The sequence below is a fragment of the Lycium ferocissimum genome, chromosome 7 (assembly GCF_029784015.1).
Source record: "Lycium ferocissimum isolate CSIRO_LF1 chromosome 7, AGI_CSIRO_Lferr_CH_V1, whole genome shotgun sequence".
Taxonomy (NCBI): domain Eukaryota; kingdom Viridiplantae; phylum Streptophyta; class Magnoliopsida; order Solanales; family Solanaceae; genus Lycium; species Lycium ferocissimum.
Window position 1 is genome coordinate 34432500 of NC_081348.1, and position 69274 is coordinate 34501773.

At 35.0% G+C, this 69274-nt stretch overlaps 7 protein-coding genes across 15 annotated transcripts; 5 read left to right on the forward strand and 2 right to left on the reverse strand.

Moving 5' to 3' along the window:
• The first annotated feature begins 1413 nt into the window (after positions 1-1413).
• Positions 1414-16096, forward strand: LOC132064573 (ATP-dependent DNA helicase Q-like 4A). Of its 6 annotated transcripts, none has more exons than XM_059457597.1 (26): positions 1455-1544; positions 2164-2271; positions 2355-2528; positions 3036-3084; positions 3364-3789; positions 4210-4380; positions 4466-4596; positions 4741-5116; positions 5197-5328; positions 6887-6973; positions 7061-7188; positions 9250-9370; positions 9454-9605; positions 9692-9827; positions 10484-10607; positions 10679-10749; positions 10864-10932; positions 11053-11181; positions 11261-11419; positions 11534-11614; positions 11708-11869; positions 12779-12834; positions 14202-14334; positions 14438-14532; positions 15273-15350; positions 15426-16096. In XM_059457597.1, coding segments are annotated over exons 2-26 (3567 nt in total). In that variant the 5' UTR covers positions 1455-1544; positions 2164-2269; the 3' UTR covers positions 15751-16096. The 6 variants fall into 6 exon arrangements, with proteins under 6 accessions (XP_059313581.1, XP_059313580.1, XP_059313579.1 ...); XM_059457596.1 differs by having other exon boundaries at positions 2164-2251; XM_059457598.1 differs by lacking the exon at positions 2164-2271 and having other exon boundaries at positions 1414-1544.
• Positions 16097-17840: 1744 nt separating this feature from the next.
• On the forward strand, positions 17841-21966 carry LOC132064574 (uncharacterized). Its single transcript, XM_059457602.1, has 5 exons — positions 17841-18040; positions 19123-19319; positions 20517-20627; positions 21155-21206; positions 21547-21966. Exons 1-5 carry the CDS (start codon positions 17914-17916, stop codon positions 21684-21686), a joined length of 627 nt encoding a protein of 208 aa, XP_059313585.1. The 5' UTR covers positions 17841-17913; the 3' UTR covers positions 21687-21966.
• Positions 21967-23403: 1437 nt separating this feature from the next.
• LOC132064575 (uncharacterized) lies at positions 23404-27166 on the forward strand. 4 transcript variants are annotated; one of them, XM_059457604.1, is made up of 6 exons: positions 23404-23775; positions 25076-25272; positions 25805-25903; positions 26176-26227; positions 26356-26374; positions 26589-27166. In XM_059457604.1, the coding sequence occupies exons 1-6, from the start codon at positions 23436-23438 to the stop codon at positions 26605-26607; spliced, it is 726 nt and encodes a 241-aa protein (XP_059313587.1). In that variant the 5' UTR covers positions 23404-23435; the 3' UTR covers positions 26608-27166. The 4 variants fall into 4 exon arrangements, with proteins under 4 accessions (XP_059313587.1, XP_059313586.1, XP_059313588.1 ...); XM_059457603.1 differs by lacking the exon at positions 26356-26374; XM_059457605.1 differs by lacking the exon at positions 26356-26374 and having other exon boundaries at positions 26162-26227; positions 26589-26727.
• Positions 27167-30970: 3804 nt separating this feature from the next.
• On the forward strand, positions 30971-31748 carry LOC132062154 (NAC transcription factor 29-like). Its single transcript, XM_059454784.1, is given in 2 exon segments — positions 30971-31609; positions 31611-31748. Coding segments are annotated over 2 exon segments (777 nt in total).
• A 1175-nt stretch (positions 31749-32923) lies between these two features.
• LOC132064576 (uncharacterized) lies at positions 32924-40592 on the reverse strand. Its single transcript, XM_059457607.1, has 11 exons — positions 40169-40592; positions 38693-38817; positions 37333-37777; positions 37112-37227; positions 36215-36998; positions 35597-36046; positions 35292-35480; positions 34969-35190; positions 34080-34398; positions 33758-33947; positions 32924-33608 (listed from the first exon to the last, which is right to left on the reverse strand). The coding sequence occupies exons 1-11, from the start codon at positions 40367-40369 to the stop codon at positions 33125-33127; spliced, it is 3525 nt and encodes a 1174-aa protein (XP_059313590.1). The 5' UTR covers positions 40370-40592; the 3' UTR covers positions 32924-33124.
• An 11179-nt stretch (positions 40593-51771) lies between these two features.
• LOC132064578 (serine hydroxymethyltransferase 7-like) lies at positions 51772-57666 on the forward strand. The gene is made up of 4 exons (XM_059457608.1): positions 51772-53148; positions 54244-54649; positions 56692-56793; positions 56891-57666. Exons 1-4 carry the CDS (start codon positions 52090-52092, stop codon positions 57118-57120), a joined length of 1797 nt encoding a protein of 598 aa, XP_059313591.1. The 5' UTR covers positions 51772-52089; the 3' UTR covers positions 57121-57666.
• Positions 57667-60893: 3227 nt separating this feature from the next.
• On the reverse strand, positions 60894-62733 carry LOC132064579 (uncharacterized). The gene is made up of 2 exons (XM_059457609.1): positions 61811-62733; positions 60894-61738 (listed from the first exon to the last, which is right to left on the reverse strand). Exons 1-2 carry the CDS (start codon positions 62168-62170, stop codon positions 61130-61132), a joined length of 969 nt encoding a protein of 322 aa, XP_059313592.1. The 5' UTR covers positions 62171-62733; the 3' UTR covers positions 60894-61129.
• Between the last annotated feature and the right edge of the window lie 6541 nt (positions 62734-69274).

A 69274-nucleotide genomic window follows, 5' to 3' on the forward strand; every position in this document is an offset into this window, starting at 1 on the left:
TTTCATCAAATAATTAAAGGGAAACTTAGGCATATGTAATTTCGGTCAAACATAGTATATGTATATTAAGTATAACTATACAAAACATATATATTTGCTGACTATTTTGTAAACTAGATCACTCAAAGTTATGAGGCTGTATTTTTTCCATAATTAAATCTTTTTTTCCTTGTATCTGATTTGGTTGCAAAAAACTACTCACAATAAATGTTAGGCTGTGGATTACTAAAAAGGAAATTGTCGACGACTAAATTTCTTGTTTCTGGGGATTACTATAATTCAAAATTCATAATTATTGTATATCGAAATTTTAAGATAATTTACACGGATAAGCTATTTTTTAATCCTAACTACAGCTATTTAATGTGCTTATTCTTAATTACAAAACATAACAACACTTTACCAATTATATTAAGAAAGTAGAAAAAGTAAGGGATTAGACTCCAATCTTCTTCATTTTAGACTCTAATCTTTCTCATGTTCGCTCCCTCCCTCTCTTTCTTACCAAGCATACCTAAGCCAAAAATGCATATTAGCGATGAATTTTGGTACTCAAAATCATAACCTGAGAAGAAAAAAATCTAGATTATATGGTTTTGAGTTTGAAAGCAAGACCAAAAGAATTGGCTACATAGGGCAAATACATATATAATCGAACTCCTATAATAAATTCAGAAAAATCACTCTCTAATTAAGTAATCACAGTTCTCTCATTTTTTAGTGATGGATGTAAGAAATAATTAAAAAGATGTAATCTCCACGGAAAGTTTCATCGACATCTATTAAAAATATACGAAGCTTTGAATTCAAAAATTACGTTATGACAAAATTGTTATTTATTGGATTATGTCTCGTTGCAAACGACTGAAAATAAAAGGGCAGTTTAGTGCATTAAGCTCCCGCTATGCGTTGGTCGAACTATGAACGCCTATTATACGCAGCCTTATCCGGTATTTTTGCAAGAGGCTATTTTCATGGCTCGAAACCCGTGACCTGATGGTCACATGGCATAAACTTTATCAGTTAAGTCAAGGTTCCCCTTCTTACAAACGATTGAGAATATTCTTTGCAATTATATGTCAATCTTGAGATTAAAACTCGAAGATGAAAGAGAACAATGTATTTTTTTCCGAATCTCAATATATAAGTTATATGTATTTTATATCTCGGGTGTATATTATATGTCTAATGTATCGCTGGACATAAAATGACATACACACAATATACGAAATACACACGACAACATAACTCTATTCAAGTTGTACGTAAGTCGTATTTTTGACCAAATTATATACAACAAAATAACTGTATATAACTTGTACGTTAACAAAAGAAAGAAATTGTATACAAATTGTATGAAAGTTGTATGCAAGTGTATTTGTTTGGGCCAAACTTGAATACAACCCCCAGCCCTAACTCGTTAGTGAAACTATCCCGCCAAATCCCGCGTCTCGAAATTTGAAGCTTTCAACCCCCCTCTCTAATCTCCCTTCATTTCTCTCTCCATATCGTCACACTTACAGCGGTGACTTGTCACATTTAAGGTCAGTTCCATCCTTCACATTTTCATAATCCTCTTATTTTCAATTCGAGATCTCCGTTTCAGTAATTGCTCAATTTCTGTTAACTTTCACCCTTTGTCGATTATCATCCATTAACATTTCCAACGTGCATATAATTTTCCCTATCGTTTTGTTTATAATTTTGGGAGGCTTATATCTTTTGGTTATATAAGTATATGTTTGTGTGTGTCTGTCTGCGCTATATATACATTTTTTAATACTTGCTCCGTCTCAAATTATCTGTCATGCTTTCTAAAAATAGCGGTCTCAAATTATTTGTCATTTTAGAAGTTCAAGACAAAATTCATTATTCTTTTCACATTTTGCCCTTAGCAGTAATTGTTCGTGAAGACTGTAAACACCTCAATTATGGGTAGATGACATATAGACAGAGGAAATATTAAATGAAGAGAGATTATATCTTAAGATATAAATAAGGGTAAAATAGTCAAAACCCTCTTAATCAATATTTTCTTAAGAGGCATGTAAGGGAGAAACACGACACATAATTTGAGACGGACGGCGTATATATAATCATTGTTTTTGCTTAATCAGTTGGTTATAGATTAATTCTTCAGGCTCCTATTCTGGACATTTACAGGTTTTTATGTATGGTTTCGATTTTCAGCGAGCTACTCTGTAAGGGAAGTAGATTGTGTTAATTCATACCCAAATGCACAACAGATGAGGCTAGTATCTTGTAGTTTATGTGCGCAATTTCCTGTTCTTTTTTGTTTCTTGATGTTTGCTTGAGTGTCCTTTTCATGCCTTAAAATTGGATGTACAATGCAGGGCAGTCAATTCTACTGGAGGTTCCATGTCTAAAGATAAGCTTCCAAAAGGCAACTTGACGCAGCATGTTACTGCACTTGATAATTTTTCATGCCAAGATAAGTTCTTGAGTTCGAACTTCCTTTTCTCTCTTCCGACACAAAGACCTTGTGTTAGAGAAGAAATGAATGCCAGGTGTGTATTTGTTTTCTCATTAGATTGCACATTTTTTCTACTTAAACGTTTCAAAGAACACAACCTTTGTACATGATTGATGCGTACAAGACATCAACCATTGGGTGGTTGAACTTTAAACCATGCAACTATAGTCGTATTGCTTTCTGTGTTTCCAACTTTGTTGTATACTCCAGCATTGCTATATTTAGGACCAGTAAGGTCTACTGTGTTGGATGTACTTAATGCTAGCACATATAAATTTTTTCATCTCAAGATAAGTAATCACGCGGAGTCACTGACACAAAAATGTAAAGCATTGACTCATCCTATTGAACCTACTCAGATCCATCATCAGGTTATCACTTAGCAAATACCTGGGGAATTTTCTCTTTTTATTTCTTGGTATATTGCTCATAAAGAAATTGGCACTATCCGAAAACTAATTGTATCTATGTGCTGTACGGTTTTTATATCAGTTAAAAGATGCTTGTATTCTTATTCTATTGCTTATTGTCATTTTTACAGGTCAATGGCTTGTCAAATCAGAAGTGTAACGAAATTGGAAGCTGAAAAGGTGCATTTGGGTCTGCAAGATATTGCTATCCTCCAACCGTTCCATTCATGATAGCGCTTAATACATCTATTATTAATTGAGACCATATTATTATTTCCGCTTTCCATTAGTTTTACAAATTGTAGAATGGATTTATTTAGGCACTAGCTTCACGAGCACATTTTCAACGGATCCTTGCATAAAATGCTGAAGGAGATATTTATTTGTGCTTGAGTCCTGCATCCTTGTTTGGCTAGCTAAAAGCATCACTTTTCATATTGGATTCCCAATTTTTGGCAGGCTTGGAAGCTTCTAACGAGCCTTAAGTTGTCTCCCAAGAGTTACACAAGACCGGGGAAAACTCTACAACTAACCAAAGATACCAATACTTTTTCACAACACTCTCATCACACACAGGCCCTGCGCTCATCTGATGGCAATTGTGCTTCTGCAAGGCGCAGGCCAGTGCATCAAGGTGTTGGTGAAAATAGTGAAAACAGTGACTCGACAACGTATGCAGGAAATTGTTTTCCATCACATTCAAGTGGTGTAGCAGAAACAGGTAATGTTGTGAACAGGCAGAATGGAGTAGATACTTCAGTGGCTAATAATTCTCATGCTCGAGGCGTAGGGGAAATATCCAGCAGTCATGCAATTGGTGTAAGCAAGACAAGGGAGTCGTATAGCGCTGGTGCTGATGGAGTTGAAGAAGATGACATCCTTCTGGTAATTTTTGGTGTGGCTTAAGCGTATAACGGAAAAGACCTCTGACTTTTCATACGATATCTCATATCATATTATTGGTTGTTGACTCTTGGAACTAGGACTCACAGACTTGATCCTATATGAATATGCTGATATTTTGAGTAAAAGAGACCAAAACAAGGGATCTTTACCTTGCTTCTTTTAACGTAATGCCAGAAACAAAAATGAAAAAAAAAAAAAAAAAAAAAACGAAAGGAGACAAAAATCAATATTTTGCACTAATTGCTACTGCCTCTTGTTTAGTTGGTTCTGCAGTAAATGATGAAATATACATGTTAATGAACTGTCTATGTTTGTCACTTTGACTATCTTACCCTGATGACTTGTCTCTATCTGGGAGGTTTTAGACAGTTAGGAAGTTATGCTACATTCCTTTTTCAGAATATAGATGTCGACCAAATAGTAGAACGCTATCAGACCAACTGCACACCGCAGCCTTCTGTCTCAAGGTTTCCGTCAATTACTCCAGATACAAATTCTAAAAATTTGGCTGGACCTGAGGAGACAAATTTGCCACCTGAATTGTCCTTAAACTGCAACCATGGGTTGAAGGTAATAATGTTTCGTGCCTCAATCATGTTAGTTAAGTCACTGATGTTTTCTTAACTCTGACGCTTGATTTTTGGAATTAATACAGCTAGGACTTTGTCCTGGAGCCTCGGATCATTTACAAGAGATGAAAGATAAGCTAATTAACATTTCAAATGATCTCCTTGACAATGTTTCAGACCTGAGTTCAGAACAGGTTGAAATGCTTCGCCAAGAACGGTATGCTCTCCTATATTATTCTTTTCTATTTCCATATTGATATTTCTCACACTCTGCCTTGTCTGTGCTGCACATTTGTTGTTCCTTGAAAAAGGTTTTAGACAATATTGAAGCTTATAACTGGTTGCATTTGCATACTCTCAGGTCACAGCTGAAATTGCAAATTCAGCACCTTGAAAGATTTCTTCAAACTGTATCATCCAATGAGGAAAGAAAGATGTCACAGTGTTCTGCTTCCACACTGACTTCTGCCTTTCAGTATGAAACACCTTCTGCATTCCCTTCCAGGATTAATCCTGTGAGACTCGACACACAGTTTAGTGGATATAATGAGTCCAGTCACTTTGACAACTGGAATTCATCATCACTTTCATTTGATATGACTGGTGGATATGGACTTTCGACAGCCCCAGTAGAGAGAGAACCATACATCCCAAAGTATCTTGAAGTTAACTATATTGATGGTTCAAATGACAAGAAGTGGAGTAGCCGAGATTTCCCTTGGACAAAGAAGCTTGAGGTGTGTTTTTAAACGTGTCTGCAAGAATGAGATGTTTCTGGAGTTGAATTGTTGAATTTAGACATGTTTTCCATTGTCAGGTCGATAACAAAAAAGTATTCGGAAATCACTCTTTTCGTCCTAATCAAAGAGAGGTGATAAATGCAACAATGAGCGGACATGACGTATTTGTTTTAATGCCAACAGGAGGAGGCAAGAGTCTGACATATCAGGTGAGACATTTGATTTTCTGGCTTTTGAGGCCTTCCTCAGTGGTGATTATAATGTGAAGCAAATGTATTCTGTTTAAGATGCTATTAGCTGGTAAAATTTTAAGTTTTGGAGGGTGACGTGGTTGTACCTGTTACAGAAGGTGATTAAACAACAGAAGAACCATCAAACCTTCTTAGCTGTGCTCTCTTCTGGGTTCATTTTGCTTAGAAGCCATCAGATTGTACCGAAATTCCTTGTTGATCAATTTACCACTTAATCAGTTGTTGATAATGGCCATGAAGGTTGTCACATGTCATAGCACTAAATGTTAAATTTCTTCCATTGTAACGGCAAATGACAATAGTAATTCTTCTTCCAGACTAGGTGCTCATTTCATTTTTCCTACATAAATTGTAATTCCACCAGCTGTATGAGTGCTGGTATGAATGCATGTAGAGCGGTTAACAAGTCACCCCTGTTGTGAATGTTCATGTCAGCCTGTTCTAGAGCTTACTTGTTTAAATTTCAGTGATCAAAATCGTCCGGATTTTTTTTCCCCACTGATTGGATTCAATGATTCTTCCAAGTTTTTGACCTACCTCTGTTTAGTAAAACCATTCCTAATGAAATCGATACCTATTTCCCAAGAAAAGAAATGAAAAGAATTATCAGAAAATTTACAGATTCTTTTTTTTGACGACAAATATTTTACAGATTCTTAAACATACATATGTAGTTCATAGCTAAAGAGAACTCCTATATTCACGAAGGAGAAAAGTATTCAATCAGTTTCTTTAATGGATTTAGCCTTACAAAAAGAAAGAGGGAGGGCTAGGAGAATTATTGAAGCCTGGCGATGATGAGAGATGCAAGATGTTTCCATCTGTGGTGGTTTGCCTGAAACCCTGGTGACTGCTAGGGAGAAGTAGACAACCATGATGAGGCTAGAGAATATCTAATGGAAGCCATCTACAACAGGGGTAGGCTTGCCTATCAGGAGATAAAGAAGGGTGACAGGAGTCATGCTGCTGGGAGTTGAAGTAGGGAAAATTCCCTTCGTCACGGAGATACGCCCTTGTATATGTTGAAAGGCTTATATGCAAAGAAATAAAGAAATGTTTGTGAAAATTATTCTTGCCAAGCTCGGCTTGGCTATACTTGGGCTTGGCTTATTTATCTAAAAAGGTGTTCGAGTGGATCTTTGTACACCAACTTTTACGGCTATTAAATGCATCAAGTAGAAAAAATGCACCATCATTATGGAATTGAGCTATCTAGTGTTAGAGACTTTTATTTTCCTTGTGGCTCCACTATTGATATCTACATTCTTCTTTCTCTTGCCATGGTAATTTGTACCGAAAATGTGGACTTCGTTATTGCTGCTATTCCAATATAACTACTTCACAAGATAAACATATTTTTGTGAGCTCCAGTTTACTGTTGTACATTTTTTATTATACTACCTATGCCATAGACATATAATTTGTGTCGTCATCTGGAAATTCCACTTATTGTATACTGGGCTTGATACTTGAACTTTTGGTGGTGGGACTCACATTCATGACCGACTTCCTGCAGCTTCCTGCTCTCATCTATCCTGGGATTACTTTGGTTATTTCACCTCTTGTTTCGCTCATCCAAGATCAGATAATGCATTTGCTACAGGTACTGATGGTTGAGACCATAATAACTTCATCTGCTTCTAAGATATCTACCTTAATGCTGTGATTTCATGGTATGTTTACATTACAGGTTAACATACCTGCTGCTTATCTTAGTTCCAATATGGAGTGGACTGAGCAACAGGAGATATTCAGGGAGCTCAATTCAGATGGTTGCAAATACAAATTTTTATATGTTACCCCAGAGAAAGTTGCCAAGTGCGTGCTCGTAATTTCATTTCGTAACTTTGAAACTTATGTTAACTTCTCTGAGTGAAGAGTCTGATATTTAGGAGTTGAGACATATCCTGAAATTCTTTGCTAAAGGTGTCTTACCTTGTATCTGCTAACTATTGTACCGTTTTTCTATTTAATGGATAGAAGTATTTTTCATTGAAGAACACCAAGATGGTGCAGAATATTACAAGCAAAAGGTCAAAGCTTGTACACATTTGGCATATCATATAAATGCATGGTGCTACGAAAATCTCGGTGTTTCTACATCATACATATGTGGCATACCACACCAAAAAGTCCAAGTATGAACTTTTATTCTTCAGTCTATGAACCAACTGTCTTATGCCCTCAAACGCCTTTGGTTCTTTTCCAGCCAAAGCACCTACAAAACCTTGAACTGTTATTTTCCTTATCCATCTTTCTTCCACTTTATGACGTCAGTAGATCTTTTAATAACCTTGCCATAATCCTGCTAATACGAAATGAAGACGAAAATATGCAACTTTTTTTCTGAAAAAAATAGACAAGGAATTTCATTGAATTAAATCAGCACCAAGTAGGTGCAAAATATGTATGAGTGCAAAATAAGTTTCATTATAAATGTAGGGTACTGAGGAATTCTAACAAGCTATTCATGTCACGTACGTTTAACAAACTATGTGGAAAAGATAAGATACAAGCATCTTATCAGAAAAAAGAAAGATACAAGCATCTATAGTTAAGCTTATTTGCAGGTTCTTCCTTTCCCTCAAAGTATCTCTGATCTTCTCCAGCCATGTTACCCGAAAAATGTAGGTACGAATAGTGATAGACAGCTTCCTGATTTCTTTATCTACCTTTCTGCCTGCCCAACACCAAGAAGCTCTTGACAACATCATATGTTTTTGTCCAGAACAGGTTCAGAAACATTTCCCAATTTGCAGTGTAACGAAGATCATTCATGTCCTCTGTTCTTTTCCACAAAAATGGTTATGTGTATATAAATTCAAAACTAAAAATGTGTACAAATACAATAGATACTTGAATCAATCTATGTGGTGATCCAGGCTGGATAAGAATTATCTTAACCTTTCCCCACTTTTGGTGATCCAGGCTGGATGTTGAACTGATATCCTTAGGGTTTTCAGAAGCCTACTTCTATTCTTCTCTCAAGTACCAAAGTCCTCTGGCTTATACTTTTCTAATATCATTTAAATGTGCTTCAAGAAATCCGTTAGTAAAAGGTCAAGCTTCCTTAGCAATTATAAACAATATCCGATTTCCATTAGAATATTGATTCTGGATCGTATAGCAGGCTGCATTAGCTTTACTGATCTGTTATTCTGGTGAGACTATGAAAGTAGTGAGGTGCTAGTAGGAAAAGTTAGTTCCTCATTGGAGACACATCATGTGACATTTGCCTTGAAACCTTTCTGAAGGTATGATGGATACGCTACTATGAATGTTTTGTGATTGCTCAATTATGTAATTACTATGACTTGGATACCTTATCAATTAAAAAAAAAATAAAAAATCTATGACTTGGATAGTGCTACTTCTTGAAACTTGGCCTTGTTGCTTTGAACAAGGAAGGTTGTACTTCAGAAATTTAGTTGCACTACCCACAAGAGTTAGAGTTTTTCTGGCACTTTAGATGAGGGAGAACCATCCGGATGAAGGGAATTATATTCATGCTAGACTAAATGCAACAATGTGCAGAGCGGCGACTTCCTCAAAATCGATCTGTTAGTCCCTTGATTCATTCTTCCTGTATTTGGTAGGGCCTCAGCAGTGGAATTATTAGGATTTTGGCTTTTTGACAATGACATAATATAATACCTAGCTGAATAAGTTGTTTGGTGTAAAAATGAATAGAGCTTTAAGTTTGCCTTGACTATACAAAAGGTCAACCTTCTAGAGTCATAATTAAAAAATTTATATTGTTTCTAGTAATTATTATGCATGGTCCTAAGGAACATAAAGGGCATTCCTTACTACATTAAAAATTATCCTTAAAACCAAATTATATTTTGAAATACTAAGATTACTGGTATGGTAGTGCAGAAGTGATGTTCTGTTGAGACACTTGGAAAGTCTACATACTCGTGAATCACTTGCTAGAATTGTTATTGATGAAGCACATTGCGTAAGCCAATGGGGACATGATTTCAGGCCTGATTATCAGGTAATGTCTTTGCAAACATTTTCGTGCGATCATATTTGTTGGGGCACTTTTGATGGATGCTAAACTTTTCAGTTGTCATCCAGGGTCTAGGTATCCTGAAGCAAAAGTTCCCAACCGTGCCTGTTCTAGCCTTGACGGCGACTGCTACACTAAGTGTCAAGGAAGATGTTGTTCAGGCTCTTGGTCTTGCCAACTGCATTATTTTCCGACAGAGCTTTAATCGTCCAAATTTAAGGTGAAAAAATAATTCTGAAAGTAGAGTGGTACTCTACCACTCTTGGCCTTAAAATACATGATCGTGAAAATTTGTCAATGTTGCAGATATACCGTTATCCCAAAGACAAAGAAATGTTTGGAAGACATTGACAACTTCATACGGACAAATCATTTTGATCAATGCGGGATAATTTACTGTCTTTCTAGAATGGATTGTGAGAGAGTAGCAGAAAAGCTGCAGGTTTATCACCTTTACTAAGCCAGTCTATTTCTTTCTTGCTTGCTTTATTACTGGTTTCCTAGCGAAAACTTTCTTAAAACATAATATAATGCATGATGTAAACAAGATGGTGTTTGTATTCATTTCTCGTGTGATGTGGGTATAATTTTGAACTAGTTTGAGTGGTTGCTTGTTTGTATTTAGATATCACCTTATGAAATCTCTTCTTCCTTTAAGCTTCTTCTTTCGTAATGGTAAATCTTTGATTTGCGTCTACAATTGAAGGGTTTTTGTGTTTTCTTGCATTGGTTTTGTAAAAGGTGATCATAAATTAGAAATCTGTCACTGTGGCTCTAATATTCAGGTACTTTAAACTTCTAGCAATAAGCTAGGGCTGTCTGAAGTAATTTATCTTTTTAAGTATGGATTTCATCTCTATATAAACAGAAAGTGCTGTGTCAAATACTTAGTCAGCAACCTTTATTCCTTATGGAACAGTATGTTCAAGGAGCTTGTGGCTGTTTGATTGAATTACGTATAAAATTCACCACTGTTTTGGTCTATTAGCTAAATAGATGAGACCGATAAAGATCCTTTTCACTTTTTCTTTTCTTGTCCAGTCCAAATAATTCTTCTTTGGAGTTTATTATTGTCTAATGGAAATATTCAATTTGCAGGAATATGGACATAAAGCAGCATTTTATCATGGCAGCATGGATGGTGCTGAGCGAGCTAACGTCCAGAAGCAGTGGAGCAAAGATGAGATCAATATTATATGTGCAACTATTGCGTTTGGAATGGGTATGATTGAGTAAGTGGCCTTTTCAAGCTGATCTGCTGTTAACTAATCAGCATTAACATGATGACTTCAGGTATCAACAAGCCAGATGTTCGTTTTGTCATTCATCATTCTTTGCCAAAATCTATTGAAGGGTACCATCAGGTGGTTGCTGAAACTTTAATTTTTAGTTCTTTCTTTTGCTTTTCCGAACAACTAGTGTGTTAAATTCAGTTCAATGGAGTATAAAATTGACTCTGCTCTTATTTTGTGCAATAGGAGTGCGGTCGTGCTGGTAGAGATGGTCTATCTTCCTCTTGTGTTTTGTACTACAGTTATAGTGATTATGTGAGCCTCTGTCCCATTATGTTTCTTGTTTCTGTTAGCAAAGTATTATATGAGTATTGATCTCCTCTATTTCTTTATTTCTTATTAAACATATTTTTTTTCTTTTTTGAATTTCAATAGATACGAGTCAAGCATATGATCAGTCAAGGCACCGTAGAGCAGAGTCCCTTTGGATCTGGATATGGTCGTTCAAATGTGGCAGCTTCAGGGAGGATCCTTGAGACAAACGTGGAAAATCTTCTAAGAATGGCATGTGATTGTTCTTAAGTCACTGAGATCTTCACTGTTGTAATGTTAGTTTGCTTAAGTCTTTCAACACTTTTTTCAGGTCAGTTACTGTGAGAATGATGTTGATTGTCGTCGTCTCCTTCAGCTTATTCACTTTGGAGAGAAATTTGAATCTACCAACTGCAGAAAAACATGTGATAATTGCTGCAAGACTCAGAACTGTATTGAGAAAGATGTCACTGAAGTTGCAAAGCAATTAGTAAGGGAAAAATTAGTTTGTTCAATTCTGTATTTGACAGAAGACAGTCACTTCCTCAAAACACTAGATTGTTGCTGGTTTTAGTAAACATTGATATCTTGCTTGCCATGTCAGGTTGAATTGGTGAAGATGACAGGTCAAAAGTTCTCGTCAGCCCATGTTTTGGAAGTCTACAGGGGCTCCTTGAGTCAATATGTATGTCTTAGTTGTTAACTTCTTGTTTGTATCTTTTTTTTTTTTTTTTCTCATTGGCTAATATGATCTGCTTTACTATTATGCAAAATATAGGTGAAGAAACAAAGACATGAGTCCTTGCGTCTACATGGAGCTGGAAAGCATCTAGCCAAGGGTGAAGCATCCCGCGTGCTACGTCATCTTGTTACTGAAGATATTCTTGTGGAGGATGTTAAAAAGAGTGACATTTATGGATCCGTTTCATCAGTTCTAAAGGTAATTTACTGAAGATAGAATAGAAACAAAATAGCCTCTCAGATATCATATATGAAAAAAATTGTCTTTCTTTATCTTGGATATAAACAACCTACTCAGTGAAATCCCACAAGTGGGGTCTGGGGAGGGTAGAGTGTACGCAGACCTTACCCCTACCTTGGGAGGTAGAGAGGTTTTTTCCGGTAGACCCTCGGCACAGGACAAGCAATTCAAAGCAGTACGACACAAAAAAATAATAAAAGTGAATAAGCGATGGCAAAATACTAAAAAAAAAACATGATAGAGTAGTCTGAAAAAAAGGAGCAGTAACTACCACAAACTAATACGATAATCAAAGTACAAGAAACAACATATAGTAACAGAAATCGAAGGACAAGAAACTATAAGGGTAATACTATGGCTTACTAGTGGGAAAGGATAAGTGAGACACCGCTCAACTACCTACTAACCCTCTACCTTAATCCGTGTCCTCCATAACCTCCTACCTAAGGTCATATCCTCGGTAAGTTGAAACTGGGCCTTGTCTTGTTTAATCACCTCTACCCAATACTTCTTCGGTCTACCTCTACCTATCCTGAAACCGTCCATAGCCAACCTCTCACACCTCCGCACTGGTGCATCCGTGCATCTCTTCACATGCCCAAATCATCTCAGCCTCACTTCCTGCATCTTGTCCTCCACCGAGGCCACTTCCACCTTGTCCCGAATATCTTCATTTCTAATCCTATCTCTCCTAGTATGCCCACACAGCCATCACAACATCCTCATTTCCGCAACTTTCATCTTCTGAACGTGAGAGTTCTTGACTGGCCAACACTCTTTATCTCAGATATACATTTTTTAAATCTCAACCATTTGAGGGTTCCTAAGAAACTGAAAATGTTATCTTTTTTTTTTTTTTTTTTCCAGGTGAATGAATCAAAGGTCTACAATCTATTTGCTGGTGGTCAGGCTATGAGATTAAGGTTCACTTCCGTTCTCATTGCTTCCATTTAGCTTGTGATCTGTTTCATTGTTACTGGATGTGACCAAATTCTTTTCACATTTCTTACTATTATGATAAAGTTAATACTATTTTGAAGTTGGATCTGAAGATACTAGCATGGTCTGTCATCTGAAAATGTCTGTAATCATGTCTGTCTGAAATAAGTTGATTTTTGCATCTAGTAATTGAGTAATCAGAAACACGGCTTATCAGAATGATTAAAGATGTGTGTTCTGAGCTTGATTTTTTTTTTTTTTTTTTTTTTTGGCTTTCTCCCAGATTTCCAAATTTGGTTAAACTGTGGCCAGGAACAATAACATCTTCACTGTATTTCAATCTTTATGTTGTGTTTTCTGATAACTCCAATTAGGGATGTGGTTCATGCATGACTTACTATAGGAATCTTCTTTTTCCATGTAGTTGCTCCGCCCTAATACATATGATTCAACTTATTATTTCAGATTTCCACAACATTCAACATTCTAATTCATTTAACAATTCGGCTTTTAAACTTGGATATGATCTTTCCAGTGAAGTAAATTTTCAACCACAAGTTAATAACTTAAACTCCTTGTTATGTAGATGGTCTCATATTCAATGAGAGGGGAAGGGTATATATTTCAAGGGCTTAAAATGTAGTACATCCCAACACAATTTTAAGGGCTTAAAATGTAGCATGTCCCACTTCGTGTGTTGGCACCCTCACCATCAGTTTCCTGAAGTGTAGAATAAGACCAATCAATGGGTCTTTTACATATCAATGCCCATCCCATTCATTGGAATTCTCTTGATTTAGTGGAAACAATATATCTATGTATTGCCAAAATAAAGATGGCTTCTGGTTATTGAAACCATTCCGGTTTATCATAATTTATTATAATCAAGAAAAACTTACGCATGTCCATCCTTTTTTTTTTTCCTGCCCAGTCTACAAGTGGGGTACCTGCCCAGTCTGTAATATAATTTAGTTTTTGGTGATTGACTATCACGAGTCCAGTTAATGCATGTATGTTATGACAGCTAGATGATGCGAAAATTGTCTTTTTCTATCTTCTGCCACGTGTAGTCCTGTGTCTGATTTTCCTTTTCGGCAGTTGCTAAAGTTCGGCAAACTTCTACCTATAATCATATTTTTGTGTAAGGTTTCTAAGTTTGAAAGAGAAATCATTAGATAGCTGACTTTATACTCATCAAATAATCCATTCATAAAGTAGAACAATCAGTCTCTAAAGGGTGCTTTCTATGACTACTTGTATACTAAGCAACTAATCCAAATATCTTCATCTGTTCCTGATCAAATTTTCACATGCAACACACAGGAGTATGAACTATTTGATGTTATTACAGGTTCCCTTCATCTGTGAAGGCATCTAAGCTGGGTAAATCTGAAGCCACTCCAGCAAAAGGTTCACTAACATCAGGAAAGCAGAGTCCTCCAAGGAGAGACCCTTCTGCTGTACCTCAATCTCCATTTGATTCAGTATGTTCAGATTACGTATGACTATCCAAGCACCTTGTTGTAGGTGTGCTTTTCTTATCAATAAGTTCTGTGCCACACACCTTATTCGTTTTGTTTATGTTAGAAACTTTCAGCGAAACTATATACAGCTCTACGGAAACTTCGTATTAATATCGTTAAGGAAGCTGGAGACGGTGTCATGGCTTACCATATATTTGGGTAAGTGCCTTCTTGAATCTCTTTTTATTTTCCTCTCTTCTCCTTTTTCTCTCATAGGTCATTAAGCATCTTCTTGTTGCTAGTATGTCACTTGGGCAAAAACATTGAATTTAAGTTGCACTTTTAAATATTTCCCGGCTTTTAGAAGGTGTGATATACAATTTAGACCTGTTGTTTTGCTGCCTTCAGATTTTGTTCTCTTAAACTATAGGAGTACATAAAAAGTGGACCAAAGAAGCACGGGAAATTTAGAACCTGTTCAAAAGGATTGCTTTTAATTGGCATATTGTGCCACGGAATAAAATCTGCTAGAGATGTTCTGTATTCGTAAAGTTGATGTGTATTGAGGCCTTTGCATTCAAGTGGCCTAGGTTGCCTATTTGTACAACTTATTAAAAGAGGAGTAACCAAACGAAAAATATGAATTATTTACAGGTTATGCTGGACATTGTTTCTCCTTAAACATTCTAGTGTGATATAAATTCTTAGACTTTTGGATTCAGGTTGGGTTTTGTGAGGGCTTTCAGTAATTTAGCTTTTTCTTTGCCATTCTCATCTATATGATACTTCACTTAAATATTCTCCTGTCTGAAGGACGCAAAGGGAATCAAATTTGACACTTTGTATAGCTTAGAAATGTATGCTTTATCATCGACTGAAGTTACTTTCCAGTTTGTACTTTTCTTCTTTCCTATTGTCAGGAGCTGATAAAATGATTCTCCTTTTTGTTAATTTTCTAGAGATATTACCCTGCAGCAGATTTGCCAGAAAGTGCCTAGAACTACAAATGAGTTACTCGACATCAATGGCATTGGCAAGTAAGTTAGAGAATAAGCTAGACAATGTTTTCACTCAGTTCCTCAATGTTTAATGAGCCTGATGGTGCAATTTAGGGTAAAAATCACCAAGTATGGGGATAGGATACTGGAAACCATTGAGGCTACCGTCAGGGATCACATGAAGTCAGCTAAGACTAGTGGCAGCGGCAATGACAGTACTGATTCAGGTAAAAAGAGGAGAAACTCCATCAATGTACAAAACGGGAACTCCAAAGATGAAGAGTACTTCACTGAAAGCACTGGACGTACTAAGAAAAGGGTGTTGAAGAAGCAAGACAAACATGCTGAGGATGTTGCCTACAGGGACCTCAGGGACCTCGGGTATTTTGATGAATGTTTGGACGGTGACATTGATTTCGATGAGACTATGATGCCTTAGTGACTGCTTCCTATTTCAAAAGTTGATCAGAATGGAAGAACACTTTTATGATCAACTCCAGGTAGTATGGTTCCGAGTTAGCACCATAGTTTACAGGGGTGAAAAGTTTATCATCACTACACTGTTATCCATTAATTCTGGTGACATGTTCATCTGTTAACAAAGCTGCTGGAACAAAGCTGAAGTTCCAGCTACTATAAGATGCTAAATTAATCCTGCTGTGATGTTGTCATTGTAGTGTATATAATAATTCTCTTTTCTCTATGTTAGTTGATTGCTAACTTTTCTATTGGATTCACTGGGCACGATGTTGCTTAATAGAAGGCTTTCTGATTCCTGCTTTATAGTTTCAGTTTTAAATGGCTTTGAACCTTAATAATTTCATCTTTATTAAAGCGCTTTAATGTTTTTGTTGGGCAGTTGGCTTGTATACAAGGTGAATCTTATTTTGTTAAATATTTTAAGATTTGAAATCACAATCTTTGTAATGTTGGTTTGTTAATTCAGAGTGAATAAACATCGCCATACCTTTTAATTAAAATTAGCTTGCTGAGTCTTTCGCATGGGCGAATAGCTCGCGAGCAGTTGTTTGAAGATATCATGCAAATTCAAAGTATATTCCTGCCATATTCGACTACGTTTGAGAATGAAACTGGCACTGATTATTATTAATAAAAGTTAAATAACTATGTTGTAAAACAAGAAGGAGAAATTATTTTTTTGTTATTTACAAACTTTTTATGGTTTTATGATCATTCTATAAGAGATTTTTATTTTTTACACATAAGAGATTTAGAAAAAAAAACACAAGAATTTGAATTTTTTTTTTTTTTTTTTTTAAATTTAAATTGTAAGAGCACAAGAAATTGCGGGACCCTAAGTCAGCTTTAGGATCAGCTACGAAGTCATACTACATCTATTGAGAAGTGGATAAAAATATACAATTGAAATAATCAGGGTGTTAGCGTGCTTAGTTATTAATCAGTTCTAAATTTCAAGAATAAGTAATACTATTCTTCTGTTTCCAAGTTACGAGAGAGACCTGCAAATCCCACAATGATGGAATCAAAATATGAAATGGATAAGTAGGTATAATCTTTCTTTTATTATATACCTTATTATATGAATAATCTTGATTTTGTAGTTTTGAGATTTTTATATTCGTGGAGTTACGCAGTGTTTTGTCTGTCTATAATTTACTTATTTTTATGCTGACATTCTGAGTTCAAATAATATGTATTGTAGTTAGATTGGTAACAAAATTAAGAAAAAGAGGAAGAAGATATTCCCAGAGGAAAGGTAATATCTCTCGAGATCATGTTTCTTTATTTTATAACAAAAAAAGTCATTCAATTTTTCCTATATTATCAAAAGCCACTCAATAAATATTTAGTTAATAAAATATGATATGATATTTAATTTAGTTCACGTTCACTTTTTTTTTTCTTTCTCAATCCATGTGGCAAAAGACCTGACCCAAGCACAAATTAACCCTTAAAATGCTATTCAGTTATTTGGGGTTTGGGTCGGGTCGTGTTAGGTCTTTTGCCACATGAACTAAGAAAAAAAGAAGAGAAAATTTCATATAAATTAAATAAAATGTCATGTTATATTTTATTGATCAAATATTTATTAAGTGACTTTTGATTGATCTTATTGTTATAAAATAAAAAAATATAACCTTGAGAGATCACACTTGGTAACCTTTTATGTTACTAACTGGATATTCCAATATACTAATAGGGACAAAAACGCGATTTCAGTTCCAAATAGTACGAAAAGATGGGTCCCACCTTGTTAAAGGATTAAAATGAATGAGTAACGTGTCAACTTGAATACGCGCCATGTTAGTAATTTCACGGTGAGTAGGCGCTTCATTCCTTCACTTTTTCTTGCCTAAGCATTGCCAACTACTTACTCTAGTTTTTTTTTTTTTGCGGTCATCATTACTCAGCTGATATAATCCCACACCTCACTCAACTGAGAAACAACAAACAAAAGCTCTCTTTGTGTTTTTTTTTCTTTTTTGAAGAAAGAGCAAAAACTTCACGAGCTAATGCCTATTTTCTCGACTTGTATATAGTTGATGAGTGTGATATATTTTTTTGCTTGTCTGTAAGATTATGAAAAAACCCTAGCATTTCTAGCTCAAAAAAAGAGAAGATGGAGGAGGAAGAAGGTGTAAAGAGAAGTATTGAAAGTGAAAAGCCACCAGATGATGACGTTTGTCCCATTTGCTTTGGAAATTTTACTATTCCTTGTAAAACCAACTGTGGTCACTGGTTTTGTGGTATGTTTCTTTCCATATTTTACTTTACTTTTTAAGAATTTTGGGTGCTTTTGGTTTTGTTAGGAAAAATATCCAAGTAAATGTTGTAGTTGGGAAATTTTTGCTTTAGAAAATCATTGTATGGATTTTTCCGTGTTTAGTTGAGTAAGATGAAATAATATAGTAAAACTCAAAGATGCGCAGGGTGGGGTATAAAATGGGTGGGGTATGACAACAACAGCATACTGGTGTAGTGGGTAAAATGGGTAGAGTATGACGAATGATGATATTTGTTTTCCTAATATTTTAGTGTGTTAGGGGTTGAAAATTAACACAAGTGATGTAGAGTAAAACTTGAGTCATATCTGTAAAAAGAAAATGAGTTTAAGGGTGTGTTTGGTATGAAGGAAAATGTTTTCTTGGAAAGTAAGTGGTTTCTTACTTATTTTCTAGTGTTTGGTAAGTAAGTAAAAAAATATTATTCCAAGAGCATTTATAAGTAATCTAGAAAAATACTATGCGGGTGGGGAGTGGAGATTTGGGGGTAGCGGGGGTGGTATGGTCAAAGGCACTATGGGTTCAACCTTTTAAGATTCTTAGTTTGAACCCATTGTATTTTAGAAGTTACGAGTTCATGTCTGCTATTTCTTGCAATTTTTTTAAAAAAATTTACACAAATGTATGCCCCGTGTTGAAAGTTAGGTGTTCAATTGAACCCCCTCCTCTCATGCTACATCCGCCACTGGTCAAAGGGTGGGGGTTGGGAGCGTTGGAAGTGGGGAGGAGATGAAATACCATTTATGAAGCTTGTTTACCCTACTTTCACTAGAGAAGTCATTTACCTAACTTACTTTCCTAGAGAAATGTTTTCCATATATTTGACCAACCAAACATGGTAAAATTGGAAAACCTCCATACCAAGCACACCCTAAGAGTTGAGAAATTTGGACAAGCCAGTAATATTATTTTACATTTCGGTGAAAAATATTCTTGTTGGAGAAAATATTTCTTGTTGGAGAAAATATTTTCAACATTTCATTTGGAAATGATTAGTCAAGGAAAATTTGGCCTCACTCTGACTCTGCTTTTATATTGCTCCACAGCAAGTTGCATATTGCAGCTCTGGCACTACAGATCAGCACTACGGCAATGTAAGTGCCCAATATGCTGTTGCCTCATTAGTAGGTTGGTACCGGAGGCATCATTACTTGTTCAACAGGAAGAGGATGTTGTCGAACTACTTAGGAAGATTCGGCGGTACAATCACCTCTACATTAGTGGTGCTTATGGGATTTTTCTGGTAAGGCTTCTATCTTAGAGCTCCATTTCTGCAATTTGCAATTCTCACTTGTGCATTTCTAATGTGCGCTTCTCACTACGTTTTCTAGGGTGGTGGGTGGTGGTGGAGTCTTTTTCCTTTTTGGTTCTCATAAAACTCTATTTAGCATTTCCAGGCTCCAGCTAGAGATTTATTGCTTTGTGAAGGTCTAAGGTGTGGAGCAGATTACATGACGATGTCTGGTTTAAACTCCTAACCCTTTCTGGTTCCAACTCCAAAAAAGCTACTCTAATTGCATGGTTGTTCTAGTACTCTTGGTTACTAGTACATTACAAGGATTTTTGAGTATAAGGGAAGCATATCACAAGTATATCTTACTTCCAATGCAAGTTGTTTATTGGTATTGCTGATAATACCAGCTTTGACAACAAGTTATAGGATATGTGAGCTCTGCACCCTGGCATTTTGTTCCTCGTGAAAGATTGTTACTGATCTTTCTTCATAGCCATAGCTGCTATATGATTTTCCATATAATTAAATAATGGTAAAACACTATTTAATTTGGTTTTTGAGTGAAATGAGAAGATAAAACTACCCGAGTAATGATTTGAGGTCTTGGAGGAGCTAGCCCTGAATCCCTGATAGGTAAAGTTCTCTAAATGGAAGGACTCATTTGGAGGATTCTCCTGTTGGAAAGTCTTATCTGTGGTATTTTTATTTCTTCTCATCATCAGTTCATAAGAAGAACATAGAATAAAGTTCTCCTACACTTTTGTTCTTTTGTAATTAGCCTCCTGTAACTTTGCATCTTCTTGATGCCTATCGATGAAACGCATTACTTCATCAAAAAAAGAAAAGAAAAAAAGAACATAGAATCTATGATGAATGTAAGAAACCTAGTTCTTATGAAAGTATAATTAGAAGAACACGTCATCAGTGGGGATAAGCTTACACCTTCTATGGTTTTTTTGTGTCCTTGATTGCCACAACTGTGCCTATATACCCTAATGGAATTAGGGAAGTTTTAACTTCTTTCCAGAAAGAACTTATTGATGAAGTGAAGCAAATTGATTTTACCTCGCATCAGTAAAACGTTAAAATTGCACCTTTCCTTGTCCATCCCTATGAACTGATTATCTGAGTGATTCATTGTAAAACTTCAGAATAATATGTTTCCCATAGGTCTGACTTTATCTATCATCTTTCTCTTTCCTGCAGAAGGTACTAGCACTTCCACTTTTAACGAGGAGAGTTCTCCGAGCGCTGATGGATGCACTGATGGATCCTGATCAAGTTCGGTTAAACTATTACTTGATGCGCCTTCTTGCAGTAAGTTTTCTAAACAGTTAAGTGGAATGTTGCAATAACTTCTGGATTCTTGTTTCAATGCTACACGGGAAAGGTCTTTGCATATTCATGCAAGTGCTGGAGGTTCAAAAATTGGTAGAGATTTGAATTGCCATGCACTCCGTTACTCTTTTTCATGATTATGTTTGCTCAATACCTTGCATTGTCTGAGAAAATAATCTATATTGTTTGGACACGCTCTGTTCAGGGTGAAGCACAGATTTCTGGAAGTACCCTAGGACATTTTGGTAGAATTCCTCTGCGAAGTTCTCGGTCTTTTGAATCTAGACATGGAGAATCCCTGGACCATTGCATATATTTGAAATCTAAGTACTGTACTAAGCAAAACCCAAAGATCATTTATCTCATTGGGACATGGGTTTTATAAAGTAGTTATGATATGACAGTTATGACTCATCTTTCTCGTCTATTTTGATGTATTTGCTAATGCTTTAGCTTCTTTCTTAGCAATTATTGGCTCTGAGGTAATTTCCTTGTGTTCACTGCAGTTGTTGCTGAGCTGGATCTACTGTAGCTGCGAATTCAAGTTCATTCCTACTGGTATTCTACTCGTCATACTCAATTAGAAAATAAGATTTGTATTGCAGCTCTATTATGTGGAAGGCATGCATGTTAGGGTTAGGGTTATTTGCAGCCATGAGATATTGATGCCGGGTGATTTAAAGTCATTTATACCATTAATATATGATGCTAATCTTCAGAATGCAACTTAATTGAGAGTAAACTATACTGAAGAAAGAATATCTTTGTAAGATACATTATTTGTTTCAGGTGTCTATAGAGAAACTGTTCTATTTTTTCAAGGTCTTGTTTATTTATGCACCCATTGATAGGTTGTTGCTGCATTTTGAACATAAGCTGATAAAATACTTGTTTGTAGGAGGACTAGGAATCTGGAGACTGCTTGACATCTGTGCTATTGCCACGGTGGCCATTTTCTCTTTGGCTGGCCTATGCCGTAGATGGGTTCTCCGTCGTCGTGTGAGACAGTTGGCTGCTCTACCAGCACTGCCTGATTGAAATTCCATGCCAGCCTAATGGAGAGTCCATGCTGTGAATATATCTTGACTTTTGTTGGCTTTAAAGAAAAAGATTCCCTTGCAGAAAATTTGATTGTATGGGAGGTAATTTTAAAGGCAGCTCCCACTAATATTATAGGTCATAGTAGTCATAACTTTAATCAACAAAGTATTTAGTATGCTTTTGGTTCACACTCAAACTTCGTAGATGGTCTGGTATTCCACCAATTAGTAATCCAAGATTACCAAGGCCTGCAGTCTAGTGGTATCTCACATCAAAATTCCAGAAGAAATTTACAGCACGATATTTAGTTTCCTGCTTATTGGCATAGGCATTTTTCATTGTTAAGACACTAGTTTGAACTACTCAAATGTTTCTTTGCATTTATACTCGTTTTCTAATTGCTAAAAGCAGCTCGAGAAGTTTGTTTGTTAGTTCTCTCCAGTTGCCTGTTATGCTCGTCCCACTAACGGCGAGGATGTTAATAGATCCAAAAATTTGTTCAATTTTCGGATATGATAGAGAGAGATTCTTTAACCATCTACCCCGTGTTTAAACTTCAATACTTTTCTTTCATCATTTGAAATATTAAGTAATCGAGGATAATTTGTTCCTAGACAAGCTCATATTTTAGCACAATAATGCTAAAATTGAGGAATTCAAGGTCATTAACTAGGGAAAGGCAAGCATTTTAAAAAAATAATCGTAATATGAGGTGGAGAATATCTACTCGGATGGGTGATTTCTTACGTAAAGTGGAGATATGTAAATATTCTTTTGCAATTCTACAGTTGAAGTTGATAAACATCTTTGTTAAGGCGTATATAACAAACTTTGAACGATAAATATTTTAAATTATAACAAACTTTGAACCATAAGTATTTTAAATTATATTCCTTCTGTGTACTCTTACTTGTTCATTTTGAAAAATCGAAACATAACTTATCTCGCAATCCCTAATTTATCTTTGTTATTTTATTGAAAAAGAATTTATCCTTGTTATTAAATACATTTCTTAAAATATTGAATTTATTATATTTAAAGGACGATATAGTAAATTTATCATTTTATTAATGGTCCGAGTGTCAATTGAAACATGGATAATTAAAAATGGAGATATTAGCTGAGTGATCATATCCATATCTTTAAATTTTAACTAGGTGGAGGCGATATGATCTTCTGTGATCTATCATAATTTGAATTAAGAAAAAAGTTCTAAAAGAACCATGTGTTCTATTTTTCAAAATTTATTTATTTTCGATCTCTTTGGTTACTTTCTCTGTTTCAATTTATGTGATGTATTTTCTTTTTTAGTCTACTCTTCTTTTTAGTCTGTAAAAAGAGATATATTTTTATATTTAAAAATAATTTAATTTAAACTTTTTCTTTTATTCTTAATGAAATAATTTACAGCCATACAAATATTTTAGATCACAAATTTAAATCTTTCTTTTATTTTTAAATTTCATATCTAATCAAACTATATAACATTAATTGAGACAAATTGGGACGGAGGGAGTATATTTTATTGATTCTAGAGTCACACACATACATATTAATCTCCTATGAATGAAAGAGAAAAACCAAGGAAAGGAAAAGACGAGAAAGCTGACGAGGCAGAGAGGTCATTTCTGGAAAGTGTGCGACTTAGGATCAAGCTTTTTTCCGGCACGTCATCTACATATAAAAACAAACCTTCAAAATTTTTACTAAACCGCTTCCATTTCCCATATTATCATTTCTGCTAACATGAAGTTGTTCCTCAATCGTCGACATCACCACAATCAAAACCCTAACCCTAATCACACAGCTATGCTTCCCGAATTAGCTTCCGATTCCTCCGCCGCCGTGATAAATTCCGATGAGGAAGAGGAGGATGACGTGGATGCTACGGCGTCGTTTTCGGGCACGGAAATCGAGGATGAGGAGGAGGAGGATGAGGCAACTTCGAAGAGCCTTGTGGTTGTTGAGACAGATAATAATAATGCGTTTTTGAGGGCGGAAAAACCTCCAACTGATGATTGTTGTCCTATCTGCTTTGCCAATTTTGTTGTTCCTTGCCGAGGTCCCTGTGGCCACTGGTACTGCGGTAAAACAAATTTAACTAGTGTTACAACTTACTGGTTTATTTTCAGGTTTATTGTGATTGTTTTTTAGTGTAATAGCTCAAGGATATGATTTCTTATCCATAAATTGGTTACACTTAATACATAGACAACCCCTTATTTTTGTCAGCAAATTTCATTTGGACACTGAAAACTACAGTTTGTTCCTAATAGACGCTTTAGGACAGTTTTTCCAAAATTTGAACCAAAAGTGTCTAATAAGAATACTTTTATAATGTGACGTTACCTTTCTGAAAAATACAAAAGAATACTGAACGAGTCATAGTTCGAGTGTCTAAATGAAATTTATCGGCAAGTGTAAGGGGTTCTCTATGTATTAAGCCGATTGATCATGTGCAGTTATTTTGGATGGGGATATTGGGGTTTTGCTCTTTTCTGAAATTTCCTAACTACTAGCTGGTGCTAGTGAATAGTGTTCTTTTCACACTACATTTAGATTTAGCAACTCACCTTGGAGATTGACGGTGGAGAATGTGAAAGCATCACATGAAATAAATATAGTTGGATTACCTTATATTACCAATTTTTTAGATATAATTGGAAAGCCAGCTTAATCACATAATTATTTAGGTATAGGAGGCTTTAACGATGTGCAGCTAATGTCAAATCATTCTACCCAATCACTCTACATCCTTTGGTGATTTGGTTGAATTTTGTCGACGTATGCTCTTATTACACCCGTAGTCTCTAAAGATAAGAACCAACTATGTAGCATCTATGTCGAGAATTCAAGTATTGTATACGTCATTAGTCTGATCCTTTGTGGGAACTACCCATAATAATGAACTTGCAAAATGGATTCTGTATCTTAAATACGTTAGGTTTAAATCCACTATTTTATTTACTTATAAGAACCACTATTTTATTTGGGAATCCCTTCTTCTGTCGATGCCGAGGTTTATATAGGACTGATGAGAAGATAATGATAATTTGATGCAAGTGTAGTAGGAAATTATCCTTCCTATGGCATCTTATTGATAAGGACAATATTTGAATCTTCTTGGGCATTGTCGAGATCTCTTATCTCATAAGAGTGAGGTGTCAAGTCTATCCTGTACTCTGATATGTTTTCATTAATTGTTTCGATGTTGGTAGAGAAAAAAATAATTGCATTCTTAACTGCGTAGTTGTTGATAATATGAAAAACCACATCTTCGCCAGTCTGTCATCACAGTTGCTTGCCCTGCAGTTATTTCGATCAAGCTTTTCCCCATACTTCTTTTTGTCGACATAAGCTTTACAATTTGGTTTCTCCATGTGTAGGAGGTTGCATTTTGCAGTACTGGAATTATGGTGCCGCACTTCAGCCTTGTAACTGTCCCATGTGTTCGAGGAAGCTTACTGATTTGACACCTGAGTCATCATTGTATAGTCAGCAGGATGCTGAAGTAATTGAGGTCTTGAAAAAAGTTCAAAAGTATAATCGCCTTTTTGTGGGTGGCAGTTATGGCCTCATGCTGGTGCGTTGTACTCGTATGCTATTCTATTATATGTTGGATTTCATAGATGGGATTATCCTTATATTTTAAAGCATGATTGGACTATCTAGCATGATTGGACTATCTTTTTGGACATTGTCCCTGTCTGTTACAAATTTAGATTGGGATCTATTTATCCATGGTCCTTTGGTTCTTATAAGCCCAAAGCAGAATATCTTCTTGTTCAATCCATTAATTTCAAGATCAAGACCATGTGCTTGGAAAGAAAAGGTCATTAATATCCATATAGAAAAAAGTCATTAATATGTGATTTCTGCGAATCCAGTAAAAGATTATGCAAATTAGGAATCAGATAATGTTTTGTTGTATCAATTGAATTGATCTGATTTGTGGTGACTTCTTACTGGTAATCCTTAAATGATAGCGGAGAGCCTCATTTTCAAGTGGTTTCTAATCCTGCACTTTTTGCTTACATAATTACTGGTTTACCATTGAGTAATAGCAGAGCGCCACATATTCTTTTATTTTTAATCCTTCTTTCTACTTTCTGCAGAAGGTGCTCGGACTGCCCTTTTACATGAAGAGAGTGTTTAATGAAATGATGAATCCTGACAGGCCTGGTGCTCATTTGAACAAATTGCGAATTTTTGCTGTAAGTTCATCTGACAGCTACATGCTATGCTGCTACTTTAATAAGCTATTTGTGGTATTTGATTTTATAGTTCTACAGTCTCAATTCTTTTCCTCATTAATTCAAAAGTGAACATCAAATCCTCATAATTTATTAATTTTCTGGCTTTAAATGGCTGTTCCAAGTTTCTTTTCTGATCTGCTATCTCTATCTACTTCGCCATTTTATTTTTTACTATTTTGTGGTAATCTCATTTCTTGAACTTATCCGCTGAAGCAGATAATTTCTTGCAGATGTTCCTGGGACTCCTTTACACACTCAGCCCCTTTGATTTTCTCAGAATAGGTACTCACATCTATTAGTTGAGCTTGATGGATGTAGATTTTTGAAGAATAATAGACTTAAGCAATTTGTTGGAATCTTGGTCTTTTAGTACAAATATATAAACTATGAATCCCTCTGTCACATTACAGGGATAAGTGCTACTGAAAGGTAAATAGAAGCTGAGTATGTCCTTTTTTTGGGTGTCTTTATTACTAAACTTGTCTCCTCTATTTAATTGCTGCGAGAGCTCGGCTAGGCTGAGAGCTTTTCTTTCTCCACCCTGCTTGCATGCTGGGGCGCTATTGGGTGTTTTATTTGGTGAAGAACTCAGGTTGCATTTACTCTTTCCATTGAGCTTTTGTTTATTGCTGTCTCACTGCAGGCCGTCAAAATGTCATTGATGTGTTTGATTACTCTGCCATTGCACTATCCTCGGTGTTATATTTAGTTGGGCTGTATCTTCGACGAAGGCGTTTCCGCCATGTTAGGGAAATGGCTGCGGCAGATTTTGCTGCTCACTGACAGCTGCCAGTTGATGAAGCAGATACTTGTAATCAACTCATTGTGGAGCTTGAAGATTTTGGATTGCCAATGATTTTGCTCTGTTTTTATGGGTTTTCAAGGTCTTTCATAGTGTGATTTGGCAAGTTTGAGATGGTCTTGCCTACGACGACACCGTCCGCTTACCTTTGCCTGCGAGTCTGTACAGATAGATATGTATAGTGTATACTCATTTAGTTGATCTCTTTTCTATTTGTCACATATTCTTGAATATTGCCCGAAAGCGTGTAATGAATATACTTTGTCTGAGAACCACCGGAATGTTGTACTAATAATGGGTTCAACCTTACTTGAACAAGACCTGTCCTATAGGCTCCTACCAATGTATTCTTGAGTTCTGAGGAGTTTGTATTGGCTCCCTTTTTCTTTATGTTACTCCTGTTATTTCTTTGGGTTGTAGCTATGCGGAATACCCCAGTATCATTAGTGTTTATTTACTTCCTTGGGTGCTCCACAGCTTGTAATGAGACGTTACAGCCCTCACCTTTAATTTTGCTCTGTTTCCTATTTTGTAACCCAGTGCACCTGCATAAGAATCTTTTCGAGTTTGATTGGCGGTAGTGTCGATTTGCATGGATTTCTTTGAAGAGGGGGAAACTTCTCAGTTGAGGAAGCACTGTTACTACTCTTGGGGTCTGGGGATATGAGGACCGAATATGTCTGTAGAGAGACAGATTATCATTGTACTAATACAGAGCGTTTAGTGACCATTTAAGTAAACTTTTATTATTTTCCACGGATGAATTCAAATTCAGCTCACGGCACATCTTAATTTGATTTCTTTGTCCTCAGTTCTCCCTTCCAAATTCATATTTTTAGTAGGTGTTTGGTCATGCGATATGAACTCATGATTTCAAATCTGCTGTTGTTTCTGCAATTTGCACAAAATTTCAATTTCAACTTCACATCATTATTTCAAATCCAAATTCTCCAAAAAGGTATGATTCGGGATTTCAAATTATTTTAAATGTAAAACTTGACTTATAAGTTTTTATTTTGTAAAAAAATATTCATAAGTTGGTAGATATGTTTACCAATCATTTATATCGAAAATTAAAAGATCTGCATATTGGTAGTATATTTATAACAAATTTACTCTTACCAACCATTTACCTACTACATTTACTTATACAACACATGTTCAATTTTCCTTTTTATTGAACTAATATTTGATCACTTGATGTTGTATTTTTTAGAAAGGCGCTAGTAGCGTATCCATTTTTTTTTTTTTTTTATGAAATATATTTGTTCATTTTGGTAAGATTGTATGAGATGCTTTTCACAATTTGTGTGGTTTTTAGGTCTATGAGAAAATATACAATTTAAAAAATTCAAATTACATGTCCAATCAAAACTTCAACTTCAATTCAGATTTCATATTACGATTTCAAATCATGTCCAAACAGCTCTTGAAGTCAAATTTGAAATTGCACCTGACAAAATTACAAATAATAAGATACGTACATATATATACTCCTAAAAATCATTTTCAGAAGAGTTTAGTACATTATACTATCCGATCATCTTTATATGTTGTTGCGGACTATATCTTATTTTAAGATTTTCAAATTCACACTATTAGTTGTAGATGACCTGGTGGTGCAAACGGTTATTTCTGAATAATGGTGTATATAGTATATTTCTGAATAACGGTGTACAATCAAATCTCTTTATAATTGTTATTCGTTATAACAACATTTCACTATAACGGTCTGATTTTCTCCGCAATCGATTTTTCATGTTTTATTTTACTTCCCTATAACAACATTCTATCTATAACATCAGCGGCATTCATTATAGCAGTACAATCTTTGTAAAATTACCTCTCTATAATAATTATACTCAAATATTGTGTAATAATATTTTGTAAAAAATATATTATGTATAAAAATAAAAAGCTATTGTTAAGAGTCATTTTTACTTGGGGTGAGATAGAAGAGTCAATTGCTAAGTTCTCAGATAGGCTCCAAGGGAACGCCATTGAATTCCCTTCTGCTGAAAGTTTGGACAAAAAATTTCGTCAATTTAAGCGTTATATTATCACTAATTAGAGACTGGAATTGCGATATTATCACTAATTAGAGACTGGAATTTACGACAATGTACAATTGTAAAATTCTTACGTCAAACTTGAAATATTGTAATTCTCAATTAATTTTAAATGCATTTGTTCCTTAGATTTTAATTCTTTACTGGTATGGTACAACTAGTTATGGATTTATTAGTAACTTATTAGTCTTTTTCAATTTCTAATTAATGAGATGTGAAAATCAATTGAGATTTTTAAGTTAACAAGTATATGATTTCGTTTATATGTTACATAAAAAATACCAAAAAATGATTGTTTGCGTACTTTTGTTTATAACAGCTAAATGAGATCTAAACATCAAATGTCAGTAGACATACATAACAGCACTTCACTATAGCAGCCATAAAATTTTCGGACAAAAGCTGCTATAGTGAAGTGTTGTTATGTATGTACACTGTCATTTGATGTTTAGATCTCATTTAGATGTTATAAATAAAAGTACGCAAACAATTATTTATAGGTAGAATGTGGGAAGTACTCCTCGTCCATTTTTACTTGTGCAGTTTCGAAAATCAAGAGATAATTTATCATTTCATACCTATTTTACTTTTATTATTAATTATTGGGTTGGAGAAATTTTTAATGGTTGCACAACTTTTAAAGTATTTTTTATTGATTTCAACCATTAGATTACTTAGTAATAATTAGGAGTGATATAGTAAAATTGTCATTCTATTTATGGCTCCTTAACGGGTGTATTAAGTCAATACAAGACAACTAAAAAAGGACGGAGGGAGTATATATTAGGGGGGAAAAGAAGCTCTAAACCTTCTTGTCTAGGATAAGTTTATAATTAAGTCCTACTATATAAAATGTATAAGTTACAAATAAACCAATATATCTCCGAAATTATTGAAAGCGCTAGCTCTTTACAATTTTTATTTTTTATTTTTTGAATTACAGATCCTCATTACTCATTAATTACATCAACAACAACAACATACCCAGTGAATCCCACAATGTTGGGTCTGGGGAGGGTAGAGTGTACGCAGACCTTACCCCTACCTTAGGTAGGGAGGCTATTTCCGGAAGACCCTCGGCTCAAGAAAACGCATAGAAAAGGTCAGATACGGACAAACAATTCAAACCAATTATGAAAATGAAAAAAACGAAAGTAAATAAGCCATGATAAACTATTCTGTGAAAACAGATACTCGCAGAAATCAAGTGACAAGAAACTATAGAGCAATACAACTACTCGTAAGAAAGGATAAACGCGACTACTCTTGGCCTTTACCCTAATATGAGTCCTCCATACCCTCCTATCTAAGGTCATGTCCCTGCAGTTAGCGAAATGCGTCATGTCCTGTCTAATCACCTCTGCCCAACACTTCTTCGGCCTACCTCTACCTCTTCTGAAATCGTCGCTAGCCAGCCTCTCGCACCTCCGCACTGGGGCATTTGCATCTCTCCGCATCACATGCCCAAACCATCTCAGCTCGCTTCCCGCATCTTGTCCTCCACAGAGGCTATTAATGATTATAATATAGAGAGTATAATCTTCATAGGCTAGCCGCTTGTTAGAAAAACAAATTGTAAATAGGAAATATTCCCTCCTGCGTCCATCTAATTGGGTCAAAAAGAAACCCTAGTAAATATTCCAGAAAACACTACCGATCCTAGTGAGAAGAGAAAAAAAGAAAAGGAAAAAGAATTAATGGACAAAAGAAAATAAGAAATGGAAAGTATATACTCATGCATGCAAATGGATCGTGATCCTTCTCCACATATGTTATCACATCCAATCAGCAGTTTCCGCCTAATTAAACCATATAAAGGAAATTAGCAAACAAATCAAATTCTCCTTACGTAAAAAAATGCAAAATTCAAATCGATTCATTTATAACAATTATAATAAAAAGGAAACAAAGCAAAGCAGCTTTACGTACGCATTGGTTCATTCACAAAACCTAGAGGCTGGAAACCTTTGCGAAGTAATTTAGGAAAACAGAAAAAAACTATAAATAGTTGCTCTACGAACTATTGTAGCATTTAAACCTAACTTACGTTCTTCACCATCAAGAGAGTTACAACGTCTAGCTATAGGGTTTTAGGGAGTACATTCTTGATCACCTATCCATTAACACGATAAATTAGCGAGCATCACTAAAATAATGGCAGTATACTCATGTGATCATCAAGCTAAGGGACCTTCATCTTCTCGTCGTCCGTTGGGATATCGATTTCACCCTACGAACAAGGAACTGATGAAGTATCTATTAGGGTTTGTACGAAACGAGCCACTTCCAGAGCAGTATCAGTTCATGCAGCAGGTTGATCTTTACGCGGACAAGGAGCCATGGCAGATTTTCGAAGCTTCTGAGGGCACCAACAACACTCGTTACTTCATTACGCCGCAGAAGAAAGAGAAGCCTGATTGGAAAAGATTTGCCCGAAGAGTGGGGAACGGAACATGGAAGACACAAAGCAAAGGGAAAGAGGTGTTTGACGATAAAGGGAGACTGATTGGGTACGTCAAAAGCTTGAAGTACATCCCGGTTAAAAAATCGTCGAACAATGCTAATGGCGAGTGGTTGATGACTGAGTACTCTCTGTATGGTGGATATTTGGATGCTAAGGAAAGGAAGAACAAGGGTTACGTAATTTGTAAGATCAAGAAGAAGGAAAAACCCGGTGATAAGAAAAAAGGAAACAATAGTAAGGTAGTTAAAGATGAGGATATGAAAGACGCTGAAGAATTCATTGATTCTGTTATGCAAGAAGAATGAAGAAGGCATTAATGGAAGAATATCCAGTGATGATATACGACTCGTCGCGGAAGATGATTATCAGGAGAACAATATCGAATACCTAGAGGGAGACCAAGTTGAAGACCATATACTTGCTATTTTAGATGATATTGATCTGTGGGGCTTAGACTTTGTACTGTAGATCTATGCTTTGCTAGATAGTTTTATTCCCTCGCTATTAATTTGACAAAGTCACAAGCTTGTAAACTGTTTCTCAATTTACGACTATCAATGTATTCTGAACTTTAAATTCTCACGTTTCTGAAATTAAATCTGTAACTGGTTATATACAAGTCGACGTAAAGATGACCATTGCTAATTAGTTTGTTAGATTTTTTCGTTATTCCTGTATTTCTCTCTGAAATATACTTGTTTATTTGGGTCCTGCAGTGGAGGCGGCCATTTCAGCTAGCTACGTAGTAGAGTATTTAGTTCTAGCCGCCTGGAAAGAAGAGTCTGCTTTGCTACACACACTATTATATATCGAATCGATTCACCTTCTGGTGCTACTGTCATCCAGTTATTACTATAGTTACTTCTAAATTTGGTAACTATATATAAACAAGTAACCTCTAGTTGCGAAGTGTGAAGTACGTAGTTGAAAGTTAATTTCAATATTCTGCAGAGTGTGGTTTACTTTACACTTGCATTATTTACGTTGATCAAATAATGTGGCTCCGTATGCCAAGATAACGTATACTAATTAAAACTTTTGTATAATAATTAAGTATAGAGTTCAATTTTCTTACAACCCAGGACTTCAGTTACTATGTCTTTAAAAGTGGGATGTTATTAATTAGTTTCAAGTGAAACTTTTACCAGCTATTTAGATTTATTTAAAGCTCACCTACAGACTGGTAGCCCCTGGCTGACTTGAGAAGGAAGATCATGCAACTAAATTTAAAGCTCACCTATAGACTGGTAGCCCCTTGCTGACTTGAGAATAGATGTGGTATGGATGGAAGTTTAAAGATGTCCTGATCTGTGATGAAAATGTTTTTATACAGCCATGATTCTACGATTACGTAGATTAATGTTATGCGAGTCAACTCCCACGCACCTCCAATATTCAATGAGTATTTAATCTTTTGTGTAGTTGAGGAGTAGGCGCCACATGAGAAGCAGGGTGAAATGGATCATTCCAAATGCTATCTTCTTGGAGTGAAGAGAACACAACCGTACGGGACTAACCAAAGTAATGGAAAATAGATGACAGCGATTAAAAACTCTACTTGCACTTTCCTTTTAGGCTTGGGAGCTCTGTTTTAGGCTCCTGTCTTCGTAGCCCAACACAGTGCAGGTTTTTTACATCCAATGTGCATTCAAATTATTTCTCAAACTTAAATATATATACAAGCAAGCGTTTTAGTGCCTTATTTCAGCAAATACCCCTACATTCTCTAGGTTTCCAGTCACATTAATAACAATAACCTTCAATCTAGGGAGACTATGAGATTCACAGCTAGATGATACACAGAATAATAACTACATGCCCTGATATATACAAAAGAATGACCTTCACATATTATGTACTAACTGTGCATACCAAGGACCATGAACATTCACACTCACGCGCGCTGCCATAACCAATACAGAGGCAGCTTCCACAATCTCGTTAATTAGAGCAGTTGCTCCCACCTGCCGCAGAGCCATTTCAGCCAATTCTCTTCCATGTCTTCCGTTTCCCCCAAGTACAACTCCTCTTCCAGCCAAATATATTGCCCGGGCTACATGTACAAAAATAGCATCCCCAGCTTGCAGGCTCTTGGACAACATCCTAGTCATGATCTCCTTGATCTGCTGAAGCTTCATCACATCAGCACCATTGTTGCCATGCTCTAAAGGTTTGCCAAGTGTCTCTATGATCTCTTGAATACCAGCATCATTGTTGGAGTCGAGGAGCTCAGAAAGCGCTTTGGCACTTCCCTGAACAATTTTATCCATATCTGCTGCACTTGATACCATTTGCATACTCTGAAGAATCTGTCTTTGGACTAGAATGCTGCAGAATCATAATCAAGACAGTAAGTAAATCATCAAACGGAGAGTAACAGATATCAAAGTAAGAGCATTTCTCATCTCACAGCCTCTTTCTTTTCATTTTGCAGCGGGAGGGGGACGGGGAGGGGAATGAGATGGAGTAAAAGTTACCTGGTAGCTATTACAATGATTTTTTGGACTTTTGCCTGAATAACCCTTAGTCTAAAGAAGTTCAGCTGCATAGTTTCAGGCAACGCTTCTTGCGTCAGACCAGATACTGCATTTACCAACTTTAACAAGCCCAGCCTCACCAATAAATCAACCTTATCCCCCGTGCATTCTTGGCATTCATCTACAGCTTCTGAAAAAGAAGAGACAGTCGCTAGTGAGGTAATAGATACAGGCAGTTTAGGCAGTTGAATGCTCTTACATTAATCTGATGCCATTTGGAATTTAAAGGGGTAAGCAAGGGGCCGACTCTGAGGTAACCAACCTGTAGAGGTCGAAGGTGCATGATTATTAGTCAATTTAACTGAAAAGCTTCCTCCAGTTCTAAGGGTGGCAGAAGGAAGGAAACGATCCTGTTCACTTGTCAGGCCTGATAGAGCCTCCTGGTGTTCATTCCATTCCTGGTCCATAGAATCTCTGACAGATAAAAGCCACTGCGATGTTAAGGGTAAGGCGGTCATAGCCACAGCAGGAAGACCGTAACGCTTGGTGAAAGCTTTGCTCAAATAATCAAAAGCTGCAGGTCCTTTGAGAATCGGTTCCAACATTCTAATCCTTGCCTTGCTTATTTCTTGTTTCAGCAGCTGAACGAAAAAAAAAGGAATGTCACACCTCATACTGGGTTCAGAAAAATACAGAGACAGCAGAATTGGAAAGAAGAAGAACAATCGTCCTCAAAAACATTGCTGATGGAAAATCTCTGTCTAAAGACTTGTCTGTTAAGCAAAGCGGTACAGCAATTATGTCAGGAGAATCATTCGTAAGAGATGTGCCCATAGAAACTTCCAAGATGAATTCAAACACCAGACACCGTGACAGCGTACCCCCTGTATTAACATACCCGCAACCTAGACAGTGTTTTGGAATGTGGTCCCTATCTAGACTATCACAAATGCCACTTTTATCTAGATTATCACAAATGCCACTTTTATCATCTTACAGATGATTTATGCGCCCCCGATTCCACAGCATAGAAAGAGAAGGGGAGAAGGGAGAGAGATCAAGAAAATAAGAAGTTCAGTATATGTTTATTTTATTACCATAAAGTTGGAAGTAAAGTCTCCTACTTTGAAACAATAGACATACTCATCTTGCAGAACCATCCACAAAGTCAGTTAGCTGAAAGAATGAAAGATGTTCAGAAAGATTTTTACCTGTATCTTTTCCAGTACAAAACGCAAACCCCTGACTAGTGCCAGGATAAATGAATTTCCAGACCCATCCCGACATATATCAGCTAGTTCTCTAAACAGCTTTTGACTATTTGCTTTTAGCTCATCCTCCTTAGCTGGAGAGGAGAGTTTCTGCAAAGTGACCAATGTGAAATCCATGATCTTTTGGAGATAATCCATGTCAAGTTTGCCTGAGATCAACAACTAAAGAAGGAAGGCGCGAATTATTAGATGGATAAAGAAGCTTGCTCATACCACAAGGTTAAAGGAATCAGGCATATGAGAATTAATGATCACGTAGGTACCTGAGAGAGAATGTCAATATCTATAGCTTCATTAATCTCTTGTCTCCAGCTCTGAGGAGCCAAGCTACAAAGTTCATCTCTGGCTTCTCTCATTAGATCAACAACTCGGTTGTATCTAGGTTCATCCTCTTTCAAGGATTCCATAACACTATCCCAGAAAGCCTTCTCCATTGTTTCTCTGACTTTGTCCTATAAAAGTCATCAGAGCAGAACGATCAATTAAAATTTCTACTCTCCCTTTCAGTTTTCAAGCGCCTACCAACTGTGCTTTGGTTTAGTAAATCAAGATGTAAGATTGCACTTACCTTAATACTATTATTGACTTCATCAGCAACTTTTGTAGACTCAGCAAATTCAAGACGCTGACCATGAATAGACTCGTTCACAATTAATTCATTCTCCATTTCCAATCCCTCACCGATACGGGATGACTGCATGCTGCTATTGGCAGAAGAACCGACCTTTGGACTTAGTTCATCCCTAAATAAGGAGCGCACCACACGGTTTGACTTCTGATCACTCACCTCAAGCAAATTCTCTCCTTTAGAATCCCCAAGAGAAGAAGAGGCACTTGCGAGAGCAGTTGGGCTTGGAGATACTGAATGCAAAATTGGAGAGCCCACAGGACTCCCATTTTCTTTAGCTTCGAAAAATTTGCTTCGTGTGTCAGAAATTGCATTGTCCATCCGTTCAATACCAGCATCTCCACTAATATTGAGCACCTTTTCTCTGAGAAGTCTCTGATCTTCTGTCACCTACATGACAGGAATGACAGAGTCAAAAACTAAGCTCGAAAAGAATGAATCTTCTTGACAGTAGCAACGTTCTCTGAACCAAGAAGCTAATATAAAGAATCTAAAGATATTGAAGGAATAACAACTCTTAATGTTACTAAGGAAAAAGAAAATCTAGGGGTAAAAAACCTGTTTCTGGATAGCCTTCAGATCATGAGTAAGAGCACCAATATCTCCTTCAGGAGTCATTCGGCATTTTTTAATCATAGAGAGTTCAAGCTGGCAAGCAGCTCTAACCAAATCCTCCTCTAAAGACTGGGCATCTTTAACCTTCCACACCACAAAGCAATTCAAGTAAGAGCACCATGCTGAATCAAACTCTGTCAGTTGCGACTTGAAGGTCCTGTGCCTTGCCAATCCACAATCAGAATCCCCATCGGAAGTCTGGATGGAGCCATTCAAAATTATCCTAACCAGCAGCTCGAACTCTCTGACAAAATTTTCAGCAGATTTGGCCAGGGAAATCTCACGCTCCCCTTTTCCACTGAACACTGCATCAGGGTGACCTAGAATCATATATGCACACAGCACGATTCGAACTGGATACCTCGACAGCTTAACTGGAGGTTTGGCTGCTGGTGAGTTGGATACTGTTTTTTTTGCACCACCACTGTGGAGAGATCTCCTTGGTGTAGCCTTTTTTTTGGGTGAAGCTACTCGCTTGAGAAGATGATCAATGTCACCCCAACCAAAGGTACTTGTGGCATTGTCAACCTCACGCAACAATTTGAAGCGAAGCTCAAGCCGATCGAGCAAACCTTTCACTCTCTGTAGTGTATTAAGCGATTCAATCTTCAGTGCTAGCTGCTCAAATGGCATTACCTTAACTGTATTCTCATTAATTCCCAGCATAGTATAAGCTTTTGCAAGATGGAAGGTAGTCTTTTCACGTGTAAGGAACTGCTTCCAACACCTGCAAAAAATACTTACAAGATGTCACCACCTCCGTACATCTTATTTACTGACAGTAATTTGATGCACCTAGGAAAATTTGTGTAACGAAAGAGGGTTTGCTACTTCCTTTACCTTGCTAATTTCCTCGAAAGCAGGTCAGCCTGGTCATGTATCTTATCATAACTGTCACAAAAAGGATTATGTGATTTTCCTCTCTGCATCAAGTATTCTTCTCTCTGTCTCTTTGCCTGTTCATTGTCAAGTTCCAAAATGATAGAACTAGTGTCACACATTATACAGTGGACATAAATATTAAAATTTATTTAACTTGAATCAAGTGCATATGTTCTTACCCTTTGTAGCTTGTCTTCTATTTTATTTTTCATTTCCCTTCTTTTGACCTCTTCCTGGTGAGAAACGGACTTCGCAACACTCCGCGCTTGCATGACTCTAGCACATGCCCTCCTCTTTTCAGCTTCCAGCAATCCCATCCTCTTCTTCTCAGCAGCCGCACGCTTTTGACAAATTGCGGCCCGCACCCGCTCTTTATACTTGCTCTCACGAGCCATTCGACGTAGTAATGATTGAGATGTCCTCTCCCTCAGTGTGGCCCTCCTTTGACGTTTAGCTTTTAGGAGAAGCATTCTATTTACCTCAGCCTGCTGAACACGCAACTCCACCTTTGTACCCAGTTCAGCTCGTTCCTGTTTGAAGCGCATTTCTGCTTCAGTTTTAGCTGCCTGCCTCAACTCATCTAATTTTGTCAGACGCAACTTAGCCTTCGCTAGAATGCTCATCCTGCGAATAAAGAGAGCTTAAAACACGAAATTAATGGAATGGACTGCACAACCACACAGAATAACCTACTAAACATGAACAGAAAAGAGTCCTACTCATTATATTGTGAAAGATTAACATTTAGCAGCATGGCATGCACAATCATACAGTTACACGAGGTCAATCAGTTCTTTAACTCTACTAGTTATATTAATCCGGCAAACAATAGAGATTATGCGCATACATCAAATCAAAGTAATCTTTGCCCCTGCTTTTGCTTTTCTTTAGGCAAGTGTACTTGAGTATGGGATGTGTTTCCCTTTGAAAGAATCTTCAATTTAGACCATATTGGTTAAATGCACTGGTACAAGTATTTGAATCCAGAAACAAGATCCTTTAACTCAAATAGTTTGCTTTAAAAGAAGAAGAATCTATTAGTACATATGGAGATATAAACAAGCTCAAGCAGACATTCTTCAATGATCAACAGAAAAGAAAAAGCTCAAGTAGTGAACATCCACGGTGATTTAACAAAAAATTCCTAACCCCGTTTGAAAGGAGAGATCATGAATGAAATACAGTTAGCAATAAAAAGGAAGTCCGACATAATGATAGTTTGAACGACTGTCAAGAAAAGAGAACATAATTCGGTTACATGTCAGAGCCCCACAAATTGCTATAATGACGAACTGAAAAAGGCCTATAGAGCAAGTTAAAAGACCAGCAAATGAAATGATTTAGAATGGTCTGCATAATCATGATGAATCACATGGCAAATTATATTATACTTTTCAATAAAAGCCCCTGACCTCTGTCAAATGATCCACTCTGTAACAAGGTGTATTTTTAAAAAAATGCAGCAGAAAGTTACTCAGAACAAACATTATGAAAAGTTTAGATTCAGGTACAAAACTACATAAAAAAAAAAGTAGTTGCCTTTTCTCCTCGGCAGCCTGAAGTTTAGCCTCGAGACGCTGTCCAAGATCTTCTCCGTGAGTTGGAGACTGTGAGGGGCTTCTGGGCTTCGGTCTGGCTTTGCTCGACAGATACTCATGGAATTTCTGCTTGATACCAAATTGCAAGTTTTAATGGAAGGATTATCCCCCAAAAAAGAATATATATATATATATAAACAAAATAGCATGACAGAAAATCATTATGTAACTTATTCATCTTTATGCTTCCTGCTAATGAAAAACCTTCTAGGATCATAACAAATAAAAAAAATTAACCAGGAATTAGCATCTGTTTTAACTAAAAAAAGCTGTTAAAATATCATACCCCAAAAAATGAAAAGATAAAATAGGGAACAGATTATATAACAAAAAAGTACAAAAATACGTATAATAAAATATCAAGGTAACAGTGGAACTATGATCAATATTGTACTTTTAATAAAAATATCGGAACATAACTTTTTTATCACAACAAATTCAGGGTTTAGTCTTTAGTTGATTTTAAGAAAAAACATAGTCTTTAGTTGATTTCTTGATGGAATATATTTAAAAATAGGATTGAACAAAAACCAAGAAAATGGCCTTTTTCCTCATGACCTAACAAAGAACTGTAACATAAAAGGAAAACATCACACACCTCTACCTAACACAACAAACAACCGTACGAACCAGATAAAATTACAACAAAGGCAAAGCTTTTCACTAAATCCAAAATATTTTTATTTAGGAAACAACAAAGTATATGTACTTAACAAAACCAGAACTTTGAACAAAACTGATATTCAAAGTTAATCATGCACTTCACTAATATTACCAAAAACGACATGTTCAAAATGAAAGAGTCTTTAGTTAATTGCTTGATTGAGTATATTTTTTAAAAGAAGGGATAAATCGCACACCTCTACCTAACACAACAAACAACCAAAAAAACAAGACAAGATTACAAGAGAGGAAAAGCTTTTCCCAACATAATTTTTTTTTTATTTAGAAAAGAAAATATATACTTAATCAAAAACCAGGACTAAAAAACAAAACTCATAGCTGAAACTTAATCGTGCACTTCACTAATATTACCAAAAACGGCATACTCACAATGAAGAAAAAAAATTACTCCCTCTATCCCAACATATGTGATACAATTTTGAGAGTCAACAAGAAAATCTTTGACCGCAACCTTTAAATATTTTAAATTGTTAATTATAACTTATATTATAATAATTTTTATGTAATTTCTAAATATGTAAATTATTTTAAAAAAAAACTAAAAGAGCGTATGTCAAAATAAAAAAGTTTGACTATCAAAATACGAACTGTATTAGATTGCACAGAAGAGGGAGTAACAGTTAACTAGACACTTTGAAGAAGAAAATCAATATTAGTAATTACGTGTAATTCCTAATAAAAAAGAAAAGTTTGATTTTTGATTGTCTACAGCTTATCGGAAAAGAATTAAGACCTGTCGACGAAGATCAGCGCCACGTAGCTTAGCCTCAATTTCTTCAACAGTAGAAGGAGATGTTGTTTTAGGTTCCGACAGCTTTTGAAGAATCCTAGGTGGAACCCTCGGCGGCGACAACGTTGTTGCTCCGTCATCACTCGCCGGAATTTCCATCGCTATTCCACCTATCTTTCCTCTTTCCGGCGACTCCACTTCCATCCCTATATATCTACAACCAAACAACTTCTAAACAGAAATACTCAAATAACAAACCGATCAAATCACTTCTTATAACTTTAGATTTTGATCTAATGGATTTTTACAATTATTATTACAACGTTTTAAATTGGATAATCATGAATATTTAAACCAAATTGAAAATTTGAATTTCGAGAAAAGTCGCGATGATTTGTGAAGAGAAGCGAAGAGAGAGAGCTTTTTTTTTTATTTGTTTTGTAAATGTATATTTTGGGAGCTTTTTGGTGCTTGCTTTTTTTTAATAATTTATAGAAAATTAGATGATGAGAATGGAATTGCTTTTGTGTGTGTCAAATGTACAAGTGCGTGCAAAATGAAGGAAAGGCGTGTTGGAATATTAGTGGGTTTCTTATCCAGAAAGACTGCCACGTCATTGTTTTGTCTCTCAACGGTACTCCGACTTTAAGTTTTCTTTGTTGTTCTTTTACAGTTTTAACCCTTGCTCGTCCTTTTTTGACGTTGTCGTTAACGTCAGTGCTTATGTTTCTACAGCATACTCCTTTACGGGTTGTTTGACAAGCGGATAAAATTATTTCGGAATTATAATTTCGAGCGTAATTTATTTCATCTAGGAGATGGAATAAAATTATTTCAACCTTAATGGGATAAAATGGGATATGTCATCTTTAAGATTGTGCTTTATTTTATACTTTATTTCGTATGAGGTATAAGTTTCTTCTAAAAAATATATATCTTCTACCAAACATGTTATAAAATTAATACCAAAATTAATGTTGGATATCCTAGCTTATAAAATGTACCAAATGACCCCCTTATAGTTTATAATAAGTATCCGCTTAACCTTTTTATTTGGTTGAAAATAAGGTTGTACTAATATAATTAAAAAGCAATTAATTATTTTCTTTCAAATTTACTTTTATTTAAATAAGTGAATTTTTATGTTGTCAAGAACTATATTAGTTAGGTAATATTTAATTAAGGGTGGTTTAGTCAAGCTATTTTCTTTTACGAGTTAATATTTTTTTTAAAAAGTGTGTAAAATGTTAAGTAGATAACTATTTGAATAGGATTAGTACTAAATACAGATTCACTGATCCTGTCATATTTTAATCGGTTTTGATGGGATATGAACGCCTTTATATATTTCGAATGTCTTTAGATAGTTTGATTTTATTATTGTTGACGACTTGTTGGATACCTACCTGATATAAATGTTAGTAATATTTTATTTATGGGAGATTAAGATGAAAGATTCAGCGAAATTCTCATTTATATTCTTTTTTCTTAAAGTAAAAGACACAGTAATGGTATCTTTTATATACTTGCCTTATATGAAGCTTTCTTTTTATTTTTAGAATACTATGACCAATCATAGATGGAGATAGAGAATCTATTTGCACGATTTCCTGTTTTGTATATAAGAAAATAAGAAAATTTTAGATGTTTTTATTGAAAAATATTATTTTATACCTATTTTGAAATAACTAGATCAGTAAATTGAAAAGGATGAAGATCTAACATAATATTTTTCACTGAAAATTTAATGTACTTTGGTAATTTGATAAACCTTATACTAATATTTTCATGTTCTTTATCAAAATCTTGAATTTAGCTCTATAAGCTGTTCAAAAAGTAGAACCAAATTCAAACTGAAGAAATGGTCAAATAGAGTATATTCAGTTACTCTCAAATAAAAAGCATGAAAGAAATATAGCAACAAATATCCATTGATGGGTATGTATAACTTATTAATTTGCCTCATGATAAATGCATACATTTGTTCAAACGAAAGAATTAGGCCACAATTGTGAGATATATACATAAGTCTACGTATTACTTGGACACATGTGGTATTTTGGAGTTTGATTTGATAAAACGTCCTTTTCTTTAAATACTCTATCTATTGCTTGTTCTAGTCTTTTCTTGTTCGAGATGAATTTGGCCCATGTGATGAGTTTTCCCCTTTACTTTTTTCCTTCCAATTTTTGTTTTTCTCTTTCTTTTTTATCGTAATCATACTCGTAGCCTCGACATCTTACAAAGTCAATGATTACATGTGAGAGGCTAGCTATTGTGAAAATGTGGATTATTTTTGTACTCTAAGTGATATAATGCAAGTTTCCTAAAATATCCGTGGATTCAACTTTTATTATTGGAATAATGTGCGGAGCCTTTATTTGATCGGGCAATTTGCAGGATTGCCCTTCGCTGGGGTGGTCTTTAATTTTCGTCCCTCAAATTGGTGGTCTTTAACTTTTGCTTTTCGCTAAAATCTCTTGATTTTGGGTTCGAATCCCGCTTAGTCAAAAACAAAAATAAAAATTTGCAAGGTAGAGTTTGGATTCGCAAATCCAAACATTTGTTTTGCGATTTTTTTTTTTTTTATTGAGCTGGGATTCGAACCCACAAACTTCAGAATATTAGGCGAGGGGCAAAACTTAAAGACCACCCCAAATGAGGGGCAATCCGCGAAAAAAATGTATTTCATCAAGAAAAAGCTCATGCCAATTCTCTGGGCAACTTACATAAATAACTACCTTTTAATGATTGCTCTCAATCCGTACCTACCTTTTTTGCTATTTACAATTCGTAGCTACATTTAGGTATTTTCGCTGCATTTGTTGTATTTCAATGTATTTGAATACACTGTTCAGTTGTATCCAACCTTATCTGATGTCACATGTATTTGGATACATGCAATCTTAATTTCTCTGAATACATGTGTATTCAAAACATTAGTGCATATAAATACACGACGGGGCTATGTATTTTAGTGTGTTTATATATTGATGTATCATTTTGTTTTGGGGTGTAGCTGAATGTATTCGACTGTATTTAAACGTATTTCAATAAAATTTCAGATGCAAAATTTCAAATACACAGTATTTGCTCGAAAAATTGTATACAAATATATATATATAAATCATTCAAATAACACATACAATCAAATACATCTAGTTTGCGCCCAAAAATACAATCAGCCAACAACTGTATTTGTAAGTATTTCAACAAAATTTCAGATGCAAAACTCAAATACACTATATTTACTCAAAAAATTGTATGCAAACATATGTACATAGATCATTCAACCAACACATACAATCAAAGACATCTAGCTTGCCCCCCAGAATACAATCAGCCAACGATTATATTTGACTGTATTTCAACAAAATTTCAGATGCAAAATTTCAAATACATTCAAATCTGAGATACAAGAAAGAAAAGAAGCCATGGAGTACACTTAAATATACTCAAATTTGAGATACAAGAAGAAAAATGAGGAGCAGGTGTATTTGCTACTTTTTTTCGGTGACGAGCAGGTGTATTTGATTAACTCTTGAAATCCAAATAACAACAAGTTGGGACGGAGGGAGTACATCTTTTTTTCGTTTTCAGGAAAAATGAATTTTTCTTTTAGTGAACCTTTATCTCTTGTTCACGGCCTATAGCCATATTCCACCATGAAAATATACACAACAACAGTCTCACACAAATTACAAACGACAATGCCTTAGTAAACTAAACTGTAATCCATAATTATCTCTTCTGCAAGAAAAATGGCGACATTAGCTTCTTCTTCATCTCTCTGTAATTCCCCTTCACTTATCCATTCTTCAACAATCGACAGTGATTTGGGATGAAGTCAGTCGGCGCCTATCTGGTGGTGTCATCATGGAGGAGGAAGAGGCGGAGGCAGATCTGGCCGGAGTCCCGCATCAGAGAGATGGAAAGGAGAGAGAGGTGAAAGCCGAGGGAGAGAGAGGGAACAGAGCGAGAGAGAGGCGAGGGAGAAATAAGCCATAAAACCTAATGTAATTGGTATAGCTATGATAGGTAAAATAGAAAATGACCGTAGCTACTAAATATAAATAAATTAAAGTTAGTCATTATCAATAATTACCTCTTAGAGGTAGTTATGCCAACTAATTATTCCTTATTATAATTTACGTATGAACAAATTTTTAATATCTTATTCACTCGCATCAAATTGTTTTCATGATCCATTTGATTAGGGAGATATAGCTCGTTTGGTAGATTTCATGAGCTCTTGCAACTGCGTTGTTACGATTACTAGTAATTTTGGATAAATATGTTATATATTGACAGATAATTCAATTTTTTTTGTTAATATAGCTATATATCGTTTAACTCAACGGTATGTAAGTGTGTGGGTGAAGCTAGTTCCTTAGCTGTGAATTGGTAGAACTCAATAACTTTAGTTCAAACCCTACATTTATATTAAAAATGAATTTGACTTTTTTTTTATCAATAATATATAGCCGTAGTTCAATAAATAAATAAAATAATTCAAAACCAGTCTGCGTGAATGACTTTCTACTAAAGTAAAAATTTAATCGTTAAGTTACAAAGATATAGTAAAAGTTTTGAGCGCGGACTAATTTATAATTATCTCCTGTTGGAGCTTTTCTTGGTATAAAATAGTGTTTGTTGTGTTACAAATAGTTTCACTTACCCAAAAAGGATATACGAACAAATTTTAAAAAATTATGAAGTACCACCGCTACTACTAATATACCATGGTGAGGACATAACTGTAAATTCATCTACCCTTGTTTTTGGAATTACTCTACGCCTCTGTGAAGCAACTTGAGAGACGTGACGTTTCGCCGTAACGGGAAACGTAACTCTCTTCTAAAAGACTAACGGAAATCCGACGTCATCCACGCACATAAGCTATCATCCCCACTCTCGCGAGTATACAAACTTGCTTTCCCTAACTACCACCAACTTGTTCGGATTGATTTTATTTTAGACGTTTTTATGCAGGTGTTTGGACATGCGATTTCAAATTATGGTTTTATATTATGAGATAAAATCAATGTTTACACAAGCGACTTCATCTCATGATTTTATGTGATGAAATGAAATCCCAAATCATTCAAAAAGACATGATTTGAGATTTCAAACTATGGTTTCAAAAATTTTAAAGGTAAACCTTAACCCATAAGTTTATATTTTGTAAAAAAAATAATCATAAGTTGGTAGTATTTTTAACAATTACTTCCACCAACCATTTATTAACCTCATTAACTTCTAAGTTCTACCAACCTTTATTTATGTTCTAACTTCTACTATGTCATAATTATATTACTATTCATGTTAGATTTTCTTTTTTATTAAACTAAAGTTTGATCAATTGATGTTGTATTTTTTTTTAGAAGTTGATAGTATTTTTAACAATTACTCCCACCAATCATTTATCAACCTCATTAACTTGTACTAACCTTTATTTATGTTCTAACTTCTACCAAGTCATAGTTACATTACTATTCATGTTAGATTTTCTTTTTTATTAAACTAAAGTTTGATCAATGGATGTTGTATTCTTTTTTAGAAGGCCTTCTAGTAGCGTATTAATTTTGTTATAAATTATGACTTGCTCATCGGTAAGATTGTATAATAATTGAGAATATTTTGATAGTTTTCACAACTTGTGGGGTTTTTATATCTATGAAAAAAATACAACTTAAAAAATTCAAATTGTATGTCTACAGATGATTTCAAATCATAGATTCATCTTATGATTTCAAATCATATCTAAACGGCACCTAAGCATTTTGTACGGGGGCAGAGCTAGATAGGGCTAAGAGGGTTCGGATGAACCCCTTCAGCATAAAATTATACTGTTTATATATTGTTAAAATTATCTTTTATGTTATATAGTAAATGTTAAATTTTCCTTTGGCTTTTTGGCGAATTTGCTCCTTCATATTTTGAACACCTTAGTGAAGCACTTATTTTTAAGCTAAATAACAAAAATAATTCAAAAGTCGAAAGTTAGGATTATAACTTCCAAATAAGCTTTACGTCAGCTGTCGATTTCTTTTACGACGGCTCACCTTAACCAGCGTGATGCGCATCACAGAGAAACACATTGATTAACTTAGTGCCACGGAGAGGTAGGCTGCTTTGACTACGTGTCCCAAAGCGACTTAAAGAGGAATTTCAACCATATAAAGTGCACTATTGTTATTGTCAATTGTCAATTGGTGGGGCACTAAAGCAAATTGTTGAAAAAGCTAACGGTGGCCTAAGGAAAATAGGGACCTTTATTAGTGGGGTCTACATCTAATCTGGGCCCACATAAATGTCGGTATCTTAGCTCGCTTTCTATTGTGTACATGGCCATCTTTGCGTCTTAAATACTGTCCACCATACAATATACGCAAATGTAACATTTCTGTTTTGTTACTCATCCACATTATCATTCTAAAAAAAAATAAAAAATCATTTATTATTTAAGTTTTATGAAATTAGATAACATTTTTTTGATTAATAATCAAGCAACCAATTACACTTTATCATCAAGTAATCATCAATTAATGGTATAATTGTTACAACTCGTCAAACAAAAACAATAGTTTAGGTAAGAAACTAATATATTCAATTTAGGTAATTTTATTTTTGCACGTATTGACAAGAACTATGTATAGTAAGATTGGTGTACAGTGTGGTAATGCTTAATGCGCATATGCATGTGTCACTGTCAATGGCTAATAATTTTATTACCAAAGTTTAGGCGAAATTAAAGCGATGGGCTCTCATCTCATGTGTACAAAGTCAATTTTCACATGTGAGAAGTTAATCAGACGTGTTTTTGAGTAAATTTTAAAGTTCAATAGCTTATTAACTGTACCACCAAAAGTTGAGGCAACCTACTGAAGTTGTCGGTTCAAGCCACAATTGTCAAAACAAAACCGAAAAAAGGTTACTGCGAATTGAAGTAGAGAAATGGATAAGTTAATCTTGTAAACCGGGAACTAATTATTATGACTTTGGATAATAATATATGGAGTTTGAGTTCTACGAACCTATATGGAGTAATTATATGTAAATTGTTTGATAAGAATAATTATTAATCTAGTAAGCATGGTAACAAACTGTTATGACGGGTAAAAAAAAATCCAACGATAGTATATAAAAAAAACTTTAAAGTAGTTAGGAGTACTTAACTTAAATCCACATCACATGCTCCCTATGTTTTAATTCATGTGGCATTTTTCTTTTCAAGATTCAAACTATGTAAATTTTGAATAATATTTTTAAATGTATTTTTTCATTGTATTGACATTAAAAAATTTGTAACATAATTGTAGTACCTTTTTATATCGTTTTTAAATATTTAAATCTTAATTTTAAATATTAAGTTAATTTAATTTAATTAGCTTTAAGATCAGTTAAATTGACTTCCGGAAAGCGAAAAATGTCACATAAATTTGGACGGAGGGAGTAACATTGAGGCGGATTAACGTAGAAGTAATATATTTACATGCAGGGGTAAATATATGTAGAATATAGATAGAAAAATTCGAACTCACAAACTATAAATTAAAGGAAATACTATGAAACTTAAGAGAAATAAATCAAATGAAGCATTCAATTGGAACAAACTTTATTTATGATCACCAACACCTAGGATACCTAGAGAGTCTAGCTTTTCTAACTTGTACGTTTTTAAAAATAAATCACCGACAACCAATTGGAATTTGGAGGCCAATGTGGTGTGCCATCAACTTCATAGCTTGTCGAAGGTGTAACTATTTTTTTTTTGTTTTCTTTTAAGCTGAGGGTATTTCGAAAACAGACACCTCTTTCCTGGGGATAAGGTGCACATACACTTAATCATATCCGGCTAACTCCACACTGCTATTCAACTGGGTATGTTGTTATTGTTGGTTCTTATGCCTTTTTGCACTTGTGCAAGTAAAACGCTAAGGGAAGTCCTTGATTTGTCAGATTGAACAATTGAAATGTGTTGGTTTCCGATTAGTCCCAAATTGATAGAATTGTTTTTCCTAATTCATATGACAAATATTTGAAATAACTCATGGCTTGCTCTTTTAATATTAAACTAGTATTAGAACCCGCGCGATGGGCGGCCAATGTTAAAAAAAATTAATCATATAAATTATTATCTTATTTGTTTTTTTTACCACATTAATTTAACTATTTTCAGAAAAAAAAAATGTAATGTCATTTTGCTTTCTTTGTGCAATACACTCAAAATCAAAAAGTTTATAAAATTAAAGACTAACTAAACGACTGTGCTTCAAAGAATTATTATCATAGTTGCTGTTAGATATAGTAATAAAATTATAATCAAAGGTTGATGTTGGCAAAGTAATGTTAACTTCACTCACCTCGAAGAATGGCTTGGAAAGCGGCAAGTGATATCTATTGTTGAAATATGCCTCTATTTTCAATCCTTTATGGTAAAACTCATGAACAAAGGACTTATCTATAAACTCTCTAATTGTGGATTCATATTAGTATTCCTAAATTCATAAAAAAGGTATAATAAAGATTCGATTTCACAAAGCTATTAACAAAAACTACGCATGATATATATATATATATTTTTTATGACAAAGGAATCCGCAGCCGCTACCCTTCGGGTGCGCACACGGTAAGCCCCTCTTCTCTGCAATAGCTCGCAATACGCATGATAGTTTCTTCTTCATGTTTCGACATTATATGGTTATTGTGCAGGTTGATTATGCATGAGAATGCACATTTTTTCCTCTGAATGAGAACTTTTTGTTCTCTTCCCTTCTTCCCCTTAATGAGTTAATTAGGTTTAGTATACGCAAGTGCGTCCGCATATCACCATTTCAAAAACATAGAGTAATAAGTTCAATATAAGAAGAGAGGTTTTAAAAATTTGCATGCATGTTATATAGTTCTTTGCAACCATAATAAGATTCTACCCTTTACTATAAAAAGGAAAGCAGAAACTCAACTAATTATTATTCTACCCACAGGAGCAACATTATAAATTTATAAGTTATAGTTTTTCAATGAATTGCAATTGAAATTGGGACACACATGTACCCTAGAAAGCCCATAGTCTAACCTTAAACACACACAAATTCCTCCACATGATTTATGGTTAAGAAAAGATGGCAGAGAGCAGGGCACCATTTTTGTGATGTAAACATTATTTACTTACCAACTCCCCAAAGAGTTCAAACGGGCATCCAAATGCTGTTTTTTTATTTCTTTATTTCGACTTCTTCTTGCTCTGTAAAAGTAACGAAGAAATAAATTTTTCTAAACACTAAAACTTTGAAAACTCCTACTATTACGATAAAGTGGGAGAAGTTGTAACCAACTCCAAAACTGTAACTATTAAATTTAAATTTTAGATATTTATATTTTAAAATTAGTTAACCACTCTCAATTCAAAAAATAAATTTTTTATTTACGTTTAAAATTTTGAAAATATACTGAAATTGTAAATACTATTTACCTCTTTAATTAATTTGTTGAGAATTCAAAAATTAACACTAATTCTAAACATTTTAATAATTAATGGAGTATATCAATTTTGTTTTAAAAAAATACTTAAATTTTACTCATATAATGAAAGTATTGAATTTTCAAATCAAATTGCACATTAGATTACCGTGGAGATATCTTTGATACATTCTGGAATAAAAAAATTATTATTAAGTTTTAAACCTTCATGTAAATTTTTTGTCCTAATTATTATGTCACCTATAATCCCTTAATTCAAGCCTTAAATTCCTCACAAAGAGGGGAGAAATCTTTTCCTACTTTCCTAAACCGACATTTAAAATAAAAATAAAAATTATAGATAGATATTTTAAATAGTTTTTACATTTGGCATCCTAAGGTGATTACACTTGGCATCCTCACATCGCTTTGCCTCTTTTATTATATATAGATAGATTCTCTCTAAGAATCGTGACATCGGCACAAGTTAAAGTTTTTTTTTTTTTAATCTTTCATATATATATATATATATATTTGTCATTTGGTGTCCACGGGAATTGAAAACTACCCAAGCTCAACTTAGCTCCACATGTCCAACCTATTACGAGCTTTTAAGTTTAGATCAAATGTATCTAATATTATGTGGCTTGATAATATCTCCATTACTTAAAGCAACTTGTAGGCGAGCTTAAAATGCTTGATAAAAGAAACCAAGGAAAGAAGTTTTCTTTCTTTTTCACCTCTAAGAAATGAACAATGATTTCTCTTTAATTACACTGCTGTGATTCGAAACTTTTAATTTTTGTATTAGAAGCAGAGGCGCTCATCATAAGCTAACCTCACAAGACGCTAATCAAGAATCCAAGCGTTTTGCACACAAGTCACAAAAGTCAACAAAGTTCCCCTCAACGATGGAAAACATATTAAAATCATGCTTCTTGTCTGATTGGCAATAAATCACAACAACGATACTCCTTCCGATCTATATTATATGATGCTTTTAGCTCATATATACGCCTTAAGAAATCCATTCACCTCTAGAAATTGTAAGAATTGTTTTCACTAAATTATCCTTAATTAAATTGTACCTATTTCATCTTAGTCTCGCTTCCCTTATCTTTTGCTACTCACATCTTTCCCCGTATAACTTCGTTCCTAATCATATCCTTCTGGGTATGCCGACACATCCATATGACCATCCTCATTTCCACTACCTTCATCTTCTAAACATGAGCATTCTTAATTGTCCAACACCCTACTCCATACAATAATGTTGGTATAACCACCGCTCTTGACAAAACGAAAAGTTCAAAAGCAAAATGCATATTGAATTTCACTTCGACACATTGGTCAGATGGACCACCCATTACCCCTGCAAACTCATTTGGGCTGAAATTCAATTGGTACTAGTAATATTTTGGACTTGTTAAATAACTGCCACAGCCCAAAACTCTCACTTTCTAAGGGGTCACTTGCACGACGGTCCTTCAAAGGCACTGGTCTTTAATTTTTGTCCCTTCAATTGGTGGTCTTAATTTTTGTGCTTCACTAAAAATCTTTTGGTTTCGGTTCGAACTTCCACTCAATAAAATTTTCTTAAAAAAATTACAAGGTAGAGTTTGGATTCATAAAGCATGCAAAACTCTACCTCAGGCAGAGTTTCATACTCTACCTTAAGGTAGAGTTTTGCCTTCAGGCACAAGGCAAACCTCTGCCTTAAAGGCATAAGCCATAAAAGCAGAGGTTTGCCTTCAAGCAATTTTTTTATTATTTAGTTGAAATTTTATAAATTTCTGCCTTAAGACCTAAGTTTTGCCCGAATAGGCCTAACTTTGCTACAAACTTCTGCCTTGTTTTTTTTTTTTTTTTTTTTTTTTAATATTTGACAGAACGGGGGTTCAAACCCAAAGCCCATAAATTTTAAGCGAAGGCCAAAAATTAAAGATTTCAAATTTGAGGGACAAAAATTAAAACCAGTGCCTTTGAAGGAAATTCCGCACAAAAAAAATGCTTTCTGAGGCTCACAGTTCAGCCCATATAAAATCTAAAATAAGGCCCAACTCCTACTGACGACACACCTGTTGTCGATAATCCAAGATTCATAGACGATTCCTGCCCATCAGGAGTTAAGTTGAAACTCAAATTAAAACCACAAGGTGTGAAGGGTTTGGTTAAAGTAACAGGCCCGTCACCGGAATCAAAGGAGCAAAATCGTCCAGATACATCCCCTCGAATCTTACCCGTCTTCATTCATTAACAAAACCCACGCGCTTCTATCACCCTCTCTACATATCATATCATTCACAAAAAATCTGTAAAAACTACAATTATTTCCTTTGACGATGCACTGCTACTGTTGTTCCTGTTCTTAATATCTCCTACTTTCCGACGGTTAGGGTTTATTTTTTCCGTTATTTACTTTTGTGTATTGTCGTAAATTTCGATTGTTTGTTACAATTACGATGGATTTGAGTCAATCGCAGTCGAGTAATCTGTCGTTAGGGTTTATAACTCATGCGTCGCCGCCGGTAACCGCAAATCGGTCTCATATCGCCGATGATTCTATTTCCTTTCAGATCGATTCTAGGGTTAAGGAACAATCGCATCTGGTTACCCCAATTCCACTTCAATTAATGGACAAACAAACCGAAAACGACAAGAATGGTGGAGAGAGTGTTGATGAGGAGAGGGATGTTGAAGAGTTTCGAATTTTAGGGCATTCAATGTGTATAAAGAGGAAGAGAGATAATAATACTGATGGGATGAGTTCGTCTTCTTCTACTTCGAAGAGTTTTAGGGTCACCACGAGTTGTTCCAATGAGAATAATTCGTTAGAATCGCGAAGGAATGCGGTTCGGGCTTGGGGTAATCAGGGTTTACAGGTGGCTGACCCGGATTTATTTGAGATAATGGAGAAGGAGAAGAAAAGGCAGTATAAAGGGATTGAATTGATTGCTTCGGAGAATTTTGTATGTAAGGCTGTGATGGAGGCATTAGGGAGCCATTTAACGAACAAGTACTCTGAAGGAGCACCGGGTGCGAGGTATTATGGTGGTAATCAGTTTATAGATGAGATCGAGACGTTATGTTGTAAGCGTGCATTAATTGCGTTTGGACTTGAACCGGAGAATTGGGGTGTGAATGTGCAGCCATATTCGTGTACTTCAGCGAATTTTGCAGTTTATACTGGTTTGTTACTGCCTGGTGATAGGATAATGGGATTGGATACGCCATCCGGTGGAAACACAAGTCATGGGTATTACCTTCCTAATGGAAGGAAAGTTTCAGGGGCTTCAATTTTCTTTGAGTCTCTGTCATATAAGGTTGACCCCCAAACTGGATATGTAGATTTTGATAAGCTTGAGGAAAGGGCTCTTGATTTCCGTCCCAAGATACTTATATGTGGGGGGAGTTCGTATCCCCGGGAATGGGATTACGCAAAGTTCAGACAGATTGCGGACAAATGTGGTGCAGTTTTGTTGTGTGATATGGCACAAATTAGCGGTCTCATTGCTGCAAAGGTGATCTTTTTTAGGCTCTCTGATTATTTTTATTAATGCTCACATGCCAAGATCCTATGCTCGTTCATTCATCAGTTTAATTTTCTTCTTAACGACTTTAATGCTCAGTGCTGATATTTTGTTTGAAAGCAAGAAGGATCACAACCCAATAACGGGTGCTTCAGTCCAGTTCCTCTCCATGTATAGAAGCCTTTGGTTTCTAACTATTTTAATTTGATTAGGCCAAATATACTTCTTCAAAGAAACAAATAGCCAGCTTACTGAAGCAAATTGCCATTATGGTACCTTTGTTGGGCATCACTTGCGTAATGTGGAAGTTATCTGATTGAGAAATCTCGCCTTCTTTTATTCACGATTAGTTCTTGGATGCTTGTTATAGTTATAGTGTCATTTTTGTTATTTGCTGTATGTATTAGTAGACGATGTGACTGCAAATCAATAATTTGCTCCTCGATTTTGAGCTCTTATGAGTTATGATAATGCCTTGCTTTGTGATTTCAGTACGCTACTATATGCAATTGACTTCATGGTTGTGTTTTTTTTTTTTTTTTTTTTTTTTGGGGTGTGTGTATGGGGCTGTCGGCTTGCGTGTGCGAGTCTGCGCTTTGGGGTATGGGTGTTGTGTCACAAATTGAAACAACTGAGCTATAATTATCTTACTTGTTATGGCCGTTCATCTTCAAATTTGTTACCATTTATCTGACGGGGTTGGTGTAAAATGGTTAAACGATTATCATTCGAGTTTGGTCCTAAGTTCGTTTTGTTAGAATTTTTTTGATTAAGAATATTATATTTGATTAAAAGGTTTACACTTCGGTATAGTTTTTAAATGGAATAATAGGATGTCTAAGCCTCTAAGTGGAGTACTGCGGTAACATGTTAGATATGCCATCCCTAGTCAACCTTGCCTCATGAGTATATGTTTTGGTGTCAGCGCATGCCTAAATATGCATCTGCCTGCAATTTCTGCCCAAAATTAACTTCTTGTATGAATTATTTCCTCTCTAATCCTGTCAGAGTTGATTTGTAGTTTGTCCTTTGATTGTATTTGTAATCAGCGAGCTTGCTAATCCGTCGCATGGTTTTTTGCTGCAGGAATGTGCGAGTCCCTTTGATTATTGTGATATAGTTACCTCAACCACTCACAAAAGTCTTCGAGGTCCTAGGGGAGGTATTATCTTTTATAGGAAAGGCGCAAAGCCAAGAAAGAGAGGCCTGCTCTTGAATCAAGGTGATGGCAGTGATAAGTATGATTTCGAGGAGAAGATAAACTTTGCTGTTTTTCCTGCACTGCAAGGAGGGCCACACAACAACCATATTGCTGCCCTCGCTATAGCATTGAAGCAAGTGGCAACTCCTGAATACAAGGCTTATATGCAACAAGTTAAGAGAAACGCTCAGGCGCTGGCAGCTGCTTTATTGAGAAGAAACTGCAGACTGGTTACTGGAGGGACTGACAGTCACATGATATTGTGGGATCTGAGAAGTCTTGGTTTAACAGGTTTCTATATCTTTTTCTGTAATACCTCTTGCCAGTGTTTTATTTTGTTCATTAATTATGTTATCTGTCTGTTGAAATTTATTGATGAAATCTGCTTATTTCTTGTGGCTTATACCACTATTTTCCTTTCTTCCCATCTATTTGGATATTTGTTGTTGAATGTTGATGAATTGGAATAGTAAGGAGCAATGGAGTAGGATATTCTCAATCAACTAAGCCTCAAGCCTCAAATAGTTAGGTCAGCTATATGCTTGCTTTGTAACCGTTCCACTACAGCGGACTAAGATACTGCTGAGAAGAAAAATAAATAACCAGTATAGTCCTTGTAAGGCATTACAATTTTGGTCATTGGCACTGGGCTATTATGCATCTCTTCTTCTTTTCATGCTAGTAAGGTAAATGAACTGCATTGTCTTCTTCGTTCATGTTTTATTCTCATCATTTTGCTGTCTGTTCCTCTGACACCGTTTAGGCCTCTCTATCAGTTTGCTACTGAATTGATTGAATTGAATTGTGCATTTCTTGTTCGATATAATTAGTATTTTCTATGATCTCTTGATCAACATTTGTCCAACTTTGGCAGTTTATCTCATTAGGTTTGGTCTTTAGATTTCTTTAGAAGTGTGATATGCTTTGCTGCTATTGGAAGATTGTCGAGAGGCACTAAATCGCCCAAGTCTTATTGTGATTCCTAAGATATCTCGACTGCTTGTCATATATTGATTCCATCTCGCTCAATTGAATGTGCTGTTTAGGTTAACTTGATTACTAAAACAACTGTCGGAGTGGTGGTTCGTTGAAAAATGGAGATCACGTGAGAGGCACCCGATCTGTTTTTGTGCATTCCTCCAGATTTGTTTTTGTGCATTCTTTACTAGAACTTTATCTTGGCTGGCGTTTTGAACTGAACATGAAGACACATACTTGAAATTTGAGAGTAAAGTTGGTTGCAGTTAACATGATAAGGAGCATGGAGATCAATTTACAAAAAGTAACTTAATAGTAGGAATATCAAAAAAATATTTGTAATTTTAGCAAATATACTTTTGACAATGGCATGTGAGGTGGGGTTTCCAGAAAGTTTAAGTCCTAGCATAGCCGCAGATCAGTGTATGAAAGAAGCGTAAAATTAGTAGCTTTAGCATGTGTTTGACTGGTAGAGGTAATACCATTTTATAATTGGCCTGCGATATGGGTATTCGAGGACAGTTAACTCTTAGCATAACACACACTCCCTCCGTCCCAATTTATGTGACACTCTTTCCTTTTTAGTCAGTCCTAATAAGAATAACACCTTTCTATGTTTAGTAATAGTTCATTTTACCCCTGATGAGATGATTTTTGACCACACAAATGTCTATGGCTTGTTTATATCACAAGTATCAAAAGTGTTTCTTTCTTTCTTAAACTCCATTCCAATCAAACACCTTCACATAAATTGGGAAGAGGAGTATTTTCTATCAAAGGCAGAAAGACTGAAAAGCTCCTTGTGTCTACCAGCAATGTGAAATTAAAACATGAGCTTTTGTGAAGGCAGGCTAATACGAAAAGAAAAAAAACTATGCCAATCAAGTTAAAAATCATGTTGAATTTTTCTGTCTTGTAAGCTATTTTCAAATTCATATTGGTGACTAATTTTCTTCTAATATATATCTTATTTGTTATTCCTAATAATTAATATGTCCGTCCAGAAATTTCTTGACAATTAATATATCACTGTCATCTACCGTGAGTTGTTTGGTGCTATTCTCTTTAAAGACAGCCCATAAGAGATGTGCCATGTGCCTAGAATCAGACCTTTAGCAAGACTTCCTCAGCTGTGGTATTATAGGCATTGATTTAGCTTGCTTGTACACTTCTAAAAGTATTTCATCACCCCGTGCTAATTCTTTTGCTCACTGATTCTGGGACCAAATGCTGTTGCTTCGATGGGATTATCCCCGGGACAGGATACTGCTATTTCAATTTGATTAGAGTTGTTGCTAACTTGCCTCCCGGTTTTTGAATGTATTAGTTTTGATCTTTATACTTCTACTTTGCAGGTAAGAATTTTGAAAAGGTCTGCGAGTTGTGTCACATCACTCTCAACAAAGTAATGGTCTTTGATGATAATGGAAGTATTACCCCTGGAGGTGTGAGGATAGGTAAGTTCGGCTGTGGGTTTGGTGTGGAGGCACACATATAAACTTTTAGGAGTTAAAAAGCTGTTTGCTTAATTACGTTTTCTTGCTGTGACTGCAGGAACCCCTGCTATGACATCACGAGGCTGTATAGAGAATGATTTTGAGACAATGGCAGATTTCCTCCTCAAGGCAGCACATATTACAAATTCAATACAGAGAGAACATGGAAAGCTCGCAAAGGCTTTTCTGAAAGGCCTTGAGAACAACAAAGATGTTATCGAGTTGCGAACGCGTGTTGAGAATTTTGCATCCCTGTTTGCAATGCCTGGATTTGAAAGTATAGTCTAGCCGGAAATCTAGTTCTGGTGGAGGAATTCTTTCTTTGTTCATTGACCAACATTTGCTGTGGATGGGAGAAGAGCAGTGCACCCAACTCGTGGTTTATAATTGAGTAGGCTTGATATGATTTTCAAGTGTCCCTTGAGCTTAGCAACCCTGGATTAACTTATGATATGCCACGTTCGAGTGTTTTGTCCTTATCTACTGTCAAGGTTCGCTGAAGGTGCCTAGAGAAATTTCAAGTGGCTGGACCTGGCCGCAGTTTCAGTATTTTTGTTGAGGGTTTGGTAAATTAAGTAGTGTTTGTCACGGGGGACCTGATTCATGGTAAATTAAGTAGTGTTTGTCACGGGGGACCTGATTCATTCTCCTATATCTGTTTTGATACACTGTTGTTTTGGGTCCTCATTATTCTTGGTTGTACCTATATTATTATATCTTTAATATTCAACTTGTATATACTCTATTGTTCTCTCATTGAAGAGGTTACAAGGTTGAATGTACATTACATATAAGAAAAAAAGAAACGAAGGAAATGAAAGAGATGGTTTGGAAGGACGGCTTAAATTCACAGTTCATTACCTATTTATATTGTTCCCCCTCCATGTTATGCGTTGAGTCAGGTTGTATTGCATCACAGGCTGCCGAAGCTACTCTTAAAGGGCGTTGCTTGAGCATCAGTTTCAGTTTCTATTATAATTACTCCGTGATTTTATCGAGAATGATCTATCAAGAGCTGATACGAGTGCAATACTTATTTACTAGGTGTAATTCAGCTCATTTGACATTCATTGCCTTTGAAAAGATTGCTTTCTACTCAAGGTAGCCTATTGTCATGGTTAATGCTAGGAATGGAGTTGGCACAGGTAAGTTGCCAAGGCTTGAAACCCATTGTCGTCCAAGTCTAGCAATTTTCTTTACATTGTCCAATAAGGTTAGACCAAGAGCAGAAAGAAAGACAGCATTAGATAAGAAAGTTGTTCTTTTTCCGTCCCTAGGGGCTTGGAGATTTGGGAAAAGAACTGAAAAGTTGGCAAACCAGAATCATGATTTGGATAGTTGAAAGGAACAAGTCTGAGTTGCAAGTTGTAAAGAAGAAAAAGAGGATAATAATTAGAGAAGAAAAAAAGAGAGGAATCACATTTCACAGCCGCAGGGAACAGGTTACATGTCAGAGGTAGGATACAAGAAGATATACCCCCAAGTACAGAGCTAGGAGGATAGGCTCTATTGACAGCAGCCACAGAGAGCTGCTTGTTTTCTTCTCATCATCACTTATTCGTCCAACAATATAACATTATAACAACAATCAATTACTACACATGCTATTGTGTACTCTTCTCATTGTTTGCTTTCATTTAATTCCTTGAAAACAGAAAAAAATAAGATCCCTTTCTGGGAATCAGACAAAAGCTTCCACAGTTAAAGAGCAAACTGCTTTTTTCAATTTGTGAAAAAATGAATGCTAGCCCAGGAATCTCATGATCCTTCTCTTCCTCTATCTCTGTCTCCGCCCACTTCTACATAACTTTTTCACAACTTGAATGATTAGTAATTTACTAACACAACTCATGAGGGATTCTCATAGAAACACCATCAAATATCTATTTCATTTTCAAAGTATACTCTGTAGAAATTGTTGTGAATTGAGAGTTTGAGAATTCAATGATACAATTATCACCCTATGGTTATTTTCTATATCCATCCAAAGTCATTGATGGCTTAAAGTTCACAATTAGCAAACTATCTTTCCCGTACCTTTTGCGAGCTGTTTCTGTTGTTTCCTTGTTTGAGTTGGTACTAGTCATGTTAGCTGTCTACTTTTTAAGAAAATCGTTGAATTGCTCACAAGAAAGGAAATTCAAATCTGGGGCCTTATCAGAAAAGCTAAAAGGAACATTTTTTCTTCCCACGTCAACTTTTAGGCTGTTAATCAATCAAAGATTTAGCATGTTTTTACTTTTAAGATCCTTAATTAATCAAGGTTCTAAGACACCAAGTTTTAATGTGAATTAGACAAACTTAATTGCAAGAAAAGGGGATTGTTGGCTGCGATTATGACCGACCAAGAAAGTTAAAAAGACCAATCCAATCTCTGTTAGTAACATTATTAAGAAGCTGTCATTTTCTTAAAAATAATTGTTGTCATGTGGGCAGGAAGCATCATTCCTTTTATTTACTTTATTTAGGTGGTATCACATTCTTTTCCAATTGACAGAAGAAGCATCTTCCAATTTCAGTAACCCTAAACCTAGCTAAGCTGTCCATTAGTACTACAATTCTTTTAAAACACCACCTACTAACATAGTATATTAAATTATTCTTTCAGCTCCTATGTTTCCTCAACACATCAAAATGTTGCCTTGAACAGATAATTTATTATGTTAGTTGGGATAATCAATTATCTTCATCTTTGATGGCTGGGGAATAAATGGCCTTTAAGTAGATGAATTGTAATCATAATCTTCATAGTAAATCAATGATGCAGGAGACAGATACGTCATTTTTTTTTTGGTAATTAAGGAGAGGACATTTTGGATCTAATGGTAAAACAATTGACAAATTTGTAGATAGAGGAGGATGGAGCTATTTTGAGATTCAACTAAATTTAATTTTTTCGGATACGGAACTTATAATTTATATATGCAAAATTATTAAAATATTACTATATTATATTCTGAACTCATAATTTATAAAAGTACAATAAATTCAATCCTAAAAGCGCATGACGTTTAAATTCTGGATCCGCTTTGATCGTAAAATGGCCTAACCCAAGTGAGGTCTAATCATAGTAACAAATTGCTGGTAAGTGTAAAGACACGTGATAGGTGATAACAATTGATAACATTTGTGTGTGGTATGAATTGGGAGTTGAATAAATACAAACTATATATTCTAGAAGTGATTAAGGAGCCGTTTGGACATGAGTTCATCTCATGAGATGAAATCGTGAGATGAAATCATGTTTGGACACGATTTAGGATTTGCTACGTTGCGCTTTTTTTTTTTATAAACATAAAAACCCTACAAGTTGTGAACACCATCAAAATTTTCTAAATTCTTATACAATCTTACCAAATGAGTAAATCATATTTCATAATAAAATTAATACACTACTAGAAGGTCTTTCTAAAAATTACAACATCAATTGATTAAACTTTAGTTCAATAAAAAGAAAAATTTAATATATAGTAATGTAACTACTCTTTAATATAATCCTCCCACATGGTAAACATGATTGGTAAATATATTTTACCAACTTATGAGATTAATATTTAATACAAATAGTTGGTAAATATATCTACCAACTTATTGGTCTTTTTTTACAAAATATAAATTTATGGGTCAAATTTTACATTTATATTTTTTGAAATCATGATTTCAAATCCCAAATCATGCCTTTTTGGATCAAATCCCAAATCATGTCTTTTTGGATGATTTGAGATTTCATCTCATGAGATGAAATCGCATGTCCAAACGCCTACTAAATATGTTGGTAGAATGAACAGCATATACAATAAAAGTAGCATATGTTATGATAATAGTGATTCTTATCAATCTTCTCGTGTTATTCCACTGAAGTGACTGACTACTGGCATTTGTCAGTAAAACAAGAACAGACAATTCTTATCTTTGATGCAGTTATTTGATGATAAAGAGAAGAATCTACTCTTTGAGTGGAAATTGTTTTTTATGATTCTTTTTTCTTTTACTGAAGCTATCTTTATCCAACATATTCTTCTTGTTTAGTAATGTTACTTTTATTCAAAGGAAGAATCACATTCTTGTTTTTTTTTTCCTTCAGGATAATATTAATGCATTACTTGACAAAGAAAACTTCCTCCTAAAGTCTTCAACACTAAACTTAGCTGCAAAATAGAAATAAGAAATGACATTTAGGATCTAAAAAAAGAGAAGAAAAAAAAAAAAAAGACTATCCCACTAAGTTATTCTTACAATTCTACCATCTCTAAGGATATGGTTGCACAAATATTTCTCCCTTTTTTTCTTTGTGATTTTACCTATGAGTGCACATGTCCAAAAGTTTCTTTCTTCCTTCTACTAGTTCATCAAAGAAGTCATCAAGTTGGCCAATGATGCTTTCTGCCCCACACTTCAACATTCCAAAGCAATCTTTCAAATTTTCAATCTTGTCATTGATATCAACTTGTGATAATACTAATCCACACTCTTTAGCTCTTTCTAGTTCAATTTTCAACTCAGCCATGGCTACTCTTGCTCTTCGATACTCAAAAAGAAGGATCCCGGGCAGCTGCCCTTCCGCCTGGTTCACCTCTGCTACTACTCTCTGATGCAATCTTGAAGTTGAAACCATAAAAGATGAACCAAAACCCATATTCCCTTCAGGGCCATTATTTTGGTAAAAACTTGTTTGTGGCCAACAATATACAAGTCCACTTAGCAGAATGACCAAAAGCAATGAGCTAACATTCTTCATTGCATAAAGCACTCCTCTGAAACCACTGAATCCATTGAATTTTGATCCTATAAGAACATTTTCGTCGAATCTCAATGATAAATCTTCCATTCTTGTTTCCATTAGGTTCTTGTTTTCTTCTTCAAGTGCTACTATTTCTCGCTGACAGCGATTTATTGCCCGAATAACCTGTGATCAAGAAGAAATTAGTAAAAAAGATTACAACTTTACGAGAAAAACAAACAATTTCGATATAGCTACCTGGCGGGAAAGCAGGGGATTTAAAATGTGGTGATCATCAAGAGAAGAAGCTAAATTGGCACCAGCAGTGTAATAATTCTCCATGCTGGAGATTGCTGATTTGAGAACATGGCAAGCTTCCCAAAGTCTTGAACTTTCATCCATGTACTCATCAAGCCATTTCTCTCCAACAGGCAAATGTAACTTTTGGACCAGAAATGTCAACTGGGAATGAAAAGACCTTAGAGATGACAAAACATGTTGAAGAAAATGGAAAGACATGAAGTTCTGTGAGAGGAACAAGTGATCAAGATTGTCAAGTCCTCTAGTGAGGAAGTTGTAAAATCCATTCACAGAAGTTGTAGATGAAGAATGATTCATTATGAAGATTATAAAAAAAAAAAAGATGGTAAGTTAGAAGAGAAGAAAAGGTGATGGATATAAGTGAATTTATATTAAAGAAGGTGAAATAAGGAAGTGAGTAGCTTAAGGGGGTTAGGAAATAGGAGTCTATATAGTGAAAAGGATTGGTTGTTGGGGGCAATTATGTGTGTTTCCTACAGAGTGGAGGAGATGATTGGAGAATCTGCCATATTCATTATTTAAAGGAAGCAGAGAATTGCTGCAAGCAAAAAAGGTAAAGGGAAAAAGGGAATTCCTAAGTCCAAATGAAAAAAAGTAAACATGAGAAGTTCATTAGTTGGCCTTCAGCATTACACTTTCCTATTCATAAAGATTTAGTCTGCATACCTTTCAAGAATCAAAAAGGGGGTCTGCACATAAAATGATAATTAGGGAGAAATCTTCAGTTTTTAATTTTTTATTCTTAAATATGAGGATTCATCATGAATTTGATAAGTTTTATATTAGCTGGGAGCTCGGGTTTGGGGTCAGCAATGTAAGCAAGCTCATACAAGAATCTAGGATTTAAATTTTATAGGTTCAATATTTAAGGTTCTTAGCATTGAACCTATTATATTTTTAAAGTTATGGGTTCATATCTATCATTTATTGCAATTTTAGTAAATTTTTGCACTTAAATTTATGTTCCCTGTCGAGATTATCGAACTGATGAATCCAATACTGATACATTGGATACTCTCCTGCACACCGGCGGAGTTGATATGATATGAGTTTGAAAGAAGAAGTGGGAGTTCATATAACCGATTTTAACTTGTTTGGGACTTAGGGCAGATGTTTTTGTTGTTGTATCCTAAATATATTACAGCTCTTTATTCTATGAAGGCCCTAGATTTTGTTTTCTTGGGCTGTAAAAGTTTGACTACTTTGACTGATATTCTTCTTATTCTTTCTTCTCATTGTTCAATTTTGATTTGGTTCAATCTTGGAATTGAGTGCTTCTTTTCCTTTCACCTTTTTCTCCATTTAATTTAACTAACAAATATTCTTTTGATAAGTTATTTAGCTGTGCAATGGGGAAGTTTAAGAAGATATTAATGATGAGGTCTTGGAGTTGAGATTATTATATACAAATTCTGGCCCCCTGTTTTTCACTTTCAGAAGTTAAAATTATACTTTTTTGGGAAAGATTTCATGAAAAGCAATATATTGCTTCTAAGTTCAATATACACGAATTTGCCGCTAACATTAACTTGCGGTCCCCGCAATACCTTCTGTGGCCTTTCAAAAACCCCACCAATAATAAAAAGAGAAAAATGGTTGGTGGAGTTTGTGAATTTCCAACAAGTCTAAGCCAATTTTACAAAGAATTACAATTTCCTCCTGCATTTTCTAAATTGAGATTTGAATTCTAGGCTAAGAATGAAGATAAATCAAGTAGAATTAATTAAGTCAGCTTTATACATGGGGTGATGAGAGATAGAACTGAAGAACCTTTCAATTGCTACCAAATCACAGGTAATTGTAAAGTAATGTAATCTTATAGCAAATGGGATTTATAAAGGCGTCGAAGTGCTTCATTCACTGTCTTTAGATTTTGCATGAATATTTGTATCTTTCACATGATATTAGAAATTCAAAACCAACCTTCAGTAAACAGTTCTTATATTTGTGTGACTAGTGTTGGAGCTCAGAAATTATAACAAAGGGATTAAAAAATAGCGCAAAAATATCATAACTAGGTTTGAACAAGTGAACCAAAACAATTTTGAGCTGCATTTGCTTCTAAAATTTCCCTTACGTCACATGGATTCAATAATTCATATAGATACACAATTACACACACAGAAACATTTGTTTTATCTTATTTGCACGTTATAATTTGACGAAGGTGATTTAATTGAACCCCTTTGAACCATGTAGCTTAATTCCTAGAGTGGATATGCATCAAGATTTTGGGTTGAACATGAAATGCTTTGAAATATAATTGCTTTTGCAGAGCCCAAAATTTTCTAGTGCATCAATGATGTAGTAGATGTGAATCATCAAAAGCCGGGATCCTGTTTTTGAAATGGGGAATCAAGAATGCATGCTCAACATTGAAATTTGGCAAATAGGACTAGTACGGGACTAAGCAATTTGTATTGGAATTAGAAAATGGAATTCCAGTTTCCAAATCCACTCATATTGTGGGGCATTGTCTAGCTACAACGAAAAAAAGGCCATCCACACACCTAGACATCTTTTCTAGCCTAAGATTTAATGTAACTATGGTGTAAAATACACCATTAATATAATATTTTTTTCACATTATTGGGTCATCCAAATGATATACATGCAAAGTTCCTTAATTTAGAATTTGTAATATTAAAAATAAGACAAATCATTAGCTACAACAAGTAAATGTGATCTAATGGTGTAGAAATTTCTTATATTGATGATGTATCTAACTTTAAATTTTAATTAAAATGTAGCTACAAGTTTCTTTTGGTTTGGGGCCCTGCACAGGATGCTCCAGCAAACGACGTACAAATCTTTAAAGGGGTAGAGAATAGTAAACTGATTGTTTCAGTTTTTAGTATGATAGGATATTTTATGGGAAGGATTGGACACCACAGCTTTGCATAATGGTACAAATTGGTGAAGCTCGAAATCAATCAAATCCAGTTGCAATAAAAGGGGTGGGTTGTTAAATCTTACATGGAGAATTATGTTACGTGGACCCGAGAATGGGTGGGTAACAGATACGACTTACTAGTATAGATACGTTTTTGATACATAATTATACACACATCATATATACTCGTTCAATCAGTGCCGGCTCAAATGGGAGGCAACTAAGGCAATTGCCTTAGGTCCCCAAAATTATTGTTTTATATATGATTATACATCATAAAAGACATTATTAATAAAAGATATTAAATTTTTAAAAAAATGTGGTAGAGGGTTTTAAGATAAATAACTCAAATTTCATAACAAACATGTATATATAAAAATGACTAATTTGATGACAATATTGATAAAAAAAAATGAAAAAAGCCTTTTGTAGTATTTTTTATTTATTTTAGGAACTGATTGTTTTAATTTAAAAATTTTAATTATTAAGGAAAAAGTTAGTTTATTAATAAACTTAAGCGCCTCTTATTATGGTTTGGGCTTTTTTGTAAATTTACTTAGTACCGCCCTCGCGTTCAATAGGATATTTATTATAATACGTCAAATAAATGAAGGATTCGTGTAATACAAATGGTGAATTCATGAGCTACTCTAGAGCATTACACTGGAACATTGACTGCATTAGTGGATCATAATGCTTCAATAGTCCTCATCTTTTTAGCTAATACTTGCCATATTAATTTGCTGGAGTAAATCTATGTGGTCCTATACAACATTTTCCCCCCTTCTTTTAGGGGCAGACTAACTAATTAGTTGAAATCGATAATGGAGAAAAGGTTTTATTTCGACCCTACTCAGTTGTACTCTCAAAAGCTTTTTCCTATTTAATTTGAATTTTAAGAGTATAAAATTCATGGTCAGTAGTCACCTTTTTGATAACTTGGGTCCATTCATGGCAAGGGGAAAATATACTTACACCCAGTTTATGCTAAATCACGTTAGTTTACCATTGTTAGTGATGAAAGTGCATATCAAGATACACGTCATGGTTATAAGTGGAATAATTGGCTTGTAAGATGTTAATAAATTTTGAAATAGTTTAAAGTAGTAGAGCATAAGTTTATATTAGTTCCAAATACTGCATTGACAAAATGTCCATTTCAAGGAAAAGATCAAACTAACTGCAAAAGGAAAGAAAGTATCATTAGGATGGAAGGAGGGAACTGCAAAAGAAAAGTCAATATCGTTAGGATGGAAGGAGGGAAGAAGTACCAAAGGTTGAGAGGCTACATACTAGTATGCTAGTATTTGTTAAATGACTTAGAGGTACAATACAAATGTCCGTTCCATTATCAGGGAAATTTAATTTGTTCTAACTTGTCTGATGACAGTTTCTTTTTGAAGTGGAACGGTCGAATCATTGAATTTATTTGACATATAACATATGAATTTATCTAAACTTAATGGAATGCCACTTCCTAATCTCTAAAGGGTATAATAGAGGCGGCTCTGCTGAGGCAAATATCGGTGGTAAGACTGACGGTTCAGATAAAGTGAATTTTAAGTCACACCGAGATAACTTTACCGTTGCGTGCTCCCCTTCATTTTAACCATAACTAAATACAAAAAGACATCCTTCCTTTTTTGCAATATGGTGTTTTATTAAGACTAGATATACCTAGAAGTAAATATGACTAATAGTTCATTCATCTTACAACTAGATATGTGGTCAAGGTTTATAGGTAGGTCAATGGTTCAACACCTTCCAACCACACATCTAGTGGGTTTTATTTTTGAATTTATGGCACAGCTCAATCCAAGTGTGGGTTCAATCCTAGTACTTGTTAAATACTCCATGACCCAAAATAAGGTACTATATGTCTGTTTAGTTAACAGAAAATTCGTTCAAATCTGTGTGAACGACAGTTTCTTTTAAAGTGCCATTCTAGGAACCTTAAAATCGGTTCCATCGCCTCTTGTATTGTACTACTACTCATATCTTCTACTGTTCTACATTCTATATAGTCTAGACTATTTAATTTAACTATATACATTGAACTAATAGAACATTTACACTATTAAGTTACTTCAAAGATATGTATAAAGAAGTGTTTATACAAGGGGTATATAAAATTGATATTAACTCTTAACCTGAAAAATAAGGCAAATCATTTCCCGTTACAATAAATTAAGATACACTAATATGTAATTTTTTCTTACAGATTCAGTGCATGTATATAAGTTAGGTCCTTTGTTATATTGTACTTTTTGCATTGGTAATGAGTCTATTTTATTTCTGATGCTAGTTGTCCCACTTAAAACATTTGCAGAGGATATCACCTTAAGCAAATGATATTCACTTATTCAGGGTTCAAGATAGAGGCATATCTACCCTGGTTATTATGGATTTACGTGAATTCAGTAATTTTTGCTCACACTTAGTATATGTATTAAGAAATTCATTAAAATTTGTAAATATTTGACTGTGAACTCTTAAGATCGTTATAGAAAGCCGTAAGTTTCAAGTCGTGAGTCCGCTTCCGGTTCAAGATACATTTAACCTGTGCAAGTATAATTTGTCCATTCCCCTAGTTTGAACTGTCAGCTTCAAGAAATCTACATTTCAATTTTCTCTGTCTCAATGGAGTCTGTACATAACATGGCCCAATATTGAACTTCACCAGTGTTCATAATGAGATGAATTCAGTTGATATTATACTGACAGATACAATGAGAAATGGAAGCTAATAGCTGGCTGTCAAGTACGTACTGCAATTATTGTGAGTTTTTTTCTTTCTGTTTTGTAAACATAAATCAATCTTGAGATTAGCAGCTCTGCATCGCTCAAATAATTTGGAAGAAATGACCCAGCAGCAATATGTTAGTTCAAATCAGCTTTGAGGCAGCTGCCATCAATCAAATCAAGAGAAACGTACAGGGGTTGGATAATGGATATTTCTAAACCAATCAAATATGGTACGTACGTGCTAGATCAACTAAATTGCACTAGTGCAATATTCCTAGTAAATTGTTTGATGTATTTATCACGTGAATGCATCTCAAGGAGCTGAGTTTTTTCCATCCTCATGTTTTCCAGTCTTATCCATATACTACTTGCTTCATAAGAATCATACTTACTTCATCATATTATCCTCTATTTGTACTTTGCATCACATTCTTATAGGTCTATTAACATAAAATATGATTTTACAGCAAGCAGCGGATACATTTTGGCAAAATAATTACGATTCTCAGAAGTGATCTGCATGTAGCTGAATGTTGATGATGCTACAACTTTAAATTGTATACACTAATAATGTGAAAATTTGTATTATGATCATATCACCTAAAAGATATCTACATTGACAATTCATTAAAAAAAAAAAAAAAAAAAAAAAAGAGTATAATCGTAAAAATAGGACATGCATGTTACCTGCTACGACGAGGGAAAGTGATCCAACAGCGCGAATATTTTTTCTATAGGGAAGTGCATAAAATTACTGAATTAGAAGGGAGGTAGTTATTATTTATTATCTAAAAAATAAGTGTTAAATGGTCAAATTTAATAGGCCTATTTAACAAGATGAGCCCACTTGTACAGATTTTTACGCTCTCCGTCACCTGACTCAAGCTTATAATACGAGTCATGTTTTTCCGCCTTTGCCTGAATTGGCTCGTTTTGTATATAATTTGAAAGTTAGATCACTCCTCTTTTCTCTTCTTCAACCCAGCCAACGCTTGATTGTTAGTTGACAAAGTCGATTTGTTGTTGTATTTGGAGCTCAAGTCTTGATTAGAATACTTGCCTTGTAAGATTTGAGTGGTGAAAATTAAATTAGAAAGTAACTCACCATTTTGAACATAATGGAAGAAGTGGGTTTGAATTTCAATATGATTTTTTGAGAATGAGTGTCGTTAAAATAGTCTGTTGGCTGTACAATTTGAAGTCATTTGGACTAATTTCAAATAAAAAATGCAACTGAAAATTGCAGAAGAAGTGTATCTCTGTAGCGAGTAACTCGTTCCACTTTTATACAATTTAGACACATTATTTATAGGTGTATAAATAATTACAAAAAGAAAAAGTTGGCAATCCAAATGTAAACTAAAAATATGGCTTCATGAATACAAAATAGGAATAATTACGGCCCAATACCCATAAGTGACCTAGTTTATAAAAATTAGCCCAACAATCCACTTCTTACTCATAAAAAAGTGAGATAAATGATAATAATTACATCGTAGGTCATGCTTTTAAATTTAGACACATAATTAGCACTACTTTAAACCTTTTCAAAAATAGCAAATTTTATTTCCTTTAGAAAATGGTATATGAAAAAAACTCCCCCAAATCAGGGATTCAATTGTTTATTCATTATTATCATTTATCTCACTTACTTAAAGGATAAACCCTCTTTATTATCATTATCTCTTTTCAAATGTCTACATTTTTCTTACTTCTCTCTCTTCTTCAACCGATACATCCCCCTATCTGCTACTAACTCATCT

Excerpts from the sequence above, each read along its gene's own strand:
- LOC132064573 (XM_059457596.1), top strand. Across the intron at positions 6,974-7,060 it reads AGATAATGCATTTGCTACAG|GTTAACATACCTGCTGCTTA; the intron begins GTACTGATGGTT and ends TTTACATTACAG. Across the intron at positions 14,335-14,437 it reads CTCAATCTCCATTTGATTCA|AAACTTTCAGCGAAACTATA; the intron begins GTATGTTCAGAT and ends TGTTTATGTTAG.
- LOC132064574 (XM_059457602.1), top strand. The coding sequence starts at position 17,914 with ATGGAGGAGGAAGAAGGTGTAAAGAGAAGTATTGAAAGTGAAAAGCCA. Across the intron at positions 18,041-19,122 it reads CTGTGGTCACTGGTTTTGTG|CAAGTTGCATATTGCAGCTC; the intron begins GTATGTTTCTTT and ends ATTGCTCCACAG. Across the intron at positions 21,207-21,546 it reads ATTCAAGTTCATTCCTACTG|GAGGACTAGGAATCTGGAGA; the intron begins GTATTCTACTCG and ends ACTTGTTTGTAG.
- LOC132064575 (XM_059457603.1), top strand. The coding sequence starts at position 23,436 with ATGAAGTTGTTCCTCAATCGTCGACATCACCACAATCAAAACCCTAAC. Across the intron at positions 25,273-25,804 it reads GCAGTTATGGCCTCATGCTG|AAGGTGCTCGGACTGCCCTT; the intron begins GTGCGTTGTACT and ends TACTTTCTGCAG. Across the intron at positions 26,228-26,588 it reads CTTTGATTTTCTCAGAATAG|GCCGTCAAAATGTCATTGAT; the intron begins GTACTCACATCT and ends GTCTCACTGCAG.
- LOC132064576 (XM_059457607.1), bottom strand. The coding sequence starts at position 40,369 with ATGGAAGTGGAGTCGCCGGAAAGAGGAAAGATAGGTGGAATAGCGATG. Across the intron at positions 36,047-36,214 it reads TGAAGGCTATCCAGAAACAG|GTGACAGAAGATCAGAGACT; the intron begins GTTTTTTACCCC and ends CCTGTCATGTAG. Across the intron at positions 35,481-35,596 it reads AAGTCAATAATAGTATTAAG|GACAAAGTCAGAGAAACAAT; the intron begins GTAAGTGCAATC and ends TGACTTTTATAG.
- LOC132064578 (XM_059457608.1), top strand. The coding sequence starts at position 52,090 with ATGGATTTGAGTCAATCGCAGTCGAGTAATCTGTCGTTAGGGTTTATA. Across the intron at positions 53,149-54,243 it reads GCGGTCTCATTGCTGCAAAG|GAATGTGCGAGTCCCTTTGA; the intron begins GTGATCTTTTTT and ends TTTTTGCTGCAG. Across the intron at positions 54,650-56,691 it reads GAGAAGTCTTGGTTTAACAG|GTAAGAATTTTGAAAAGGTC; the intron begins GTTTCTATATCT and ends TCTACTTTGCAG.
- LOC132064579 (XM_059457609.1), bottom strand. The coding sequence starts at position 62,170 with ATGAATCATTCTTCATCTACAACTTCTGTGAATGGATTTTACAACTTC. Across the intron at positions 61,739-61,810 it reads ATCCCCTGCTTTCCCGCCAG|GTTATTCGGGCAATAAATCG; the intron begins GTAGCTATATCG and ends TCTTGATCACAG.